The 71,890-nt window shown below is 47.5% G+C and overlaps 1 protein-coding gene across 1 annotated transcript; it reads right to left on the bottom strand.

The window, feature by feature from the left end:
- Window positions 1-25,226: 25,226 nt before the first annotated feature.
- Window positions 25,227-39,853, bottom strand: GPR20 (G protein-coupled receptor 20). Its single transcript, XM_077808824.1, has 2 exons — window positions 39,614-39,853; window positions 25,227-26,324 (listed from the first exon to the last, which is right to left on the bottom strand). Exons 1-2 carry the CDS (start codon window positions 39,851-39,853, stop codon window positions 25,227-25,229), a joined length of 1,338 nt encoding a protein of 445 aa, XP_077664950.1.
- Between the last annotated feature and the right edge of the window lie 32,037 nt (window positions 39,854-71,890).

Genomic DNA, 71,890 nt, shown 5'->3' with positions numbered 1-71,890 from the left:
GAGTGTGTCTGGGACCCCATCAAGGGCCACGGACTCCAGACCCTAGTGCTGCAGTGCCTATAGTGCCTGCTCTTCTTTAGGTCTGGGAAACGTACTCAGCGTGGCACAGCTAAATGGGAGGTGGAACAGATCATTTAGCACAAGCAGGTTTCAGAGTAACAGCCGTGTTAGTCTGTATTCGCAAAAAGAAAAGGAGGACTTGTGGCACCTTAGAGACTAACAAATTTATCTGAGCATAAGCTTAAGTACTCCTGTTCTTTTTGTGGATACGGACTAACACGGCTGCTACTCTGAAAACTGCATACAAAGATATCCAATCGTTTAAAGACTTCAAGTGATGGAGAATCCACTGCTGCCTAGGAAGTTATTCCAATGGTTAATTCCCTTCATTGTTGAATATATGTCCCTTGGTCCAGTCTCCATCTCCTCTTCTGCTGGAATGTAGTAACAGGGGCATGTTTATTTGAATGCCATCTAAGGGTAGTTCGGATTATACTTTGTACAGGAAATTACCTTTTGTAGTATGGTAGCCAGAACCCCTAACAGAGATCGATGTGCAAGTGAATATAAAGCCTGGTTGGTTGTTAGCAGCAAGCCTCAAAGGCTGTCTCTCTCTTTGTTAAAAAATCCCTCTGACCTATAATATAGTATAACATCCATCCCTCAGCAGGGCTAGAACTCAGAAACTCTTGCTCCAGGAACACAGGACACTAACACTTACACTGAAGGGGAGAATTATCAGTGATATCACTCCACCTACTCAGAAATAACAAGTCTGAAAGTCTGGGGATGTTCTCCCCGACCCTGCAAGCACAGCTTAGTGTTCGCTGAAATTTTCTGACCGGCTTGTCTGGTGACACAAAGTTGGGCACTACTGATTCTAATTCTGTCCAGCAGAGGGAGATGGGAGATCAATATGCCTGACTCGAACCTACTGCACCTCCATTTTCTCCAAGCCAGTGAGCTATTTCCTTTCTCATAAAAATTTTGCCTTAAAGCTTTCTATTTATTTTTAGCATAGTCTGAAATCTCTACAGTGTGTTATGCTTTTGGGTGTTAGGAGGAGACAACACAAATCTCAATTATATTCTCATTCTCTGCAGTGGTTCAACACACTTGCTATGCTGGGGCAGCAAAGCCTCTAAAAAAATCCAACAAATGTTTCCCTAATGACTTCTTAAATAAAAATTGCAAACATCTGGAACAAATTACGATTGGCTGATATGGTGTAAAATGGGTGATTTACTGCTGGATTTTAATACTCCGGGTGTTTAGTTAACTGCAAGTGTTTAAATGAAGAGAAATTGAGAAACGTTAGCCATGTTTATAAAACTGCACCAAACAATATATTTAACAAACTCTGCCCGTGTGTGTAAGCAATACTGAAGGGCATTCCATCTTCTGGGCATCCCATTACCCGGGGAAGGGAAAAGATGCTGGAAAAAAGAACCTCTAAAGGGATACTGGCTAGTCATGTTCTCCCTGGCCTTGCATCCTGGCTGCTTTGCGCCATTCCATAAAGGTAGCATCATCAACCATACGAGGAGCACCCCAGAGTAAGGGGAGTTTGAGTTGGCAGAGAGCTGTCATGGCGGCTTCTCTGGCAATCTCCCCTCTGGCTACTGGAATTGGGAGTGTAGCTGTGAGAAGCAGGGCACGGCGGGGTCTTGCCTATGTCGAACCAGACCCTGGCTGCCATATTGGCCTCTTGGGCTGATGGCACTTGGCATAACTTCTAATTGCTTTAAGTACAGCTAAGGCGTGGGGCCACCCAGAGCAGTCTGAGGACTTTGAGGGGAGCCAAAGTCTTTTGCAGAGGCCAAGTCTGCAGCCTCCCTCCTGAGCTGTGCTCTCCCCCAGCCCGATACTCATCTTGGGGGACACCAAGAGAACTCCGCTGACTTGAGTGGAGGCCTGTGTAAAATCAGGAAGCGAGGAGACGCTAGCCCTCCGAGGATCTGGGCCAGGGACTGCAAAACGGAGGAGCGGGGGAGAAGGCTGCTATTCAGATGTGGTTGCCACTTACACTTAGTTTTCACCCATTTGACCCATGTTTTAGGGCTGGATTAATATGCCCTTATTCAGCTCGCCAAGTAACCTCTCTGAAGTCAGTAGGGCTACTCCTGAAGTAAGGCTCAACTCAGCATGAGTAACTTGACCTAAATGAGTACCTAGGGTGCAAGACAGTGGAGAATCAGGCCCTTCTACCTCTGAAATAGGACTGGTAATGGGAGCAAAAAAGCAGGGAAACACAGGAGCACAGTATAGGGGCCACGTGGAAGCAGAGGAGCTCCATCGTGCTGCATGGCAGCTCTGCGCTGGGGAGCAGAGCACAGTGGGAGATGGGACAGGAGAAGTCAGAGCAGCTCCTTAAATGTACCCTCGGCTCTCCTTTTCCTTAAACTTGCTAATTCATTCTCCCAAGCTTTGTATAACATCCCCCAGTGCAAGCGAAAGAGCTTGGCTGTTTTTTGTTTCAGGGTTAACATGGCTTCCTCTGACCATGGCTTGAAAAGTTATCGGCAGCTCCAGCTGCAACTTGTGAATCTGCAGTCACAGAAATCACCCCTTGTTGCCGAGTTGTTCAGCGGATCCTGAGCATTAGAGACATGGTTTCCAGCTACCATGGTTATGAAGAACACCTTCAAATGTCACTGACACTGTCATCATGGCTGCCAGAGGCTGCAGAAGGTCTGAAGCAATAGTGTTGAGAGAAAACACTTCAAGGGGAGGCCTCTCAGAAGCCCAACGGTGAATATTTAAAAGTCAGTGTTGTTAGCTATTGAAATGACTATCATTTTAGCAGAAACACGCAGCTAACGGCCTCAGGCGGTGATCAGAACTGCAGTAAATGGTGCTGGGAAAAGGGAAGGGTGGGTTGGCGGGTTGCTAGGATGTTCAAGCCCACCCCAAAGGTTTCTGAGTAAGAAATTCCCTCTTAGAAATGTGAAGAGAAGCTCAGTGTTTCTCAGACTGGGGGGTCCTGACCCAGAAGGGGGTCACAAGACTATTGTAGGAGGCTTTTGAGAGCAGTCTCTGCTGGCAAGATGCCCAGCTCTGAAGGCAGTGTCAGCACCCGCAGCAGTCCAGAAGTACGGGTGGCCTGGTATGGGAGAGGGTGAGTCATCACAGCTTGAAATATTTTCAAAGGGGGTCCCAGCAGAAAAAGTTTGGCCAGGGGGCTCCATACACTGCCTCTGCCCCAAGTGCTGCCCCGCAGCTCCCATTGGCCGGAAACAGCTGTCAATGGGAGCAGCAGGGGCAGCGTCTGTGAACAGGGCAGCGTGCAGAGCAGCCTGGCTATGCCTCCGTACAGGAGCCGGAGGGGGGACACGCCACTGCTTCCGGGAGCTGCTTGAGGTAAGTGCTGCCCAGAGCCTGCACCCCTGACCCCCTCCTGGGCCTCAACCCCCTGCCCCAGCCCTGATCCCCCTTCCACCCTCCAAAGCCCTCAGTCCCAGCCCGGAGCCCCCTCCTGCACCCCAAGCCTCTTAGCCCCACTCCAGAGTCCACCCCCCGCAGCCGGAGCCCTCACCCCCTCTTGAATCCCAACCCACTGCCTCAGCCTAGAGTCCCCTCCTGCACTCTGAACTCATTTCTGGCCCCACCCCAGAGCCTGCACCCCAACCCTCTGAGCCAGCTCGGTGAAAATGAGCGAGGGTGGGGAGAGTGAGCAACAGAGGGAAGGGGATGGAGTGAGTGGGAGGCGGGGCCTCAAGAAGGGGTGGGGCAGGGGATGGGGCAAGGGGGCGGTTTTGTGTGAGTAGAAAGATGGCAACCCTACTAAACTGTGGGGAGTCTGGGGCCCTACAGGGGCATGCACTTTTTCGGCCTGTGACCCAAGGCATGATTTTACACTTGGGTCCAAATCCAGACCTGGTGCAAGCTGAGTGCCACTGTACTCTTTGGAACTGGACCCATTCCTGGCCTGGAGAAGTCAGCCCTAGAGCTGACAGGTTGATGCACTAAAATCACAGATAGCTCAGCTTAGTTTGGACTGACTGTGAGAGCCGAGCCATAAAACGACAATTGTTTGAGCTATTTCTGACTCACACAGTCCTGCCACTTGCACCGACGTCGGGGGAACAAATGTGTCGGCTCTGACAAGCTGTGTAGACAACGCTTCACTCGGGTTCAGTGTGAACCAGTGCTAGTGCTCTGCACACCGAGCCCGCTAGCCCACGGAAAGTGCCTGCCGGGGTGGGACACCATAAACCGGCAAGGGCTTGATTCCCTAAGGTGCTGAGCCTTCTCGGCTCCCACTGCACTCAACGGGTGCTCAGCACTCTGCAGGATTGGGCCCTCTGTCTAAAAATAGCTGATAGGAGTACTTATGCTTTCTTTATACAAGCTTCATCTTCTCCATTTGCTCTTAGGCAGACAGTTTTCTGTGAGTGTATGCTGTAGTGGCTGGGTGGAGAGGGTTCCCGGGAGGGCCATTAAAAACAGATTTCAGCCTTTCACTTGTTCATGGAAGACAAATTGTGCCTTGCGATGGAGGCGAGGGAAATCGCCCTGCTGAGGGTGCTTGCTAGAATGGGATGATTGTTTTCTTTTAAAGGCAGCACACACTTGTGCCTTGCTTCTGATCAGCTTTGTAAATACTCTTTGCACCCAGCTGGCTTAAGCCTGTAACCACCAGCTGCCTCCTGAAGAAAGCAGACACCCTGTGGGACGCTTTGGGACAGAACCTAAATAGAGGCGTGGCATTTCTGTGCTCCTTCCCATAGGGAACAAGGGGCCAGATTCTGACCTATAGCTAGAGAGGGTGTCAGCTCCTGCCTTCAGTTACATCCTGTAGCCACCTGCCATTGGGAATCACGTGTTGGCCTCCCATTACCATGATATCTCAGCACCCTACATGCCTCAGTGGATTTATCCTCTCCACCCCCTTGTGAGTACTATTATCCCCATTTTGCAGCTGGGGAAACTGAGGCACAGAGTGGCTAAGCGATTTAGCCATGGCCACACCAGAAGTCTGTGGCGGAGAGGACCCTGGATCTCCTGGTCCCATGTGAGTGCCCAAGCCCTGGGCCAGCCTTTTCCCAATTGCCATCCACACCCATGTAGAGTGAGTGCAAAGTGCACGTAAAGCAGAGAGTTCTGGGTTTGCTATGCAATGTGCACAGGTGTTAAATGGTCACCCACAATGCAAGGGAGTAGAGACTCAACCCATGTGGTCTCAGTTACACCATGATAAATCCAGGGGAGGGGCCATATTCTGATCTCAGTTATAGCTGGGTAAATCTAGAGCAGCCCCATTGCCATCAGTTCTCCATGGCATATGATCTTGGTTCCCGAGCGACAGCAAGCGCAAAGCTACCAGTGCGCCAGGAGTTTGCGACTGATGCACCAGTATGACCAAGCTGTGCTGGGCCCAGGCAAAACTCCACATCCATTCAGAGATACCCATTGTAAGCCGCGCAGAACAACTTGCAACCAGTTTGGCCCTTGGGAAATGGAGGTTCACAATAGTTCAAGATAGAGGGCAGCGTAGAATGCTCACAGGTGCGTGGGTAAAGCTGAGGCCTGTGATAGTGTAGGGGGCAGAGATCAATTTGTACAGCTTTGTTCTTCCCTTCCCCTAAACTGTTTAAATGATTTTAACACTGTTTAGATTTGTGTTACTGCTCCCGGCTAATTTTTAAGCCCAGCTTGTTTTGCGGGGATGGTAGCAGAGGAATGCCAGTTCAGAAACTGTGAATAGCATTACTTCAGGAGTCACTGGGGGACTTTTAAAAGAATGAGTTGGAGAGGACCATGCTTGGGAATGATCCTGGCTACCCTTGGGCAACACCAAGAGGCAGCACCACCTATGGGAAATTGTGTCACCCAGCCTGGCACTGGTGACCCACAAGTAAAGAATGAGAGGTCGACACAGGCAGCCCTGGAGCTGTGCGTAGGGTGCTGAAAATAATATCCGTTATGTGGTGCAAAACGTATCGGGTGCTGCCTCACGGGCCTGGTACTTCAGGCTGAAACGCTAGGGAAGTGTGGCCTGGTGCTTGGCACTCCAGCTGGGGAGTCAGGAAACCTGGGTTCTATGCCTGGCTCTGCTGCTGGATAACCTTGGGCAAGTCACTTCACCTCTCTGCACCTCAGTTTCCTCCTCTCTAGGAAAATGCTTTGAGATCTACCAGTGAAAAGTGTTGCAGAAGAGCTAGGTATTCTTCTTCTTCAATTTCCATAGAGAAACTCACAAGTAGCCCTCTTCCCTGGGCACACTGATGTATCAATTTTCTTCATGCAGACAGAGAAACTGAACTGACTCATCCTGGCCCCCCTCTGGAACCCAAGGATCAGCCTCTGAAGTTCTCCAGTGGTTTCTTCATCCTAGATATTAAAGGTTTCCAGTAAGGGAGACTATCCCCCAGAGTAGAGGATCCCATTGCTAGAAACTTCCTCCTGATACCCAGCATGTGATGGGGTGCCCTCACCTCTCATGAGTACCTCGTGTCAGCTGGGTGCGAACCTGCACTCTCTCTGCTCATGGTGCCTCCCGACGGCTATTGCCCTCATCAGGCAGGTCTTCAGGGGCTCAGCCCTCTGGCTGAGTTACACACACTATCTAAACACGTGAAAGAACCACTTCTGGGGTAAAAAGGTCCAACAAGGCCTGTCCCTGTGCCCTTGTTACTATCTATAGCCTTGTCTCTTGGCTCAGTCCTGAGCCTCTTCTGGGCTAGTATTAAGTCTGTGTATGCCTTGGTATAGCACAGTACCCCCAAGGGCTTTCTCCCTGGAGACTCTTTACATTCTGCCTGTCACTTGGGCCTCTAAATAAGACATATCCTCTTCTCGGAGCTTTGACCACACTGCCAATGGTAGGGCCAAGCCCACCCACTACTGCGGGTCCCAACTTAGGTACCCTACAAATAGCAGCCATGTGGTGCTTCCTGAAATTGCTGCTCCGGCTGATCCCTGGGCCACTTCCCATGTAGCCCCTTGCACTTCACCCTTCCCTCGGGGCAGAAGATCTCAACTTTCCTCCCGTCTCACCCTTCTGGTCCCAGCCAGCAACTGACCTGCTCAGGCCCTGCAGCTCCTTTTAACTAGCCCTGTTGCACTCTGATTGGCTGCTTCCTTTCAGCCCTTCTAGGCAGGCCGGGAAGACCCACCTTTGCTGCTCCTTTTCTGTGGCGGGGTGTGGTAGGACTGCGAGGCCTCCAGCAGGGGGCCTCAAAGGGCCTGGTACACCTCATCACACAGCTCAAATTTGCCTGTACACTTACTTTCATCCTATGTCTCCTAGTAACAAGAGTCACTCTAAGGGTACGTCTACACAGCAGCTGGGATATGGGATTCCCAGCTTGGATAGATGTACACATGCTAGTTCTGATTGAGCTAGCATGCTCGAAATGTAGCGCAGGCTGGCTCAGTCCTAGAGCCTTGGATGGGTTTGTACTCAGGTAGCTAGCCTGAGCCACCGTCCGTGCTGCTGCAGCCACATGGCTAATTTTAGCATGCTAGCTCAATCAGGTGTAGCGTGTGTATGTCTGTTCAAGCTGGGAATCACACCTCCCCTCCCTCTTTGGTGTTTGTACCCCTAAGATAGTTGTGTGGGGTTGTCAGATCCCCCTCTCTGGCCATTGCTAAATCATGAATAAGGCACCCACCCAGTTGTCTCTTTGGATTCTGATTACAATTTATCCCGGTGATTATACAAATGTTTCACTTCCTTGTTCTAAGTACGGCCATTTACGTCTTCATTGCTCTACAGGACGTAGCGGTGGCTTCCCTTTGAAGGGCTGATGTTCACACAACACTGGAATTTCTGAGGGACATACAGTATCCAGCATGGGCCTGATGCCAAGCCCTCAGTGGAAAGACTCCAATTCACTTAATGCCTTAGATGCAAGCGCACCCGATCTGCAATTTTCTCCATGTAGCAGGAAGTTCAACAACCCACACTCAGAGCAGGGCTTCCCAATGGTGATTTGATTTGTTCCCTGCTTGTGGCTACCGTTGCCAAGCTGGCTTACTTGATTTCCCATTACACTTTAGTGGCACCAAAGCATGCCCAGGAGGTAGGGACAGTTCCCATCCCTGCCCATCTCCAGTTTAGCCTTTGATATGTCCTTGTGTATCTCCTGCATGCCTGCGGTTTACAGAGTCACAGCATAGTTCTCAGATTTCTGTCACAAAGCCTCCTCCACCAGGTGCCAGAACTGATCCCATTGATTTTTCACTGTCCTGTGCCTGAGGGAAGAGCAGCCCCCTGACTATTGATGCTAAACACAGACTTGCACTTGGCAGGTCTCCACTCCCTGCCCCGCAGCTGCTGCTGATCAGTTTTGCTCTGGTGACTGGATGGGCAGCTCTCTCACAAATCACCCCCCTCTCACCTTTGCAGAGCTAGAGGAGTGTGCTGGTGGTGTCCAATCTCCATGCAATGTGTGGACTATATGCCAAGCTGTGCAGCAGTTTTCTGCCATCGCAAAGCAAAGCTGACCTGGGAGGACAGCATGACAAAGACCTCCAGTGAGGTCTGAAGGGAATCAGAAGACTCCTGTGTTGCCCATCAACCGTGGTAGTTGAGTGCCTAATAACTAGAGACAGTCTTTGAGATACATTGACTAAAGGGTCTATGCAGAGACACCAGACTCTCCTTCACTCAATCTGCAGATGTTCCCTACCTCTAATGTATTACAGGCCCAGATTGTTTTTGGCCTATGTAATATTGATCTACAGGACAGTTATACTACTGGTCACTTTAAAGAATGAAAGAAGTCAGAGTCAGAAAAAATAATTCTCTGCTCCCCCTGTGTCATACATTGTTTAAAGGGGGAATAGAGGGTCTTAGCTCCAGGACTTTGACTGATGTTAACAGGAATAGCTGGGAAGAACTTTATTATAAAAAAAAAGTAAAAGAAGCATCTCTGTAAAATCAGGATGGAAGGTAATTTTACAGGGTAATAAAAAGATTTAAAATTCAGAGGATTCCCCTCTAGGCTCAACTTTAAAGTTACAAAAACAGAAAAAATGCCTCCCTTTTGGCATAGGAAAAATTCACAAGCGAAAACAAAAGATAACCTAATGCATTTCCTTGCTATTACTTACAGTTCCTGTAATTTTAGATGCATCATTTCAGTAGGAGCTGAATTACCTGCTTGGTCTCTCTCTTTGTCTCAAGAAAGAACACAAAAAGAGCACAAACAAAACCTCCTTCCCCTTCTCCCCCCCGATTTGAAAGTATTTTCTTTCCCCATAGGTCCTTCTGATCAGGTGCCAACTAGGTTAATGGAACTGATTAACCCCTTGCAGGTAAGTGATTCTGTACCTCTGACCAGGAGGGATTTAATGTTACTGCATACATAAAGGTTGTTACCCTTCCCTTTATATTTATAACCATGGGCCTTAGCTCCAGGACTTTGACTGACGTTAACAGGAAGAGCTGGGCACAAACAAGTAACAAGCTTTCTAATAAAGCCAAGTGCAAGGTCAGATATCTAGGAACAAAGAGCTTCAGTCATGCTGACAGGATGGGGACTGGATCCTGGAAAGCAGTGACTGCAAAGGACTTTAAGAGGTCATGGAACATAAACAGCCTGAACATGAGCTCTCAGCCCAGTGCTCTGGCTATAAGAGCCAATGCAACTCTTGGCCCTATAAACGGAGGCATAGCAAGCAGGAGCAGGGAGCTGGGATTACCTCTCTGTACTGCACTGGTGAGCCCATCTCGGGAATGCTGGTCCGGTTCTAGTGTCTACACTTCAAAAGGGGACATTGAAAAATTGAGGAGGGGTCAGAAAAAGAGCCACAAGAATGATTTCAGGTCTGGAAAACCCGCCTTAAAGTGAAAGACTCAAATTCAATGTGTTTAGCTTATCCACGGGAAGGCTAAGGTTATGGTTTACAAGTACTCACACAGGGAGAAAATATCTGATGCCAGGTTTTTTTAAAATCTAGCAGACAAAGGCACACAATCCAATGGCTAGAGTTTGAAACTAGACAAATTCAAACTGGAAATAAGGTGCAATTCTTTTGAGCAGTGAGGTTAGTTAACCATTGCAACCACTTATCAAGGGATACAGCAAACTCTCCAGCCACTTCATGTCTTTGACTGGCTGTCTTCCTCTGGACATGCTGTCGCTCAACCAGGAGTTACAGGCTTGATGCAGGAATCACTGGGTGAGGTTCTACGGCCTGGGTTATGCAGGAGATCAGACTAGATTACTATAATGGGTTTAAGGTTTCCCCTTAAAATCTATGGGGAAAAATATCCAGCAAGTTACAGGGGCTACAAAAGCTGCATGCCTTGGTTTTAAAGCTGTAGGGGTTAATATACACTAGGGTGGCTTGCAGAAGGCTTCTCGGCTACATGAGCTTTGTATGGCTAAGCTGATGATTCCCAGATATAGCAGTAGAATCAGTGCAGATGTTTAGATTGCATAGATATGTACCATCTTCAACCTCCAATAGTTTGCTTTAATGATGACATCATGGATTTGTTTGCTTTACTCAGTGTTTGTCATAGGATGAAACATGATTACCAAATTTATACCATAGGCTCCTCTGTATATAACGGCAGGCCAAGAGGTTAGAAGAGCAAAGACTTCCTGGTTGTGTAGTAGGGATAAAGGAAAGTTGCCAGATAAACAGGACATAATTTCTGTCAAGACCCTATCAACAGATTCCCACTACACATGTGACCGGGCAGCTCCAGTGAGAAATTCATCTGAGTTGGCATGCTGGGTGCACTGTGGTATTTTCAGAGCAATGCTGGCAGGATGGCATTTCAGATTCTAAATAATTTCAATCAGAGAAGGGCCTGACCCAGAAAGTTTGGAATCTGGTCTACTTCTGAGCTATCCCAAAGTTCAGGGGTTTTGGTTTAGACTCATCTTTGAAGCACTGTACAGAATGTATGCACAGGGATCATTTACTCACCAGGGAAATGCAGCTACCTCTGGGATCAAAGATAAGATGGTCCAGTGCTTGTGGGTTATTAGGTTGCGACTTGGAAACTCAGTGTAACTCCTTGCTCTGCTACAGGCTTCTTGCATGACCTTGGGCAAGTCACTTTATTATTTGTATTATCATAGCATCTGGGAGCCCCAGTGATGGGCCAGGACCCCATTGTGCTAGGTGCTGCACAGCCACAGAACAAATACAGTCCCTGCCCCAAAGAACTTTCAATTTAAGTATAAAACAAGAGACAACAGATAGGAGAGTCCAAGGAAACAATGAGGCAATAAGATACTTAGTCTTTCTGCCTCTCAGTTGCCTATAATAGCACTTCCTTACCTCATGGGGTGGTGGTAAAGACTGTAAGTATCTAAGAGAGCCAGCAATATTACACAGTAGTAAAGAAGAGACAGAGGAGAAATCTTATGCCCTGAGATCTTTTAATAACCTTAAGAGGTCAAGGATTTGTTTAAAATACTGATCCAAAAATACCACCTCTCCAGGACTGAAGCCAGTATCTTCTGTTGAGTCATTCTGATGTCAAAAGAAAAGGAGTACTTGAGGCACCTTAGAGACTAACAAATTTATTTGAGCATAAGCTTTCGTGAGCTACAGCTCACTTCATCGGATGCATTCAGTGGAAAATACAGTGGGGAGATTTATATACACAGAGAACATAAAACAACGGGTGTTACCATACACACTGTAATGACAGTGATCAGGTAAGGTGAGCTATTACCAGCAGGAGAGTGGGGGCGGGGAGGAAACTTTTGTAGTGATAATCAAGGTGGGCCATTTCCAGCAGTTGACAAGAACGTCTGAGGAACAGTGGGGGGCAGGGGGAGGGAGAGGGAAATAAACATGGGGAAATAGTTTTACTTTGTGTAATGACCCATCCACTCCCAGTCTTTATTCAAGCCTAAGTTAATTGTATCCAGTTTGCAAATTAATTCCAATTCAGCAGTCTCTTGTTGGAGTCTGTTTTTGAAGTTTTTTTGTTGAAGAATTGCCACTTTTAGATCTGTAATCGAGTGACCAAAGAGATTGAAGTGTTCTCCGGCTGGTTTTTGAATGTCCCCTGAATAGATATGTGGACACAGTTGGCAACGGGCTTTGTTGCAAGGATAGGTTCCTGGGTTAGTGGTTCTGTTGTGTGGTGTGTGGTTGCTGGTGAGTGTTTGCTTCAGGTTGGGGGGCTGTCTGTAGGCAAGGACTGGCCTGTCTCCCAAGATTTGTGAGAGGGATGGGTCATCCTTCAGGATAGGTTGTAGATCCTTGATGATGCATTGGAGAGGTTTTAGTTGGGGGCTGAAGGTGATGGCTAGTGGCGTTCTGTTATTTTCTTTGTTGGGCCTGTCCTGTAGTAGGTAACTTCTGGGTACTCTTCTGGCTCTGTCAATCTGTTTCTTCACTTCAGCAGGTGGGTATTATAGTTGTAAGAATGCTTGATAGAGATCTTGTAGGTGTTTGTCTCTGTCTGAGGGGTTGGAGCAAATGCGGTTGTATCGTAGAGCTTGACTGTAGACAGTGGATCGTGTGGTGTGGTCTGGATGAAAGCTGGAGGCATGTAGGTAGGCATAGCGGTCAGCAGGTTTCCGGTATAGGGTGGTGTTTATGTGACCATCGCTTATTAGCACCGAAGTGTCCAGGAAGTGGATGTCTTGTGTGGACTGGTCCAGGCTGAGGTTGATGGTGGGATGGAAATTGTTGAAATCATGGTGGAATTCCTCAAGGGCTTCTTTTCCATGGGTCCAGATAATGAAGATGTCATCAATGTAACACAAGTAGAGTAGGGGCATTAGGGGACGAGAGCTGAGGAAGCGTTGTTCTAAGTCAGCCATGTGGGTACCCATAACAGTGCCGCTGATTTGAAGGTATACATTGTCCCCAGATGTGAAATAGAAAAGGAGTACTTGTGGCACCTTAGAGACTAACCAATTTATTTGAGCATGAGCTTTCGTGAGCTACAGCTCACTTCATCGGATGCATACCGTGGAAACTGCAGCAGACTTTATATATACACAGAGAATATGAAACAATACCTCCTCCCACCCCACTGTCCTGCTGGTAATAGCTTATCTAAAGTGATCATCAGGTTAGACCATTTCCAGCACAAATCCAGGTTTTCTCACCCTCCACCCCCCCACACAAATTCACTCTCCTGCTGGCGATAGCCCATCCAAAGTGACAACTCTTTACACAATGTGCATGATAATCAAGCTCACGAAAGCTCATGCTCAAATAAATTGGTTAGTCTCTAAGGTGCCACAAGTACTCCTTTTCTTTTTGCGAATACAGACTAACACGGCTGTTACTCTGAAACCTGTCAAATGTGAAATAGTTATGGGTGAGGACAAAGTCACAAAGTTCAGCCACCAGGTTTGCCGTGACATTATCGGGGATACTGTTCTGATAGCTTATAGTCCATCTTTGTGTGGAATGTTGGTGTAGAGGGCTTCTACATCCATAGTGGCCAGGATGGTGTTATCAGGAAGATCACAGATGGATTGTAGTTTCCTCAGGAAGTCAGTGGTGTCCAAAGATAGCTGGGAGTGCTGGTAGCGTAGGGCCTGAGGAGGGAGTTTAAATAGCCAGACAATCCTGCTGTCAGGGTGCCAATGCCTGAGATGATGGGGCATCCAGGATTTCCAGGTTTATGGATCTTCGGTGGCAGATAGAATACCCCTGGTTGGGGTTCTGGGGGTGTGTCTGTGCGGATTTGTTCTTGTGCTTTTTCAGGGAGTTTCTTGAGCAAATGCTGTAGTTTCTTTTGGTATATAAATCTCCCCACTGTATTTTCCACTGAATGCATCGGATGAAGTGAGCTGTAGCTCACGAAAGCTTATGCTCAAATAAATTTGTTAGTCTCTAAGGTGCCACAAGTCCTCCTTTTCTTTTTGCGGATACAGACTAACACGGCCGCTACTCTGAAACCTGTCATTTTGATGACAGGCACTTGAACCTTGCAGATGTATTTTTGCTGATGTGTCTGATTAATTTCAATCTAGGAGTGCAAGAGAGGGAGTGTCTGTGAGAGAGGGAATGAGGGGCAGAGATGGAGAGGTCTTCCCAGGAATACCCCAGACAAGCTTGGGGTGAAAGCTCAGGCTGATTAATTTAAATAGTAACAACAAAACTATATCAACAACAAAGACAAAATCCAAGATGGAGATAAGTTTGGATCATATCCAGTGTGAATATCCTTTCAGCTGAGCAGGGTGGAAATGTCATCTGCTTACAGATTTGTGTAGCATTATATATTTTGAAGGGCTGTCAAGCGATTAAAAAATTAATCACGATTAACTGCATGATTAAAAAAAAATCGTGATGAATTGCACTGTTAAACAATAATATAATACTATTTATTTAAATATTTTGGATGTTTTCTACATTCTCAAATATATTGATTTCAACTACAACACAGAATACAAAGTCTACAGTGCTCACTTTATATTTATTTTTGATTACAAATATTTGCACTGTAAAAAACAAAAGAAATAGTATTTTTCAAGTACTGTTGTGCAATCTCTTTATCATGAAAGTTGAACTTACAAATGTAGAATTATGTACAAAAAATAACTGCATTCAAAAATAAAACAATGTAAAAACTTTAGAGCCTACATGTCCACTCAGTCCTACTTCTTGTTCAGCCAATTGCTCAGATAAACAAGTTTGGTTACATTTGCAGAATATAATGCGTCCTTTTCTTGTTTACAGTGTCACCTGAAAGTGAGAATAGGTATTTGCATGGCAGTGTTGTAGCCAGCATCGCAAGATATGCCAGGTGCACTAAAGATTCATATGTCCCTTCATGCTTCAACCATCATTCCAGAGGACATGCTTCCATGCTGATGATGGGTTCTGCTCAATAACCATTCAAAGCAGTGCGGACCAATGCATGTTCACTTTCATCATCTGCGTCAGACGCCACCAGAAGAAGGTTGATTTTCCTTTTTGGTGGTTCGGATTCTGTAGTTTCTGCATTGGAGTGTTGCTCTCTTAAAACTTCTGAAAGCATGCTCCACACCTCATCCCGCTCAGATTTTGGAAGGCACTTCAGATTCTTAAAGCTTGGGTTGAGCTTGGGTGCTGTAGCTATTTTTAAAAATCTCACATTGGTATCTTCTTTGCATTTTGTCAAATCTGCTGTGAAAGTGTTCTTAAAATGAACACGTGCTGGATCATCATCCGAGACTGCTATAACATGAAATACATGGCAGAATGCGGGGAAAACAGAACAGGAGCCATACAATTCTCCCTGGAGGAGTTCAGTCACAAATTTAATTAACACATTATTTTTTTAAGGAGTATCATCAGCATGGAAGCATGTCCTCTGGAATGGCGGTTGAAGCATGAAGAGGCACATGAATGTTCAGCATATCTGGCACGTAAATACCTTGCAATGCCAGCTACAAAAGTGCCATGCGAACACCTGTTCTCACTTTCAGGTGACATTGTAAATAAGCAGGCAGCAGTATCTCCCGTAAATGTAAACAAGCTTGTTTTTCTTAGCGATTGGCTGAACAAGAAGTAGGACTGAGTGGACTTGTAGGCTCTAAAGCCGTGGTTCTCAAACTGTGAGTCCGGACTCCAAAGTGGGTTCCAACGCCATTTTAATGGGATTGCCAGGGCCGGCATTAGACTTGTTGGGACCTGGGGCTTTGGCTTTGGGCCCCCCTGCGTGGGGTGGCAGGACTCAGGCAGGTTCAAGCTTTGGTCCCCCCTCCTGGGGTCATGTAATAATTTTTGTTTTCAGAAGGGGGTCACGGTGCAACAAAGTTTGAGAACTGCTGCTGTAAAGTTTTACATTGTTTTGTTTTTGAGTGCAGTTATGTAACAAAAAATCTACCTTTGTAAGTTACACTTTCATGCTAAAGAGATTTCACTACAGTACTTGTATGAGGTGAATTGAAAAAATACTATTTCTTTTGTTTATCATTTTTACTGTGCAAATATTTGTAATAAAAATAATAATATAAATGGAGCACTGTACACTTTGTATTCTATGTTATAGAAATCAATATATTTGAAAATGTAGAAAAACATCCAAAATATTTAATAAATTTCATTTGGTATTCTATTGTTTAACAATGTGGAGAATTGTGAATAATTTTTTTGAGTTAATCATGTGAGTTAACTGCGATTAATCACCAGCCGTAATATTTCTATAGTGCTGTATAAATCTCAGTTGTTACTATACACATTCCCACCCAGGATCCATAGGAGGACCTAACTCTTCTTTATCATGTCCCCCTCCCCTCCAACACACAGAGACAGATACGTTCAGTTCTTGGTTATAGTCACTATTGTCTTTCAAGGATCAGCTTTAAGCCGGATCCCCACAAACCTCTATTGAAACAACTCAACCTTTGTATCTTTTTTTTTTTTTGGTTTTCATCAAAGGTTCTTAAAAGATGATTGAAATCCACCCCACCCACAAACTGCTCTGGGGTGACACGATCCAAGGCAACAGGTTAATAGTCTTTTGGGGCCAGAATGCACCAAGCTAAGGAAAAGCTAGAGGCTGTAGCAGGCACACTGAGATCTCTTATGGCAACTCCAAGTCAGACGTGTGTTAGCCTTGGTGGGTGCTGCTTTTGGGGGCAGCAGGTAGAGACGGTGGGTTCTTCATTCAATTTGGATTGAAACAGAAGAATATAATGAAGAGTCTGATGTGGAAAATGTTTCCCTCACTTGGTCCCTTTGTTTCATCTCTCCTTGATGTTTTAAATGGGTTACATTTTCTGCTGGGCTGTCGCCAAGCTGGTCTTAGATTGTCAAGACAATGAAGAAAGCAGGAGATCAGAACAGGCTGCCAGTTGTTTAATTTCCTGCTATTAATGGAGCATAATCTAAACAGCAATGGCAAATATTTACCTTCACATTCCTCTGGTTCAGTGTCTTGATGGGTGATAGACAGCATTCTGCCCTTCTCATTTTTGATGCTTATTAAGGTAAATCCAAAAGGAGCAATGGAGACCGAAAGAAGGATGCTTATCTTTTGATAGATACAGACTCAGGCTGTTGCAATCAGTCGAAGTCATTGTTAGATTAACCCTGGATTTCTCTTGGGCATGCTCTGAGCCTGATTTCATCTGGGTGCTTTGCTTCTTGCAGAGGGTGGCTCTCAGATCTGTGTTGAGCGGCACATTCCCTCCGTGGCCATGGTAAGTGAGAATGAGGACTGTGCCAGAAAGAAAAGGCTAAGGGAGAGGAAGACACTCGGGCCCTGCTTCAGGGCAGCACTTAAACACATGCTTAAAGTTAAGTAAAACCCCATGGGACTTAAGTTAAGCACATGTTTAAGTGCTGTCTTGAAGAGGGCTGTTTTCCTAAATCAGAACCTAGATCAGTGGTGGGCAACCCGCATGGCGCATGCAGCCCAGCAGGGTAATCTGATTGTGGTCCGCAAAGCATTTTGCTGCAGGTACAGCCCCCCGTAGCTCCCAGTGGCCACGGTTCACTGTTCCCAGAAAATGGGAGCTGTGGTCACTGGAGGAAATTAATAAACAGCAGGTTTAAAGCAAACAAACATAAGAAAGCATAAGAAAGTACAATGCACAGTCAACCTGTGGAACTCATTGTCAGGGGTTGTTGTGAAGGCCAAAAATATAAAATGGTTCAAAAAAGAATTAGGTGAGTTCATGGAGGATAGGTCCATCAATGGCCATTAGCCAAGATGGTCAGGGACACAACCCCATGCTGTGGGTGTCCCTAAATTTCTGATTGCTAGAAGATCGGACTGGACAGTAGGGGAAGATCACTCAACAACGTGGCCTGTTCTGTTCACTCCCTCTGAAGCATCTGGTACCAGCAGTGCCAGAAGGCAGGATACTGGGCTAAATGGACCATTGCTCTGACCCTGTATGGCTGTTCTTATGATCTATTACTACTAAGCAGCTATGGGAGCTCTCCTTTGGTTCTCGTGGTAAAGATCTGCAGCATTACCAACCCCAAACTTTGAAAAATCATAAATCAGGCCTCGCAAAATCCTGGGATTAAAAAAAACAAAATACTTTGTGGATGCTTTTTATTCATCTTCTGGTTTCTGAGGCCAGGTCTACACTAAAAAATTAGGTCGACCCTGCTACATTCCTCAGGGATTTTTCATACACCCGAGCAACGTAGTTAAGACAGCCTAGCCCTGGTGTTGATGGAAGAATTCTTACGTCAACCTAGCTACCACCTGGTGGGGAGGTACTTAATTACAGCAATGGGAGAGCCTCTCCCATCCCACCCTGCCTGCCCTGCCGGCACATTTGGCCCCTGTCCCTGGCAGCTGGGCCCAGGCAGGGAGCCGAAGGAGCATGACCAGCCACTTCTCACGCCAGCCGCTCTGGCTGCCTGTGAGAGCCTGGCTAGGGAAGTGGCAGCGGCTGGGTTCTCTCTTAGGCAGCTGCTGAGCAGCCACCGTCAGCTAGTGTGAGAAATGGTTCTGCCACCTCCACTCCCCACCTGGGCCCGGCTGCCAGAGAGAGTGGCAGAACATGCCAGTGTGGGAGACACAGTGGGAGAAGGACAGAGCCCTCCCTGCAGAAAACTCTGGTGGGGTGGGGAGAGCTCAGCAGCCTCGGGCTGGGCGCATGGCCAGGGGTGTGTGTGTGTGTCACTGGGCAGAGGAGACACGTGGGGCAGTCATTTGTCCTCCCCTGTAGATTGTGCTCCCCAGTATTAGGAGGCACGAGTCATCTATGGATCTGGAGGTCTGTGATGCAGTGGGGGGACCCCATACAATGTGGGGTGAGCTTACCCCATCCTTCAAGCCACCCCATCTCCAGGCAGTGAGGCCTAAAGGGCTCAAGTCTGCAGAGTGACCCTTTTCCTCAGGGCTGTAAGGCTTAGAGGCCATAGTAAATAGAGATATCCTGATTCACACAGCAGTGAGGCTTAGTGGCCAGAGTCAATAAGGCTCCCCTGATTCACCAGGCAGCAAGGCTTAGTGGCCAGAGTCAATAGAGTTGCCCTGCTGGATGGGGCTGGATGGCCGGTGGGTGGTGGCCTGGGTAGGGGGAATTTGGGCCCTCCCTACTCCACCGGGGCCCTGTCAGTGGCAAGTAAATCCACCACTGAGTCAACAGGGGTCCATCCACAACACGCTGACTACTGTCAGGACAGCAGCTAGTCCCCCCACAGGCCATGGATATCCTACCGTGATATCCATGGCAGCGATCTGTGAGTCTTCTGGATTCCTTGGCGGGCACAGCTCATGGTTGCTCAGACCTCTCTGGGACGTCTGCAAGTAGCTGGGCATCTGCCTGGGTCTCAGACCCTCTGGCTTCCATGGTCTGGGGCTTTGGCTGTTCCCGGGCTGGCACCGGCAAAATGCAGCCTTCCTCGCTGGTAGTCCACCAGCGGGGCTGCTCCCTTTTATACAAGTACTGCGTTTGGTGCATGCCCGGTAGGACAAGGGGGCATGGCTTCCTCAGCCCACAATGAAGAGTTAACCCTTTCCCTTCCGGTGCGGGGTGAGTGCGCCCCGTCACAGGATCATAGCGGGTCACAAGCTAAATATGAATCAACAGTAGCCAAAAAAAAAAAAAGGCTGCAAACATTTTGGGACGAATTAGCAGGAATGTTGTAAGCAAGACATAAGACGTAATTCTTCCGCTGCACTCCGCACTGATTAGGCCTCAGCTGGAGTATTGTGTCCAGTTATGGGTGCCACATTTCAGGAAAGATGTGGACAAATTGGAGAAAGTCCAGAGGAGAGCAACAGTAAAGGTGAAAGTTTGAGAAAACATGTCCTATGAGGGAAGATTGAAAAAAATTGTTTGTTTAGTCTGGAGAAGAGAAGACTGAGGGGGACATGATAACAGTTTTCAAGTATATAAAAGTTGTTAAACGGAGGAGGGAGAAAAATTGTTCTCCTTAACCTCTGAGGATAGGACAAGAAGCAATGGGCTTAAATTGCAGCAAGGGAGACTTAGGTTGGACATTAGGAAAAACTTCCTAGCACTGGAATAAATTGCCTAGGCATGTTGTGGAACCTCCGTCATTGGGGATTTTTCAGAGCAGGTTCAAAAACACCTGTCGGGGTGGTCTAGATAGAACTTAGTCCTGTCACGAGTGCAGGGGATTGGACTAGATAAGTGGTTTTCAAACTTTTTTCTGGGGACCCAGTTGAAGAAAATTGCTGATGCTCATGACCCAACGGAGCTAGGGATGAGGGGTTTGGGGTGTGGGAGGGGCTCAGGGGCTCAAATGTCATGCCTCAAGTGGGGCAGAGGGTTGGGGTGCAGGAGTGAGGGCTGCAGAGTGGGGCTGGGAATGAGGGGTTCAGGGTATGGGGAGGGGGCTCTGGGCTGGGGCAGGAGATTGGGGTGCAGGAGAGGGTCAGGGCTCTGGGCTGGGGGTGCAGGCTCTGGGGTGGGGCTGGGGATGAAGGCTTTGGGGTGCAAGAAGGTGTTCCAGGTTTGGGAGGGCTCAGGGCTGGGGCAGGGGATTGGGGCATGGGGTTGGGGCGTGGACTTACCTCCAGTGGCTCCCAGTCAGTTGTGCAGCCGGGGGGCAGAGGCAGGCTTCCCGTATGTCCTGGCATGGCGGACCACGCTGCACATGAAGTGGCTGGTAGCAGGTCCGGCTCCTAGGCAGAGGTACGCAAGCGACTCTGCGCGGCTCTGCACGGCTCTCACCTGCAGGCTCTGTCCCCCCCCTCCCCGCTCCCATTGGCCGGAGCTGGTGCTTGGGGGAGGGGCTGTGTGCAGAGCCCTGTGGGCCGCCGTGCCTAGAAGCCGGACCTGCTGCTGGCCACTTCCAGGGCACAGCGCGGTGTCGAACAGCTAGGCACTTGCCTGCCTTAGCTGAGCAGTATCGCTGACGGGACTTTTAATGTCCCGGTCGATGGTGCTGACTAGAGCGACCCAGTGCCTGAAATGCCATGACCCAATACTGGGTTGCGACCCGAACTTTGAAAAACACTGGACTAGATGACCTTTCGAGGTCCCTTCCAGTCCGACAGTTCTATCACTCTATGATTCTATAATAATCAAATGATGTTACTAATAATATATTCTTGCATGCTCCAATATAGAGGGTATGTGTGAAGATCTTCAAATCCCATCAAAGTCCATCACCTCTAAAAATCAGGCTCAGATCTGCCTTTATGTGCTAATGGGACTTCTGTGCATAAACTCTCCACATCCGAGGGGTGGCAGAGGCCAAAGAATTAAACAGCACGGACGAAATATCCGTTGACTATGTGGAATGGATCGTTGTTCCATTTCCTTTTTGAATGAACAGGATTTAAATGCACACATGGAGGGGGGAGTAGAGCTCATTAACTGTCCAAACGGAAGTTGGTAAGTTGGGGGACCAGATGTTTGGAGTCAAGTCTTCTCATGCTGGACGTACATCTGGCATTCGACGGAAGCATTTTAACCCTGTCAGTTGGAGTGTGTTTGCAAGCAAGTTAAATGCTGGTCATTGCTACACGCTGTCGCTCCGTCGTGCCCCAAACTGAAATATGTCTCTGTAAAGAAACATGTGGAGCCCTGGTCCATGACGAATGCCCCCAAACACGACAGCAATGCCCCTTTGAACTAGTGAACATCCTTCATGAAATCAAGGTGGCCCACACAGGCATGGTAGTAAAAGACAGCTTTATTTCCTGGCCTGCATCACCTGACATATGTCAAGGTTACAGAAGGTTATACACCTCTGCCACATGACAGAAGTCAGCACCCACTGACTCCCGCGGCTACTATTACACTGAATACAGAGCTTCTTGCAATACAAATTGTTTACATCAGATATAAATACACATGACATTTTGCAGATATTCTCTTTGTTAGCCATCGACAACCAGTGAAGGAGGAGATTTCACCAACAGTACTTGTCTTTCAGAGATTCTGGATACAGTCAAAGAAACCCCAGGAACCAAAGGAAAATGGACACCATGGCGACACTGAAATATATAGCCTTTTCACAAAGCTCTTTCTATTGAGCTTTTAATGACCTTTAGAGAATGTCTTCTGCTTTAAATTCCAGGCTTGATTATGTGGAATTTCCAGCCATCCCTATTATTATTATTTGTACTTTGGGGCTGAGATCCTGACCCTGCAAGCTGTCCATGTGCATAGCTTCCATTGACTTCACCAGAAGAATTACGTGCAGAAGGCTTTAAGGAGCCAGCCCTACATTTTCAAACCTAGATGTCTGCAAAATATGTGCACTGTGAGGAATGCTGGAAGAGACCAATTCATGATGAAGGAAATAAAGTCCAGGCCAGCCTGACAGAAGAAATACACACATACTGCGTCTACAAAAGAGGTGTTTAACCTCAGGCCAGGCCAGTGCATGCATGGGTACTGGTTTGTGTGTGAAATCTGAATGTGCACAATTACCCACTTTTCACTTTTCACGTGCATGCTTTCCTTAGGCACAATTCTCTGTGTTGTGCAGGTGCATTGTGGGAAGGGAATTGGTGTAGGCAGCCATTCATCCCTGGTGCAGCAGTGTAACAGCTGGGGAGGAGACCCACCTAATGCTCAAGAGACTTTTACGAGCGTGGCCTGGCTGGTGGTTCTCCACTATCCAATGGGGTGGGATCTGCTAGTTTGGGGGTTTGGTTAGGTGGTTAGGGGGTGTGGTTAGGTGCAGTCTGTACTTTGCAGTGTGTGTTAGCAAGGGGTGCTGCTCTGCTCCTTTTCACAGACGTGGCAGCGTGCCCAGCACCGCGCCCACCCTGCCCTGCGCCAGCAGGAGTCCTCCGGGACCAGTTGCATCCTGGACAGCACCCAGGACGGCCAAATGTCATGCCTCGAGTGGGGCATGCACGCATCTGGCAGACGGCGCACACCTTCATGCATCCGGCATTCATTCCCCTGGCAGTAAGTTGCAATTCCTGTTGGCAGCTACAGGGGTTGCTGTGGTGCAGGTTTCTTGCAGCGAGGCGGGTCTCTGCCATGACCTGCTGGCGGCAGACCCATACCCAGCCCCCCAGGAGGAAGTGGTGGTGGCAGCTGGGCGAGGGGAGGAGTGTGTATGCCTGTGTGTGTGTGTTTGAGCGCACAATGAAGGACGGGGCTGGAGAGGGCAGAATGGGGGGATGCTAATGGAGTGCCACAGGTTCCCCCCAACAGTCTCCCCAGGCTCCAAACCCCTAGTGCCCCGTCCCCCTTATTCCCCAACAGCCCCAATGATAGACTGCCACAGGCCCTCCCCCACCCCCTGCCAGACCCTCATTGTCCCCCAATAGCCCCAACCCCAGGTTGCCACAGGCAACCTGTTCCCACCCCTCGATGCTCCATCGCCTGTTGCTTAACAATCCCTCTTCCAGACTCTTCCCCACTGCAGCCCCCTGACCCCCTTTAGCCCCCGAGGCCCCTGACTCCTTCCCGGACCTTGGCCTTCACTAAATCCCGTCAACCCCCCCTTGCTCCTGGGGCTTGCCAAGAATAGGCGCCTACCTCCCCCAGACCTACCGCCACTTGACTGAGGTGGGGGAGCACCTTGAGGGGGAAATCCCTGACTTCTCCCCACAAGCAAGAAATGGGACACATAAAGCTGCACAAACTCCACTGCCCCATTCCTTCGCTTGGCTCCCTGTAGCAAGAGCAGGTTTTGACCCTAATTTGTAAATTTTGGCGTGCAGATCTCCTTTGCTGGCTCCTGTGCAGAGTTTGCTAGTGGAAATTCCAGTGGGTTCCATTAGAATCCTTTAACTAGTCTCAATTGGTTTCTACTGGTTTAAATTGGAGGACCAGTAGTCCCAGTAACCAACAGACCAATAGATCCATTGCTCTGTTCCTCAAACCTAGTTAGCCAGGTGGAACCCGTTGAAAATATTTCAAGTGACATTTCCACTAGGAGAATAATCACAGCAATGATCATTTTCATTCATGCTCTGGGTCTTGCTGTTTCTCTGGGATGCTTTTTCATGCTTATGCTTTTTAAATGGTGCAATATAGAATGCAAACGATACAGCCACTAGCCAGCACTGTAATATTGAAACAGGGACTCTCATTTGCGCCGATGTTGTGAGTCAAACATTGCGATGGGATTTTTACAAAGGGTTGGCTCATTTTATGACACTGCACGATGAAAAAGATAATTCATGCTCCAAGAAGGGTGTAAACCTACCCGCCTGCTTTGGGGTGTAAACTGATTGCTGCAGGGGATCAGGAGTGAATTCATCCCTTCCCAGGAACAGCATGACGGAATTTGAAAGAGGTGAAGTTCTTCCCTGGGAAAAGGCCCTCAACATAATTTAAATCCTAAACATAGGTCTTTAAATTATGCCTAGGGTTCTGCCCTGGGATGGATTTCAACCTAGATATTTTATGGGGTTGTGGAGTTAGTTGTGGGATTTGTTGTTGTTGTTGTTGCTTTCCCCTGAAGCCTTAAAGGAAAGGTAGATACAGATTAGTTGGACCAATGGTAGGATCTGCTATAGCAAACCCTAATTTAATGCTGCATCACAAAATAAACTTAAACAAGGCTGACACATCTTCGTATTTCAGTTCTGCTTTTCATCACCACCGATTTGCTAGAAGAGGGAGCAAATGTGGGAAACAGAGTTTCCAAGAAATCACATATGCTTGGACAGCTTCTTTCCATGCCTCTCTGAAACAAAAGGAAACTGGTGATCCAACTGAATAATCTGAACCAAGCAATACAAATCCAGGCATGTTTATATATTATATAAAGTCATACAAATCCTCTCCTTATAGCTGATATATTAAGGGTGTGTGTGTTGGGGGTGGGGTGGGGGGGGATATTGTTTTGCTTTAGAGTGCCTTCCCTGAGGAAGTTCAGATGTGTTTCAGAAACAACTGAATAGCTGCTAGTGACAAGTGGGTTAGATTTATTTTGTCCCGCTTCAGTTCAGTCACCTCAAACTGACAACTCTGCTTGGTGTCTTAAATCTTTGCTGTCTCTAGTAGCTTGGAAAGGTCAGCAGAATCCGCGTTACTCAACAACAATATTCCTTCCCGAGGCTGGGAGGCTTTCACCGACAAGAAGAGTGTTTATGGCCTTCTAAGTCCTCCTGCAGTTTGGTATCTTACTGTCACACTGCCGTGTGAAACAGTGAAAGAAAGACCACAACAGTAAGGGATTTGCTGCTAGTAAAACATCTATATTAAAATGCAAACAGAGCATTCCTGTTGTGAACTGTAATTAATGGACTTTCTTTTGTATTGGTACTAATGGCACTGAGAGTTCCTCTTTCCAAAAAGAGCATAATGTTCTCGTGGAATAAATTCTAACACAGTCGCTCCAAAGCTCGTATTTGAAAACAAGAGGCCAAGGGCAATAGTACCAGACAGCCCAGCAATATTCCACACTGGCTTACTGTAGCATGTCCCTCTAGGAGCTGATTATATCTGTGTACTGTTTGTTGAAGGTAAGCTCAAAGGGCTCCCTATTGTGTTTGAGAAGGCAATGATCGCATTTGTACCTGAGCCCTTGGAGCTCTTGTTCATAGTGATAATGTCCCCACTTATCTGCTCAGGCTCTGACTTCCTGAAGATATTTTTCATGGTCAACTGGAAGTTGTTGGTGACAAAGCAGTAGACGATGGGGTCCATGCAGCTGTTGAGGCTACTCAGAGTCATGGTCACATGGTATACAATTAAGCTGATGTCACGGGGCATGTCTGGGTTGATGGAAATGGCCACCTGGCGCACATGGAAAGGTGTAAAGCAGATCATGAAGATGATGAGAACGGTGGTGAGGAGCTGAACGGCCCTCATTCTCCTCTCACGGCTCTGGTGCATGAGGCTGGGCTTGGACAGCGCACACATTATCCTGGTGGTGAAGAAGGTGATGATGATGAGTGGGAAGAAATACTCGCAGACCATCACGGCAAAGATCTTGGCGAGGCAGCAGGGTGCGAAGGTTATCGCCATGGTCAGGATGGAGAAAGTGACCACAGTTGCAAAGACCCAGATGAAGACACAGATCCCCTTGGCACAGCTGGGGTTCCTCCACTTACGTGAGGCTTCTACCTGCACGATGGCCAGGTACCGGTCGATGCAGATGCACGTCAAGAAGAGAATGCTGCAGTACATGTTGACGAAGTAGCTGAAGATGTGAACAAAGGAACATTTCAGGCAATCCCCTGCAGTGTAGTACATGATGATTCGGGTGGGCAAGGAGAAGCCCACCAGTAGATCAGTAACAATCAGGTTGATGGTGTAGATGACAGAGGTGGTTTTCGTCTTGGTGCGGAAGCAGAACACGTAGAGAGCTAAGCTGTTCAGCACAACTCCCACCAGGAAAATGATGGCATTTACCACCATCAGGGCTATCCACAGGCTGTAGAAGTCTTGGTAAAGTTCTTGGTCCAGATGGATGAACTTGTTGAACAAGTTGTCCTCATCTGAGATGCTAGAGTTGGGCGCCCTCGTGGAGTTGAGAAGGTTAAGGGCTGGTACTCGGGTGGAGGAGGCGTGCATACTCAGTGCTCTGGGGACCTGGAAGAAGGAAGCAACAGCAAAGAGACATTTACAGGCATGTGCAGGGGTTCACAGGATAGAACACTTGCAGCCACATTACGAGGCATTTTGAAGGCATTTACCAAGGGTTGTGGTGGATTCTCTATTAATCGCAATTTTGAAATCGAGATTGGGTGTGTTGCTAAAAGATCTGCGCTGGGAATTATCTGGGGGAAGTTCCATGGCCTGTGTTACACAGGAGGTCAGACTAGATGATCACAATGGTCCCTTCTGGCTTGGGAATCTATGGATAATTATATCTCCCCAGGGGCCTGCAGCCAGACCATACCTCAGTCTGCGATCACATCACATCTCACAAGCTAAGCAGAGTCATGCTACTGCTCTGAACAGCTTACACTCCATATTATAGATACGGCCCAACATGATGGGATAACAAACCACAAGGAGGGAAAGATCTGTGGATGGACAAGAGGTACAGCAATAGGCAAAGTGAATGTAGGGTATGTCTACATTTGGAGCTGGGGGGAGTGGTGAATTCCAGCTTGAGGAGACATACCCGGACTAGCTGTCCTTGAGCTAGCAGACCGAAATACATGCCCATCAGAGACCCTAGGCATGTACTCAGGGCAACTAGCCCCTCCTGCTGGTTGCACTGCTGGGGCTATGCTCTATTTTTAGCACACTGGTAGGATGAGAGCTAGCGCAGGTATGTCTCCTGGAGCTGGGAATCGTATCCCCAGCGCCAAGTTCAGATGTACCTTTAGGCATGCACACATCTGTTCAGTTTTTAAAGTAAAGAAGACACAGATCTGTTGACTCACTTATTGCTGGGAGTCAATGAGAGGCACTACCTTTCAGCAGAGTTTCACAGGAATCGTGAGTAAGGACTGGGCAGACCAGAGCAGGGTGACTTTGTTCCTTGCATACAGGTGGTATGATTGATGCCACTGGGCACAGAGGTGAGACAACCATGGTGGAAAAATGGTCTCCAAATTCTTCATTCTCATTTAAAAATCTTCACTTAGCGGGCTGGGGAAAATCCTATTGCTCAGAAGCTTGGGACATGTAGAAATGCTATCTAGGCAAGAATTAGGCAGCTGGTGTGCTGACATCACAGCCTGTCATGCTGAGCAGTAGTGTCTGATTGTTTCCTTGTGCTTCCACTATTCGTCTGTCTGTATCCACCTTGTGTCTCTTGTCTCATACTTAGATTGCATAAGCTTTTTGGAGCAGGGACTCTTTGTTTGTTCTGTTTCAGAGTAGCAGTCCTGTTAGTCTGTATCCACAAAAAGAAAAGGAGGACTTTTGCATCCGATGCATCCGATGAAGTGAGCTATCTCACGAAAGCTTATGCTCAAATAAATTTGTTAGTCTCTAAGGTGCCACAAGTCCTCCTTTTCTTTTTGTTTGTTCGGTGTTTGTCCAGTGCCTAGAGCAACGGGGTCAATGACAGGGGCACCCAGCACTATTCTCATACAAATCCATAAGTAAATAATAATTATAATTAAAGTGCCAGACAAGCACAGCAGGTGGGCCTTGGGGCAGTGTGGGAACACTGGGCACATCAGCAGTGGTCTGGGGTAAGCTTCTAGCCCTCAAGCTTGAGAAGAAAAGATTGAAAATATGAAGTGGGCATAACCAAGACAGCAACATCTGCCTGAGTGTGCAAAGAGTCTGAAACACTTGCTCTGAGAGGTGTGAACTGTCCTATGAATTTCAATAGGGTGTTAACTACACCTGGAAGTGACAGCAACATCTGCCAGAGCGTACAAAGACAGCAACATCTCCCTGAGCATACAAAGAGCCTACAATGGTTGCTCGGAGAGGTATGAACTGTCCCATGGATATCAATGACCCGTTAACGACACCTGGAAGTAGCAGGGGCCCTGCCAATACTCCCCCAAGGGAGGATTGTGTGTGGCAGAAGGAGAAGGTGCAGCATGCCCAGCTCATCCAGCCAGGCAGAGACAGCTCAGAGGCCAGCATGTAAATACTGGGACCCTCCCCACTGCCTGGTGCAGTCTGAATGTAAGAAAGGGCCCCAGATCACTACCCCTGTCCCTGCCTCTATTCCTTCTTTTGCCACTCCAGATGGAGGGGTGAGGCCATGGAGAAGTAATGGTGTCACAGCCTGGGACTGAACCACAGGGGTACTCTCTCTGCCTAGAGCTCTGTGTTGTCTTGGGGGTGGGTCGTCTAGGGGTTAAGTGGTAGCAGAGAAGTGAGCTTTGGCAGTGATGCTGTAGGGTTGAACTATGACCAACCTTGATTGCCCATTAAGAACAGTTCCCTCTCACAACGGGCCATAGGAGAAACTCATTCCACTTGGATAAGTCTTTCTGTGAACACCTTAGGACGGATATGGCCAATGGCTGCCCCTGTGAGTCAGCAAGACATGTAAGGGCATGTGACATGCTCCTGAGGCCCTGGACTCCATCTTGTGCCAGTAATTTCCCGCAAACTGTGCTGTGAGCTTTGTTTGGGACTGTACATTTCCAGGCACATGACAAAGGGTATCACAGACCCCTGAAATGACTCCATTTTTCCTTCTCTGATTCTCTGGACTGTGAATTTACAACAAAAAGGAGCATATTGGACTATGGACTGAGGAACTTCCAATCTTTTGGAAGTTACCAGAGACTTTACAAGCCAGCCGTCTGTAACATCACTGCTAAAAACCTGCTATAAGAACATTGCCATTATTGTAGGTATATGATTCTATTAACCATTTTAACTCTCTTCTTCTTTTCTTTATTAATAAACAACTAGACTTTAGTGACTAAAGGATTGGCAGCAGTGTGGTTCTTGTATATTGACCTGGCTGTGTGGTCTGATCTCTTTGTCTGATGAAACTGGATTTCAGGAACCACTCATCACAAAGTCCAGTGGTGCAATAAGGGCTGGAATGCCAAAGGAGCCTGCATATTTTGCTTCTTGTTAACCAGTGTGGTGAGACCGAAGTTTACTTTTATTACTGGCTTTGTACAATCTAATGATTATTTAATCTGCAGAAGAGAAGAATGAGGGGGGATTTGATAGCTGCTTTCAACTACCTGAAAGTGGGTTACAAAGAGGATGGATCTAGACTGTTCTCAGTGGTAGCAGATGACAGAACAAGGAGTAATGATCTCAAGTTGCAGTGGGGGAGGTTTAGGTTGGATATTAGGAAAAACTTTTTCACTAGGAGCGTGGTGAAGCACTGGAATGGGTTATCTAGGGAGGTGGTGGAATCTTCTTCCTTAGAGGTTTTTAAGGTCAGGCTTCACAAAGCCCTGGCTGGGATGATTTAGTTGGGAACCAGTCCTGCTTTGAGCAGGGGGTTGGACTAGATGACCTCCTGAGGTCCCTTTCAACCCGGATATTCTATGATTTTATGATAGAATAACCACCAGTTTGAGGTGAGCCTGCCCTATTTCTCAGCAGTTTGTCCTGAATCTGGTATTCTCAGCTGCGACTCACTGAGGCACGGGGACAGGTGGGAACAGGGAGAAGTGCCCTGTTGAGTGTACCAGAGGCTGAGCCTTGCTTTGAGTGTCTGCTGGTGCTCTGACCTGTGATTGGGGTGGGCAGATAGAGGGTCTGAGTTCTTCAGATAGTCAGAGAGTTTCCAGGCAGTTACCTTCGCCATAAAAGTAAGGAACAGCTTCATTTTACACCCAAGACTCAGTCAGCTGTGTAGCAGCTTCTAGAGCTTTGTAGACATAGCAACATTAGCCTTGAGATTCCAAACCAAGCTGCTACTGCCAGGGTCCAACAGTTTAATTTTCAAATCATTCCCGGCTTACCCACTATTTTAAATATATTGGTATAAAAACTATATATATGGAAACTTGGCTGATTGAAATAAGTGGTTTGAAAAACATCTGGAATACCTCAGATCAGCCTCTTGGGACCTGGGGGTTAACCCCCCCCCCCCCGAGAGCATCAGCCGAGGATAATACTGAAAGCCCTGGGCCAAACGAACTTAAAGCACATGAGATCAATGAATAAACTTAGTAATATGAGAAACTTAGATGTAAACAGAATTAACAGAACTTGAAATATCCTTGGAGTTCCCATCAGAGAAGGTGAAATGTCCTGTGCAATCTGCAGAAAGCCTGGGAAGGTTTCTAGAAAGCCCAGTGCTCTTCTAAGTGAGCGTTGGAGCATTTGAAGAGATTCTCTACATGTGCTCAACCACTCTGCTGCTCATGAGAAATTCTTGGAAACAGAACGAGCGTTGCTTTGCCTGCAAGAAGCTCCTATTAATAGTTACCCCTGTAAAATGCAACCTAATGAGCAGAGTGGGTTGGAAATTCGCCAGGGGAACGGGTTTCCATCCGGGAATGCCAATTAGATGCAATGCTTTGCTTCAATTTCAGCGAAGTGGCGGGGTGCTGGGGATCCCAGACTTCTAGGTTCCCAGCTCTTTGGCAGCCTATCTGGTGGTCTGATGGGAAGCTGGGAACCTGGAAGTCCTGGGAGCACTGGCTCCCAAGCTCCCTGGATTGTGGTTCTGGGGCAGCATGGAATTTCTGGGCTTCTAGGGTCAGCCCATGAGGCGGAAGGCCCTTCAACTGGAGATCTCAGGGTCCGTGGCTCTGGGGTAGCCCATGAAGGGCATGGCCCTGGAGCTGGGGATTCCAGGGGTCTCAAGGTTCGCAGCTCTGGGGAAGTCATGGAGAATTTCAAAATGGTTGGGTTTTGTTCCAAATCGCGGCAAAACCAAATCTGAAATATCAAAATGCTCCATGAAACAGAATCCCCTTTCTCTGGCCTGCCCTGATGAGGAGAGCCACAAGTTTGCTGCTTTGTCTGACTCTCCCCCTGATAATTTCCTGCCACTGTGAAAATTTAAATAATTAAAAAGCTAAAAAAAATGCTTTAAAATGAACATTGATATTATCTGTTGAAATGATAAAAAAATAGAAATCCAATTCTGCTCCGGCTCGATCTGAGAGTTTCTACCTGAGTCTGAAATACAGAATGACACAGTCTCTATTCCGCCTCTCAAGCTGGAACTGAGGGTGGCAATAGCATTTTAATTTATATTAAAGTAAGGACAGAATTAAACATATGAGACCAAAGGCCTAATCTCCCATGAAAGTCAAAGAAACACGCCCGCTGGTGTTGGATCAGCCCCCAAGTAAGAGTCAGATACAATGCAAACAAGAGAATAAAAATGAAAAACACACCGACACAGTGATCCAAATCAGAGAAAGCAGAACACTGGAGATAGATGCCTTCAGACAATTACGGCACCAAAAATATTTCATTGTAATTTACATCAGGCAGTGAGAACAAAGCCTGGGAACTGAGACAGCCAAATTTGAATTGTTAGCTGCCCTTGGTCATGTGATCCGGTTTGCTCTTTGTCTATCATCGTTTCTACGCATCCAGTCTAGTTTTAAATGTCCCAAGTTATGAGCTTCCACTACTTCTCCTGTGCGATTTTTCTTCCTCTGGCATAGGAATTTCCAATATTCACCCTACATTTTCCTTTGCTCCAGTTCAGTTCAAGTTAGCCACTTGAGCAAAATATGCTGTAAACATGCCTCATTATCACTATAATTGGGAGTGTCATAGGTATGCATGGTGCTTTACAGGCAAATAAAATGGACATGCCCCGGCCTCGAGGAATATTGTTCATATACTGTAGATACTTGAGGCAAATCATATGGCTTGTTCACCTAGCCCCAGTTTAAAGTGAAGCAAGCTCTTGGCCTTTGCAGACCTAGTATCCAAAAGGTGGTAGGTAACCCTTTGTCTGCCAAACTGAATTTACAGTGTTGGATTTTTGTAAGGGAGAGGCCAACGTGGTTGGTTTAGATCTGTTCACCCTGCCTCTGCTTGTCTCCATGGAAAAGGGAAGGATCTGTGTCGGAGAAAATTAGATACAGGATGGCGTGGAGATGGCTTCTATTTGGCGTCCCTTGTGCCTGCCTTGGTACCAATGTCTCAGTAACAAAGCCCAAAAGGTTATGCTAAAGCAGGGGTGGCCCACCTGGGGCTCCGGAGCCACCTGGGGCTCTTCAGAGGTTAATATGCGGCTCCTTGTCTAGGCACCGACTCCAGGGCTGGAGCTACAGGTACCAACTTTCCAACGTGCTGGGGGGCGCTCACTGCTCAACCCCTGGCTCTGCAAAAGGCCCTGCCCCCACTCCACCCCTTCCCACCCCCCTCCCCTGAGCCTGCCATACCCTCGCTCCTCTCCCCCACCCCCAGAGCCTCTTGCACGCCACAAAACAGCTGATCAGGGGATGCAGGGAGGCGCTGATCGGTGGGGCTGCTGGTGGGCAGGAGGCACTGGGAGCGGGGACGGGGAGGAGCTGATGGGGGGCTGCTGTCGTATTACTGTAGCTCTTTGGCAGTGTACTTTGGTATATTCTGGCTCCTTCTCCTGCTCAGGTTGGCCACCCCTACGCTAAAGGTTTCCTCACTAGCGGGCAATGCAAAAGCCGCAAGTTGGGCCCCATGCAAAAGAGAGCTTGCACCTTCTCCAGATCAGAATTGAAATCGTTACAGGAGAGTTGTAATATAAGGTGAGTGGACTTTTATTGTTGGGTCACATTCTATTATTTTTCTACCCCCATCGCTTGGTAATATGCATTAGGGACTGGGGAGCTGGTAAGGCAAAAACTAAAAAGCCTCCACCCATATTTTAAAAATGAGATGGCTCTGGATCAAAATCCCAGTTAATATTACTTAGTACTTTTCAGCTGTAGAGCTCCGAGGGCTTGACAAAAGGTATATTGTCCTCTTCTGTAAAATGGGGATATAGAGGCACAGAGGGGCAAAGGCCCAGATTTCTGTAGGGGTTTAAGCATTGCTGCACTCAACTTTGTAATGCCTACCTGATTTAGGAGCCTAAGTCTCATTTTTAGATTTAGGCACAGAGGAGTGATTTAGGCACAGAGGAGCCTAAGTCCCATTGGCTGCCAATGGGATTTTGGCTCCTAAGTGCCTATATCCCTTTTGAAAATGAGACTTAAGCACCTAACTCTGTTGGGCATGGCAATGCTGAGTGCAGCAATCTCTAAACACCTTTAGCAATCTTGTCCAAAGTGACTTGCTGAAGGGCAAAGAGAAAGTCAGCGGCAGAGTCAAGACTCTCCAGAGGTCTCCCAGGTCTCCTTATTCCAAACCGGGTGCACTGCTCACAGGACCATGTTACCCCTCTGGCTCAAGCACCCCTGACATGCTGGGACAGTTTGGAACTGGACTGCGTCAGATCTTCGCTGCTCAGATCTATTTCTCTTTTTATCCAATTATTTTCATTTGCGTGTCGCGGTGACAGCAGAGTGGAAGCATCATAATATCATGAAAAAGCTTCTTCTCCCCCCAAATTCCTACCCATTTCTGCAGACCTAATCATCGTCTAAGTATCTGGCGCCAGCCTAACCGTTCAGTTATCGACACCACTGTCAGATACCTTATTATCAAAGGCCAGATTCAGCACCTGAGGTTGTGAGGATCTGTATGCTGTTTCTTTCTGGGGCCGGGGTGGGGAGAGCGAGCTCCCCCGGCCCCAGGGCTGCAGCAAGGGCACAGAACCTGCCCCTCCAAAAACAGTGACATTTAAATGCCTGCACATGCCCCTGGTTTCTTTAAATCTGTAGCAGGCAGCTAGGCGGGATGGGGGTTGGGAAAGGGAGAAAACAAAGGCTTAGGGTTGCTATTGTTTTCCTTATTCTGATCAAGCTCCTTGTTCAGTGTTAGAAGAGCAACTCTCTTTGCGAGTCTTTATCCCTGACCCATGCCACGGGCTGATTCCATCCAGGGCCAGCTCTAGGCACCAGCAAAGCGAGCACGTGCTCGGGACGGCACATTTCCAGGGGCGGCGCTCCGGCCAGTCTTTCTTTTCGGGGCAGTTGCGCTCTCGGAGCTGCGCCACTTAGACGGGGCAAGGGCGCCGTGCCCCCGGCCGCAGCGGGAAGGGGAACCCCAGCCCCGGGATGCTGAGCTGCCAGGGCCCAGCCGCTAACTGGGGAGGAGAGGGCGAGTCTGGCCGGGGAGCCGGGGCTGCGCTGCCTTGTGCCACCCCTTATCTCGGGGCTTCTTTGCGCGGCCAGGCCGGGAGAGGGGGGAGGTGGGGGGGGGGGGAAGCCCCCGCAGGCACTGTGAGAAGGTGACATCGCTCCCTCCACTTCCAGCGCCGCCTGCGAGCCCCGGCCCCACCTCAGCTTGGGACAGCAAAAAACCTAGAGCCGGCCCTGATTCCATTCCATTTCCAGATAGGAAACGGACGGCTGCTTTGCTGGACCAGACCCTAAAGTCTCTTTCCCTGTTGTCAGCTTATTTCTCATAGGTAGCTCAGCCCTGGGACTGTTGGGCCGCTCCCAGCAGGGCAGAGCTGACCACCAGGTTTTCATTCACTGCATTTTTAGTTTTGCTTCTGCAGCAAACACCGACGTCAGCCTCGGCTTTAGGGGCCTGGTCCAATGCTTAGCAAAGACCAGGGAAGTCTTTTCACTTGGCCTTTGGCTCAGGCCCTCTGATGCAAAGTGGGATGCAGAAGACAGGCAGCCAGGGGGAATTAACCAAGCTCTGTTGCAGCAGCATCTGCAACGTTAAAGGGTTATTTAGCGGCATAAGCAGACAGGATCTCGGCACGGGGGCACAGAGTGAGGGAACGAGAGAGCCACATGGTGCGACAGCCAAGACTGAAAAGAACATTCACAAACAAGCCAGAGTGTAATTCAAATAAACAGTCAAAGTTAATGCTTTGGCTTTTCCCCGTCTCACAGCCCTGAATCTGAACAGCTGGGCTAATTCCTACCCACCTCCTGCCTTCGAACGTTACCAAGCTCTCTGGGAACGGCTTCGGCGTGTGTTTAGCTTTGCAGCCACTCTGTGTTTAAATTTCCTCCAGTGATTTATCATCTTATTTATAAACGAAGGGTTAAACCCTCTCTCTTTCAATTTAAAATGGTCAGATCCGCGTGCTGGCAAGTTCCTGCTCAACTATGGCTCAAACTGGCCAAATATGGTATTTTTTGTAGACAGAGCACAGCTTTTATGCCATGTGTATCTCAGTGAGCTTGGAAAGGATGGCTATGCTGCATACTGCCAGCAGAATACCCTGAGTTCAGAACTGTTCAGAAGAAAGGAAACTAGCTAAACAAATCCAGGGGGAAGCTCACAGGCTTTGTGGAATGTGCTGGTTTTTCTAGGGGACAGTTGACTCCATCACTAAAAGACCCATCACTAAGTGGCACCCTCATTGGCCTTCTCAGCAGAAGCTAAGGTCTGAAGGCACCAGAGCTGCTGAAGGGATTTAGGCCCCTAAAGATGCAGATGAACACAGTGAGATTTTTAAAAAGTGCTTAACTCCTATTGAAACCAGTGGGAGTTAGGCACCAAGATGCTTTTGAAAATCTTGCCAGGTACCTAGCTGCATCTTTTGGTGGCTAGAATCTCTTTAAAAATCTGTCCCTGACTGATCACAATCACCCCTAGTCTGGCCCCCATCATATCACAGTTGAGACAGGTAGGCTGGGGTTGAATGGGGGAAAGTTGCCTTTACCAAGCTCAGTGTCCACTCTGTGGCTGGAGAATTTCAGTACTCAGGAACATCAGTTCAGCACTTTTCACATTTGTTCACATTTATTACCCTCTCTCATAGAAAACACTGTTACGCCAGCATCTGGCTTGCAGAATGAAACCCTGCAAATCGAGGATGCTGCAGTTAAGGTTACGCACACCACACTAACTCTAGTCAGGTGTGTTCTTTCACCCAGAACGCTGGTTAGGAAAAAAAAACCCTGTTTCAAGTCTTTTTTAAAAATTAAACCCTGTCTACTATGTCTGCAGAGAGGACAATTTTCAAGCCCTCATAATTTAGTCAAATCAAACCCCCGCCCCGGCTTTTTTTTTTTTTTTTTAACCAGACCTCTCCAATGAATTTCTTTTCTGTTAGGGCTATTTCCATGCCAAATGCAACTTTCCCCAGTTGCCAAGCTTCCTCGGTACGTTGGCATTTAGAGCTCTTCAAAAAAGTCACCAGGGTTTTATAAATGGGGAAGTATTTTGCTCAAACTTAAGGAAAAAGCAAGGCCCTGAAAGTTTTGTTCTGACGGGCGAAAAGTTTGGAAGTTGGAAAGTAACTGAAAAGGGGGTTAGAAAGGAAGTACTCATGGACCTTGAATTATTATCCACGCTCTCTGCTGGCACACTGGGGTTTGAACTGCAGCCTGCCAGAGCTAAAAGCATGACCTGCTACAACTTGAGCTAAAGAACCAAACTTCTGTAGCTTGTGGCTTTAACAGCTCACTGGCTCTGCGGATCAGCACCAACACACACTGAGCGGTGGGTTACACATGCATACAGGTGTATACGGTCCCTGCTCCTCAGAGCTTGCAGTCTAGGGCTAGGATCCTGTCAACTGACCCACAAGGATGCAGGATCCTTCATGGATCACATTGCGGGAGCGTCCCCTCAGAAAACTATACTTATGTTCCAGCAATTATATATTCTAACGTCCCATCAGTGTCATGCCAAAGACGTAAAGGGATTTTTGTCAATTACAGAAGGCAAATTCAATTTTTCAGAATTATTTTTTTAAAGTGTAATTGGGCCATTCAGTTGGGCACAGATGCATTCTTTCTGAAAGCAGGCTAGAAGCTGATGCTCTGGCGAAATATCAGCAATGCTAGACACTCTGGAGACTCTATTTAAAACCCGGAAAGAGCTGCACTCCTTCAGCCCTGTCATTGCTCAAGCATGGAAAATATGGACTGAAGCTTGTGAAAATACAAATCTGCATACTAGGAAATATTCAAGGGCTTGTCTATTACTATGTTTATTTTGCAGTGGTGTAACTCCACGGACTTCAACAGTTACTCCTGATTTACACCAGTAGACGTGAGGGAAGAAGAAGACCTATATATATATAGAAATATGTCACTTGCCTGTCACTAAATATACACACCCAATGGTCAGTGCTGTTATGAGTTTATTCTTATCACGAATCAGAAATGGTTACATTACCCTGGTCGCCTGTCTCAGTGCCAATAAAGCCTTCAAGCCACCACAGACTTGTTCATGCCATGTTTTAGAGAAGAGTTACTCCTGAAATGTTTAGACTTTTCAAACATCTTATTGGTGACATAGTATTTTGTATGTCCCTCTTCCTGTAAAGCCTTAGGTTGAGCGGTACATTTTCATATCCGTACAAATGATCTATTAAGCTCTCCCATTGTGATTTGGAAGGTTCAATATCTCACAATCTGCCAGAGCTAGAAACAAACACCATCTATCGCTGAGACGCATTGGAATGACACATCTCCAGTGGACACCATGTTCGTCTCTAGACCGGAGATTGTGTGGGAATACAGACCTCATTGATCCAGGACTGAGATCTGTCAGTCCCGGTCGAGGGATCAGTATAACCGGGGGAAAGTCCATGTCTGTGAGGAAGACAGGCCTTTTTGTAACAGGATCTTTATTATTTTAAAAAAGGGGCCGCTTTCAGAAAGAAGCTCAGAGATTTTGAATGCTAATAGTACACCTGGGTGAGATGGATTAGTGAGCAGAGGCGAGAAATACATCTTACATCATGCTGTCCATCATCTCTGTATCTCTATTACGTAGTAACTCCCTACAAGAGGCAAAAGACATCTGTGCAGTACCTTTTTGAAAGGGAAGGTTCTTTTATTTGAAAGACTTCTGAGCCATGAGCCATTTGTGTATTAAGGTGAAGTTCTGCTCTTTATTTTTCCTCCATCCGCCTGGCTGCTCTTAGATTTGACAACAGGCCTGAGCAGAATTGGCTGGGGCTATGAATGGCAGAGCCTTTCAACAGGGAGTTATGTTTGGTCCCTTAACTTTCTCGCACAGGGTTACGTGCCAAACAAAGGCAGACCTATGAGAATCACTCCATCAGCATGTCATCCAACATATGACTTCCCCACATAGGCTTCCTTTATTTTAGTCATTGCCACTAGAGAGAACACTATTGTCTACTCCAGAATTTGGTTCAAATGCTGAGTGAAAGTGCAGAGGGCAAAGTGTACACTGCTTCTCCTGAATGCTAATCAAAATACTTCAGAATAGCAGTTTCATCCCTTGATCTCCAAGTGTTTTGCGAGTACCCTTATTCTCTGTCTACTGACGGGGAAACCGAGGCACATAGCAGGTTAGTGGCATACATAGAAAGAAACTGCACATTTTATGACTCCCAAACAACTGCCCTTTCCATTGGACTGGACTTTCTTGCTATTTCTCTCTCTGTAGATCGATAATAAAGGTTCCACAGGAAATAAACTTTTGCTTGGTTGAATTCTCAAATGTCTGAGTCTCGACTCTTTTTAGTGAAATTTTCACCTCTTGTTCTGTAGGATTTTAGCACTAGACACGTGCCAGGCTCACTGCAATTCCGACCAACTGTATGGGCTTTGCAAGTTTAATTTTCCCTGAGGAAAAGGTTTGAAATGAGCAACGGATCGAGTATTTTACCCCAATTTCCCACTAGTAGCAGCCATATCGAAAGGGCATGTCATGTGACCATGCTAAAGTGTTTCTTCTAATAGTGACCTAGGCACTTTATTAAAAGAAGGAAAGCTGCATTGTTCTGAAAGATTCTCTCACTTTCTGCTGCGCCGTCAAGCTTAGACCTGCACCATTCTCCAGCCCTCAGCAAGCCTAGCTTTCTGTGCCATGTGTGAAGAGCCAATGCACAGAGCAGCATGGCCTTCCTACTTTTTAATCTGTATGAGCCAACTTTAACAAGAATTCAAGTTTAACAACCAAATACAGACCCAAAGTAGTGACAGATGTTAATGGCGATGTGATGCCTTTCACACGAGCAATGCAAAACACTTTGTAAACCTTAAATAATTCTCACTGTGAATTAGGTAAATTCCCTGTGAAGTAGATAAATATGGTGATACCATTTTACAAACTCAGCTGCAGAGAAGTTCAGGGGATGTGCACAAGGCCACACAGAACAGTCAGGAACAGAGTCCGGCCAGGACTCCTTCCCCCTTCACGGGCAATGAGTGACTCAACCAAAACCAGAGAGTTACTGCAATGGGAAAATCAAGACCAGGAGAGCTTATATACCCCACTGTTTAGAGTGCACTACATCTGCACCTCTCCTCCCAATCCATGGACGATCTGAGTCGGCTACAGCTGCCTGCTATGGGACTCTCAAACTCATAGCACTGGATTGCTGAGTTCAGTCCCCCGGAATGACCAAGCAGAATTGATTCACTTACTTCAAACCTTTTCTGAAACGACTTCAGTCATTCTCCCTGGCTAATAACTGATCATTGTTCATCAGAGCAATAATTATTATGTGCTGCCTCAGAAGTGACAGGCTGACTTACCTCTGATCTGCTTTCCTCTTTTGCCCTTACAGAAGCCCTGGTTAAGAAAATTCCCTGGTGGAGCTGAACAATATCCCAAAAGGAGACATCGGTTATGAGGAGCAGAGCAACTGGAGTGACTACAGAAGATGAAGAAATGCCTAATCTCTCTCTCCCCTCCCCCCACCTCCCTAAATATAGCATTGAAACCAAGAGGAAAAAATATACTAACAAAAAAATTCCACTTCTTGCCTTCAGCATTCAGAATTTCTTCGCAAGCATCTGGCTTCTCGCCCAAGTCTGTCTGAAGTTTATGAAGTGTTAGAAATGTTGGAGAGGACTTAAGACCTTCCCAATGATACTAATGCCTAAGCATCTCTACTCAATAAATCTCAGTGTCCATTGCCATGGGGTAGCTTTCCTATCTCCATAGGGGAGATGAGCTTCCCCGCCTTGGTACAAATCAGGAGACATATTTTTTGCTTCAGGGTGTAAGTAAAGTTTTAAATTGCCTTTGTCTAGTCTCATTGCTCTTATCAAGATCTCCAAGAGCTTCCTCCTCCGCTGGTGAATTCAGGGGACAGGCGAGCGGTCCTGCAGACCATCTTTTGCACTTTCATTAATATAGATACCATCTGACATACTGCTTTGTTCCTGCCAAGCTCTCATACAGAGCCTGAATCTCTACCAGGGGCTGGGCATGGTACAAGGAGGACACATTGGGGGAGCAAAAAGGGAGGAAGTTGCCTAGACAGGGACTACTGTGTCTTACAGATTTTGGGTGCTACCACATTGCAAACGATAAATAATTTTTGATCTAATCTGTGGAATCTGCTGGCATTTTGAAGTGCCAGACGACTTGCTTGCCATGGTTTGGGAAGAAGAAACATCAATAAATGCCTTCCCTTTTCAAAATCCTACTCATTGGAACAATGGTGTTGATCGAAGTTTAGACAGCTATCTGCCTAGTGGCAAGTAGCTCATAAGTTAGACCAGTAGAGAGTCAGGACCCCTGGGTTTTGTTCCCATATGTATGAATTTAGACAAGCTACTTAACATCTCGGCACATCAGTTTACGCTTCTGAATGATGAGTTTAATTACTGTTCATAAAGGGAGTTGAGATATTCGAAAGAGAGGCACTATATCAAATACTATGATTAGCATGATTGCAGAGTCTTAGCTAACCAGCTGCAAGCTTTTCAGACACTGAAAGGAGTGAGCAGATTGGCATCAGTTGAAGACAGGCCAAAAAGTGGTTAGAAGTTTCACCACAGAATCAGTCTCAGTAGCAGTGGTTTGATAGCTGGATTATTATGATCTGTTCTGAGTTTTGGTCAGACCTGCCTAAATAAAGAAACCCAGTTCTCATTACATGCGCATGTATTGTGAATGTCCAACTCCTCTTTGACACTGAATGCAGCAAATGAGAGGGTGTCGTTTCCACAGGGAGTTCACCAAACAAACCATCCAACCCATTTTATTGATAATAGTAACGAAGAGCTTCTTCCTGAAACAGGGCCAACGCAAGACAAGCCTCCCAAGGCAATGGTCGCAGAGCGTGTCTGGAGTCGCTTCACGGACACTACCCCAGTAGCCCCTTTGACTGTAATACAGCCTCTGGGCAGGGCTAGGGAATGTTGATAAAGGCAGGAGCATCTACATAGCCTTGCCCCCTTGTCCCATTCCCACCCATCCCTTGTGCACGTTGCTGTGGGGGCACTAATCAGAGGAGCATGGAATGTGTATGGCACCCCGCAGACCCCCCTGCTACGGAACAGAATTTCACCCGCCATTGGGGATTTCATCCACAGCTGCAGAGACAGGAATCACCTCAGTCATGAAAATTAACTCTAACGGTAAATGTAGTGTCAAATATGATTAATTACGAAGCCGTTTTCTTCAGTGGCTGCCGAATTTCGATATAAATAGCTTAATGCAATATTTGAACACCGTGTGTAGATGCACAATAGAACAAACTGGGGAAGGCTGGGACACAGCCAATCAGCATGTCACAGGTTCATTCAAGGGAGATTGAACTTTGGGTCCATAGGCCAGGCCCATAAATAGACCAATGGTAAACTCAGCCCACCAGTGTCTCACTGGAGCAGTGGTTATTAGAGAAGGTTGGTTGACCACACTTTCTGGAATGTTGTCATCCTTGGATCTTTCCCAGGGAGCCTCAGGCTGAACTTTGTGTGGTTCTGTGTTATTCTTTAATTGTCTATTTTTGGTTTTCCCCATAATCAGGAACAGGTTCTCTGTCCCTATTTCTGGAACATCCTCCCTGACCTCGGGAGCTTTCCAGTTCAGTTAACCTTCCCATCCTGAGCTCCAACACAGCTTTCCTTCTGGACACCCACGTCACTTGCGTGCGGCGAAATCCCAGGGACTTTAAAAGCAAGCAGCCTGGCAAGGGCTGCATGAATCATCTCTTCCCAGCTAATCATTGGACTGATGCAGGAGCTCGCATCACACTCTCCCACCATCTTCTCCACCAAGGCTCCAGCTTCCATGCTGGCATGCAATGGAATGAAGAGTACAACAGAGAAGGGGTGAACCCATGGAAACAAAGCAAATACTTCATTCTCCTCTATACAGGCTGTGATGGGAACGTAACGGAGACCTTCCAGACATGCTCTTGCCCTAGAGAGTAAATCTCAAGTTAAATGTGCTGGGAGGGCTTCTTTCCAAAGTCCTGGTCAGGGAGAAGGAGGGGATTTTTCTCCCAGGGTGTTCTCTTGATATTGGTGTTCTGTTCACCTGCTCATTGACTGGGTGGCTCCCTGCTTTGTCCCCCCTGCTGACTTTGCATGCCACACAGCCGCTGTACTCCGATCCCTAGCACATGGGTCAAAGAGAGCTTTCCCTGCTGTCACATACTCTCCCTCATTGCTGAATTTAGAGTTGTAATCACAGTGGCAACAGCTGGAACATTTCAAGTGGCCTGTGAGACTGTGCCGAGCATGATGTGTCGAGAGGCAGGTTTCCCATGGCTGCCTGTAGGCCTAGCCAGATGCTGCAGTTAAGGTGGAGACGGCCTAGCGGGTCTATGAGCCAAATGCTGGTGCAGGCACAGCTTTCACTGACTACAAGGAGGCATGGGCACAACTCAAGGGCAGCATCAGGGCCACTGTGTCCCTATTTTCAGTCATTTATAATTGTCTCAAAAAAACAAAAACAAATAAAAAAAATGCCAAGCTTGTGGGCTGGAATTTCTCACGCTTGCTCAGATGAATATGCAGTGATGTAAAGTACTGTATAATGTGTTCAAATGTTTTAGGTGGGAAAAGGTAGTAGTTAAACCTAAAACAACATATTGGAGACAGTGGGGTATTCAGGGTAGGGCACAAGACTGAGAGGCAGGGGACCTGGAGTCTATAGTCACTTATCTGCTTTGTGCCTCAGTTTATCCTTCTGTAAAATAGGGACAATGCTGCTTATCCAAGTGCTATGAGACATCAGATGAGAAGTGTCATTATCTTAATTACACACGCTCACTGGAGAAGCAGTATAAAATGAATGAACTTCTTTAACATTATAATTCTATTAGCAGCATAGAATGTACCAGTGCCCAGAACTGCGTGGTCACATAATGAAAGATTGTATTGTAGTTAGTGATGGCCCCTGACCAAATCCCCAGATCAAATCCCCATGAACTTTGCAGGAGCCTGGATCTGGATCGCAGGTTTGTGGCGCTCTCTTCTCTGTAATAAGCCAAACCAAAATCCTGAATCTGACCCTTTCCTGGACTTTTGACACAGTTAGATCTGGATTTCATGGGGTTTTTAGGGTTCAAGAAGGTGTTCCTCTTGCTGTCGGGCAGGGGAAGGAGTCCATATCCAGAGGACCCTTGGCTCCGGTAAAGGGCTCTCAGGCAGTAGTAGAATCAGTCTTGTGGTTTAAACTGAAATGATCAGTGGGGTTTTCTGTGGAAGAATAATTGATTGAAATCAAACAGTGGGAACGATACTGGTGTGTCTAGTAGCAACTTCTCTATTAGTTATGTGCAAACTGGTTCAGGAAAAAATGAGCCCCTCCCTCTCCAATACGTAGCAGTTCCTCAATCACCGATCCTGATAGACCAGGCCCTTCATTTTCTTGGTCAGCCAGGGTGGTAGTACCATGCAGTGAATTTGGCACAGGACTGAGAATCTGGAGGACTGGTGTTAGTTACGGTTGTGAATCCTGACACTGATTTGCTGGAAGACTGTGGACAAGTCACCGTAATGCTGCTCCACCCTGACCATCCCCGTCTGTAACATGGGGATAATGCTATTTTTATCTGCAGATCTCAAAGCACTTTGCAAAGGGAGGCAAACTGCAAAGTATTATTCTTTGTTCAACTTCATCAAACAATAGAGGGGGAAAAATAGGGTCATTTTCTTCCATTGCCCACAACTTACAAGAACTTCCTTCCTTGTGAAACATGAAGGAGGAACCTGCAGCGATAATGGAAATGTTTTCTCAAGTGTTTTGGTCCCATCATGTTTACATCAGCGTTGACGAGGGAAACGTATTTATTTCCCCACACTCCAGCAGCAGCAGCGGAGAAGGGCTCTGTGATTGGAGAGCAATCCTTGGACAGGAGTGTGGGAACATTTTCAAAAGGGCACTGAACAAACCGTTGGCTTCAGTTCTAATCCGAGGGACGGAGTGTAGTGGAGAAGGGGCGAGATTCCACCAGGTGACAGCCTGATTTCCTAGAGAGTGTACCCTCTGCTCACAACCCCCCCGGCCTAACTCGTTTACCTGCAGCAAAGAGAGGGGGATGCGAGTCAACCTGATCATGGAGCGCAGGATGCCCAGCTCCGAGAGAGCTGCTGGCTGTTCTTTTGCTGTAATGGTTATTGGAGGGGACTGGGAGTCAGCAATCCTGGCTCCTCCTCCCAACTCTGACACGGGCCGTGTTCACGTTCTGGGAGAGGATTCTGAAGGGTTCTCATTTTATTCAGGCTGGTTCTCCCCCCGCCCCCTTCATTTGGAGGCTCATGCTTCTTTGGAACTGTGCCCAGTTGTCTGAGGGGGAGCAAGATGCAAGAGTGGAGAAGGGCCAGATTTATCCCTCCTGTCCCTGGCTGGCTCTGGGGGAGTTACGGCAGGGAGGACGTTAGCTCACAGTGATCGCAGCTGAGGGAAAGGGCTAAAATTCATTGCTCAGGCAGACAGCTCTTGAATGCCACGGGGTTTTGATGGCCAGTAGAGTCCCTGCAGGGGCAAATCGAGATTTACAGGATCAGGGAAGCTGGAAGGAAGCGTCTGCATGGGGGCCTGACGTTTTGGGTCCCCTGAAGTATTGTTGAGCCCAACTTACTTTCAATCCACCGCTGCCACTGCGTGATCGGAAACCAAGCTCTGCTTCCCAGCCTCCCGCGCTCGATTTTGAACGACAGCCCTAAACCTAACATGCCACAGGACGTACAATGACTTGTACTGCAGCTGGTAGCCGGCTGTCAGATCAGACATAACCCGACAGGGCTGGTGGCTCAGACAGGGCCAAGACTTGCTCAATCAAACTCTACCCTGGGTTACACCTCCGCCTCCTGCCTCCCCTGCATGCTGTTCTACAAGGGGACCTGTGACGGTGTGCCCTGCCACACCCCAGGTTGCGGTGCTGAGGTGGCTGCCACTGGGAGAGCAGCTCCTTGGCTACATCACGCACCCCTTGTGCCAGGCTAGTGCTCACCCCTGCTTGGAGGTGGCTCAGAACTAAACCCTGGAGCCAGCCCCACAAGCTCTTGGGGTCGGGAGAGATTCCGATTCTAAAACGAGATGCAGATTTTACATTGGTCCCCTAGCTATATCATGGGCTGAACCAACATGTTAGAGGGGGTTCAGATTCCGGATCCAGGTCTTAAATATTTGCTTCAGGCTCATTGCCAGCTATGGCGTTTGCCTCTTTGGGTTGGCCGTCCCAGATCGGACCAGTGAGCATCTTGCCTCCAGAAGGTGCCTGATACCTGGGAATTCAGAAGGACGAAACACCCTCTTCCTCCTCCTATACAGTAACCCAGCAGGCCAACTGTGCCAGGCCATGCTGCACACTGCGGAAATATTCCTTCCTGACTCCTGCTCTGAAGCATTATCATCATCGACCATTGTTATTTGTATTGTAGTGGTGACTAACGGCCTCCTATCAAAGATCACAGTTCCATTGTGCTAGGTGCTCTACAAAAATACAGGGAAACGGCAGACCCTGTCCCAGCGAGCTTACCACCTGTGTTTATAATTATACAGAGCAGGTGGGTGGAACAGACAAACGGGTTGTGGGGGAGATGGGGGATGAGGTAACAGTAAAATGAGCTTGTTTTACCCAAGAAGCAGGACTCAGCTCACCACCAGCCTAGCTGTTTTAAGCAGCACAAGATTCTAGCTGTGGATGAGTCGGGCTCTAGTATTTCCTCATGTTCTAAGAGCTCCGGTTCCCAAGGGTTTGAATGGACCAGAAGGGGACAATTGCTTTTTACCCCCATAGAACGAAAGGTGGCTTTTTGTTGAAGTCACCTTCCTGATCTTAATTCCCTCCCAAGGACAACCCACCCTTCTGGCTGAAGCGTCATGGAAGCTGAAAATGGAACAGAGCTAAAAGCCCTTTTAATCCATATGTAGGGGGTCAGTTCAGGGTTCTTCCCTACAGTACAGTATGTCCATGCCAACTTTAAGTGATGCGGACAATCAGGATACTACTCCTAAGGAGACTGTCCTTTAGTCTAATACGTTCCCGATTGACCTCTCTTTGTGAGCTCCAAAGGGAGCTGTGCTCAACACATCTCAGTGAGAGCGTCTCTCCTGCTCTGAAGGGACCACATTGCCTTTGAACTGCCCTGATGGTCCAGGTCTGAACTCAGGTCCCTCCTCTGGCACCGCTCCATGTGATATCACTGCGCCATTGCTCTCACTAGAAGCTGTTTCTTTTTTTAAGCTTAAGAAGCTTTCTGCCAAGAATGCTACATCCAGTTTTGCAGTGTCACGTGGATCTTTCTTTAGTTCCCAGCAAAGGATTTCCTGCTGGGCTTGTTTGTCAGGGAGATGCAGAGGGACATTTGCATTTTGAGCAGGAGGATGTGTGTGTGTGTGGGGGGAAGGCGATCACTCTTGCGTAACAGATGCACTTGTGAATTCAGCACAGGCCCCCCTTATAAACTGCTCCTGCCCAGGTCCCAGCTCGTTGGCAGGTCAGCGCCCGGTGGGGTAATTCGCTCAGCTGGAGTCAGTGGGAAGGTGCAGTGGCTGGAGCTGGGCGTGCCCAGCGTCTGTCAGAAGAGTGGAGGGCGGCTTTATGGTGAGAGTGGGGAAACCTGGCGAATTGTGGGTTCGGCAGATGAGTTGAAGACACTGGGGGCTGCTGAAATGACTCTGCAGGGAAACACAGTCTCAGTCGGCAAGGCCCTTCCCTCCAGCAAACAGCAAGAAAATTACGTTAACGTAACCACCTGGGTTTCAGCTGAGTCCTGTGATGGGAAGCCCAGCCTTCCTATACCCATTTGCTCCTTACACCTTCCACGCATCCCCTGGGCACCCGCAGGAGAGAAGGGTGCAACTGAGCTGAAGTGACCTCCTTTGTCACTGGGGACCTCTACCAGTCACAGAGGGGCCAGCCCTGAATTCCTGCCCTTGCTCCAGGGACAAATGTCCTGCCTGACTCAAAGATGTTCACAGGATGGGGCTGTGGGGCAAATGCACGGATGGGCTTGAACTACAGAATTCGGTCAGGATCAGGGTTTGGATTTCAGACACCCCACCCATAAGACCAGGGTTGTTTGGATCCAGAGCTTTGGATTGAGCCCATCTGTGTTTACACATGGTAGGCAGCGTTAAACTAGCGGTGCTGAGCTGGCTCAGATTTCAGCAGGATGCAGTCGCCGATCTCTGTGTTTTGACGGACAGAAAGAAAAACGAGAAAAAAAGAGCTACGGCACTTGCAGATTACCAGTGCAGAATTTGATTGCCCCTGCCCTAGAAGGGGGTCACGCGGTGGACATGCCCTGTCTCGAAGGGGTGTTGTCAATATAACTTCACCAGTACCGGGGAGGTAATCAGACACACACCTAGGCCCCGATCGTGCAACTTGTGTGTGTGACTGTGCAGTCGGATACAGGACAACCGCCTTAGGGCCTGAGTCAGCAAAGCACGTAGGAAGGTGAGTAGCCCCAGGGATGTCAGGGCCTTAGGGTTAAAGCACTGACTTAACATTCAGAAGAGGGGGCTTCAGTTGCTGGCTCTACCCCAAAATGCCTTTGGGGCCTTGTGTCATTCAGACAGTGCCTCATCTGTACAACAGGGATGCTTCCTTTTCCAGCAAACCCTTTGTCTTGTCAATTTAGACAGTCAGATCTCCAGGGCAGGGATTGTCCCTCCTGGGGGGTGGGTACAGGACAATGGGTTCCGATCTCAGTTGGAGCCGTTAGGCATGATTGGAATGGATAATAATAAATACCATGTTGAAAGCCTGCAACCAAGTACATAAAATACAGGGCCCCTGTCATCTTCAAAAATCACGCTTCTCCCTGCAAATTCTGTGGCTGCTATCTCCACAAGGGGTGTGTAAAATCGCAGTATGTGAAAGAACCTGGTAAAAGAACTGATTTTTTTCTCTCTATTAATTGCCAAGTTTGTTTCCTTTGCACTGGCAGTTCCCCAGGATAGTTTTACTTTATAGTAATTTGGTTCTTCAGTCAGCCAGGCACCGATCTGACAGTGAGCTCTGGGTGAGTGGACCTCTGCTCCTGGCTCATTGTAGGGCTGGTGTCTCAGTTTCCCCCAGCTGAAAAAACCCTTATAAATACCAGAGGTACAGAAACACTGATATTTAAAAGGGATTTTTTTGGGGGAGAGAATTAGGAGATCTTATTTAAGGGGGTTTTATCAGAAATTGGAATAAAAAAACTGTTAAAAATTCAAAATATACAGTTTCTCTTAAATTCTAAAAACAGTGCAGCAGAATTCTACAGGCCCTGATAATCAGATTGGAGGGTTTTGTTTGTAAGATGACAGTACCTTCAATTGTTACTTCTTCAGAAAGATTTCTCTCTAGAATAACACATTATGAATTATTCCAGTTTTGTCTTTCCTGTTTCCTAGGGACTGGCTGAATGAAGTGACCCTGCTGCATTCTGCTATCTCAGAGGTAGCTCTGGTTAACCAAAAGTCCAAGAGAATTTTTCCCCCCTCGGGGATGTAGCAGCAGAGAGGAACTCCTGACAGCAGATTACCAAGGAAGCCTTGAACTTGCTGCAGAGCAGGCAACTAAAGGCAATATTTGGGGAGGGCCAGAACTAAATCATAAGGTCATCCATAATTCATCTTCTTGGAAGACTCAGGCCCCTCAATCAACCCTCATTTTTTATAGACACGCGACGAGTTCCTTGGCAGGGACTTAAGTACAAACTGCCTGTGTTGTAAAATCTTGATTCACTTCTGCAGCTTTCTCTCATTATTTTGTTACATTATGTTTCATTATTTTGTCTCGGGCTGTGCCCTGTATCAACCCAAACCAGATCCTGTTTCTTGCCCTCCTAAGGCTCGAACACTATCATCTTGGAGCTCCCTAATGGAAATGATAGTCCACTTCATTCAAACAAAATCACCTGGCCTCCCTCTGTTGGGTTCCATTGGTGGCTGTTGGCTTTAACTGGAGGTCGAGTGGTCCCAAGAACCAGTAGACCCACAAATCTGTTACAAAACCTAGTTAGCTAAATGGACACAATAGAGTCCAGTTTACAATTTGCACTTGGTTTGCATATACAGCAGTTTTAACATACCTATTTTCTGTCTGTACACACCCACGCATATCCATCATACACATAGACACACATATATTTGAGGCGTCCAAACTCGATATGACTTAATCATGAATTGGGTTTACATTTCTGTCTGAAACTGAAAGGACGTAGCACCGAATTAGCCCTTGGCATGGCTTCTGCTGTTGGGGCACGTTCTCTTTATGGTGATGTGTTGGCTTCGGCAGCAGTAAAATTTGAGACATCATCAGCAGGAAAGAGAAGGAAATCAATCTTTTCAGTTTATCAAGTCGAGTCTGGCGTGGGGCCCAAATATTTTGTGCCTTCAAAGTGGAGTGTGTCCACCTTAATCTGTATGACAGGTACAGCCTGCAGAAACTACAGGTCCCAGCATGCATTGCTCCACTTTTACCTAAGCAGTTTTGCAGCTGCAATTCACTCCTTTTACTATAATGCAACTTAGGTGATGCCCTCAGGTTGACAATTTTCTCATTTGGACAAATTTGGTTCCTCCTTTGCAAAAATCTTTCGGATCACACAAGGATTCTTAAAATAGATTGTGCTTCCTCTTGTCTCCTTTCCTTTTCCAGGACAAATAAACTACACATTTTTTATTTTAAAATTTTGCCATCTCATTGTAGCCAAGTATAGATCAGTCCCAATATTGTAAATCATCATCTACTGTTAACCTCTCTTGGGCAAGGATCAGTGACTAAACCGCCTCAAGTGCATTTAATAAATCAATGCTTTTAAAATGATCATGCATATTCTTAGGTGTGTAATCATACCAAAGGGATTTATCATGGCTGGGGCATTAGTAGCTGGCTTTTTCTCAGTACATCTAATACTCATGAAAGTGAGGGACTCATAGCAGCAGTATGAACCAGACCAGACACAGACAAGGATTGTGCAAGCTTCCTCTTACACCCGTGCTAGTGAATCTTTGTTCTGACCTCCAGTAACAACTAGTATTTCCATCCTGAGTCCCTTCTGAGAAGAGGCTGCCAATTGGGTTGGACTGAGGGGCGATTTAAGTATTAATGGAGAATAGGACGGGACAATCAACCTCTCATGTGCCTGTGACCTAAGCCAGCATTTGAACTCAAATATTCCAAAATTGAAAGCTGGTCCATTAACTCACTGATATCACTTAATTTCTCTTCCCCTCCCACCCACCGCTCTACCCCAGCTATGTGTCAAGGTAGTAAGTGATTGATAGGGAAGGTAGTGGGCTTGGTGGCTCAGGGACAGGAGCAGAGGAGTCAGTTGGAATGGGTTCTAGTTTTCAGCTCTACCATTGACTCACTGTGTGACCTTGGGCCAGTCATTTTGCCTCTCTGAGTCTCAGTTTCCCCATCTGTAAAATGCAGATAATACCACGTTTCATCTGTGTGTGGAAACTGCTGGCAGATGCCAAGCAGTGCTGTATGATAAACCAAAACAGTGACACCTTCCTCTGCAGCTAACACACTTTCTACAGCCAGCACGAACCCCTGTGTTGTGTCTGTCACACGTCTGCAGCCACGAGACCTTTGTCTTTATATTTGGTAAAAGGAGCCCAGATCCTTAAGTCTGACACCTGCAAAACAGGGTGTTTCATTTTTCAAAGCACATTTGCTGAGCTACCGTGTCCTTCTCACTACAGCTGATTTACAGGCATGATTGAGCACTGGAGCCTGTGTAATACCGCTCAGCAGCCTGGAGTGATCTCAGATACTCATTCCGTGGCAGGCTCATGCAATATGAATGACCAGGGAAAGTGCCAGACTGAAGCCTCTGGGAGACTGAAGTTCTCTCTGTATCAACAGAACAGGTACAGCCCTGGGTAGCGATAGCAGCAGCTCCCCCCACCCCAGCAGTCTGCTTCTAGCCAGACCCCTTAGCTGGATTCAAATAGGTGATCTAGAGGCAAAGGAGTCTCTTAATCCGGATGTAGGGGATGGCACAGCCATAGCGCTCAGAGCAGCAGGGCTGGGGTTTGTAGGTTTCCTAGAGCTGCAGGACTGAATCCCAGAAAGATGAAAGTCCAAACTGAGCTCTCTCTGTGTGTGTCTGGGGGGTCGGGTCTTTTACAGAATATTTTAAATACCAAGATCCTGTCTTCTGTGCATGGCCATTAGAGAGCTGCCATACTTTTCATATGAGAAGCTGTTTGCCCTAGTGTCTTTGGTCACAATTTTCCTCCTGCTGCATGCAGATAACCTGCTTTAGTACATCACTGTTGCGCCTTGAGTGTAGTTTTGGGATGACCTTTGAGATCTTTCTGGATGAAAGGTGAATGAATAAATGCCCTCTTACCCCATGAACAGCTCCCCGAGCCACACCAATACCCACTCGGCTGCTCCATGCTTGGGCTAGGGAATCTCACAGTGAGCAGGGGTGCAGAGCTCCACTCACACAGAGTTCATGGTGAGCTTAGGGCCTGGATGACTAATGACGACACAGGAGAAACACAGCCTCGTACTTTAAGACCAGTTTGGTTCCACTGCCATTTTGCTGCTGGATAAAATGGAGATTTTCAGCAAACATCCCACACGGTTCTTAGAATGATTCATTGACACTTAAGATCGGTGCCCATCAATGTTAGCTGGCAGATCAAAGCTTAATTCCCTCATGATGACTTAGATCTGGAACCATGCACCAAACAAAACCATTTGTTGATCATTCACTCAGTGTATCACTTAAACTCCCTTTCTCTGTCCCTCGCAGAACATCCATTGCAGAGGCTAGCAACATCAGTGTGCAAATGGCTGGGGAGCTCCCTGTCGGGCATGCTCTATGCGTGGGATTTGGCTTTGGGCACACTGCCAGAGCCCAGATCTTTTAACCTTGGGGACATGCTGCCAAGCCCACCTTGTCACCAGTCTTTATGGACAAGGCGGGCTGAGGTTTATCCTCAGGCTTTATTTTATTGCCCCCATCATGTTGGCTGGTAAATAGATATCTGTCAACGTGCGAGGAGCAGCCCTTTGGGTCGCGTATTTCTAACTGATGGAATGGGCACGTAGCGAGGCTTTTATAGATCTAAATAAACAAGCAGTGAATAAAAAAGAATGGATCTTGGCAGCATTCGTATACCACAGTAAACGTCTCCTTGGGATTGATGCACAGATAGGAGATGGAACAGATATCATGTAGCTAAGGGGCACCACCTCATCTGGTGACATCACACCCATTGATGTCAGTGCCTAGCTAAACCTAGCCCCTTCTGGCCTATGATTCCTTGTCTTCTGGCTCCTCCCCTTCTGGCCTCACCTCTCCCACTTCTGTCTTTGGCCCCTGACCTCAACCCAGTCTCTTCCATTTCTGGACCTTGCCAGATCCCATCCAGCTTCTGCCTCCATTCTCTATGGCCAGCTGGATCAGAAGTCCCTCCCCTACCTACAAGGAGAATCAATAGGATTTGCTGTGTGGCCTGGAGTCCCTAACCCACTGGCCGATTCATTGTGGCCCTGCTAGAAGTGATAAAGAGCTGCCGCTAAAACTCACAGGGAAAACTAAAGTATATGGAGGGAGAAGGGGGGGGGGGCAGGTCCTTAAAATATTTGCAAAGGGGCCTTTGGAGGAGGACATTTGTAAGAAACGTCTGTAGAAATGTCACAGGATGTTCATCCACATGGAGAATTGCATAGTAAACTGGTAAACACCTCGGCATTTACAACAACACCTTATAATACTCCATGGAGCAAACAATGTATAAACAACGTGTCCTTTCGAGTTTTGTAAGTGAGCTAAAACAATGCAGAATCACTGGCCTAAATTTTCAAAAGTGCTCAGAGATTTTGGGTGCACTACATGAGTCACCTCGGATTTTCAGCAAGCGCTGAGCATCCACCATCTAAAAACCAGGCCCCTTCCAGCTGGGCACCTAAACACTGAGACGCTCAGAATCACTATTCATTTCTGCAAACTCGGGCCATGATATTTGTTCCTCCTTCTGGACAGGGGATACGGCTGCTGACTGTTAGATGGAGCTGCAGGTAGAATGCAGCTGCCGTGCTGATCAGCGTACCAGACCTCTCCCCACACCCGCCATTGACTGCAATGGGATTTTAGAGAACAGCGGTGCTGAAGTGCATGGTGCGGGGAGCGGCGTTGTCGTCCTGTCCCTTGTTTACGTGTATGTGGTGTTGCAATCACATCGGGGGTGTTATTGCTGGTCTGACCCACTGCAACTCCCAGGTGGAGTTTTGCGTGGAACTCAGCCTTGACACAAGGCGAGCGTGCTGCAGAGGGCAGCGGTGAGAGGTCTCATCCCTCTGCCTCCTCCTGCCCCCCTCAGTGACTGAAGGCTTTCTGGGGGCTTTTGGTTCCATTACACTCTGCAGAGTGGAAGGTAGACTGTGGCTCAGTATGTGTCTGAAGAGCTTACGGACGGGTTATTTTATACAAAGCAACTGCCTGCGTAACCCACACCCCGCCTCGGTGTGGTGCTCTGTCCCATCTAGTGGCACCGAGACCACCCAGAGAGAGAGACTGAGTCTGCTCTACAGCCTTAGCTAACAACCATATCGCTTTTAGCTCATGCACACTAAGCTCCAGAGGTCCCAGGTTCGATCTCCCTCCTGCCAACAACTGGGGTCTGTCAGTGTTACACCTGGCTTTCCAGCTGAGATGGAGGCAGTCAAGTGGCAGAAATGGACCAAAGCAAAAGTTGGGGGAGTCAGTGGGATCTTAGACATAGGTGAGAGGTTTATCGCAGGAGTGGGTGGGTGAGATTCCATAGCCTGCATTGTGCAGGAGGTCAGACTAGACGATCATAATGGTCCCTTCGGACCTTCATATCAATGAGTCCCTGAGACTCACTTGAGGGATTAGGTGTTAACATTGTGCTGGGGCTTGGGGGCAATTTGTCTCTCTGGTTTTTCTCCTGGATTGGCTGAGGGGTTTATTTTCTGGCAGAAGAAGTTTAAAACATTCTCATTTTAAAAGTTGACCAGACTACGGCCAGCGCTTTTCCCCTCACTTATTCCCGGTGTGATCCCCTTATGTCAGTACCGTTGCACAGAGGGTAGTGTTGGAGGGGACAGATTTTTCATGTGACCGGTTGCAAACATGATTGGCGCATGGCTGCCGTCTCGTCCTGCACAGCTATGTGTTTATTAGCGATGAGCCCAAGGCACAAAGTTTAGATCTAAACCCAGAAACCAGGGTGTTTGCACCTGGGTTTTCATCAGGGACTCTGCCTTTAGTATATAAGTAGGGATGCCACATTTCATATACACATTGCCATCCTGTCTTCGCTTTCTGATACAGCAGGTTTTGTTGCTTTAAGAATGCAGCTATAGCTCCAGGAAGATACCAGATTTTAGCTAAGGAAAGAAATGGGAGTCTGCCTTTAAGAAATGTTTAAAGAAAAGGTGCCTTGCATTGCTAACACCATTGTGTGAAGTGAGCCAAAAGATAACTGAGTTTTCAATTAAACACACCCACCCACTAACTATGCTGTGAGCACACTGGGTGCGTACCGATACAGAAAAGCCAAATCATAGACATTGCAGAGACCTACGAGGCCATTCAACCCATCCCACAACTAGACCAGGATTGGTCCCGATAGTACATTTCCCAGTGCTTTCACCAGTCCGCTTCTGAATGTCTCAGGTGATGGGGCTTCTACCCTGGGGAGACTTTCCCACACCCCAACTGCTTCCATCATTAGGAAGTTCATTCATCCTGACAGATTTCAGACTCAGTTTTCATTATCTTAATTTAAACTCATTACTCCTAGTACTGGATTTATATATACACACATGTACAATCTACGGGTATCTTCTATCAAGTAAAGCTATATATATTATACCAAATGCTAACAGACATTTATCCACAGGATGTTTGTATATACACCTGTGCTTGTGCGTGTGTGTAAGTATTGACACACACGCACATATAGCAGACAGATATCAATAACGTGTTTATTTCTATATACAGATCAGTTCTGATATAATTGAACAACATGGAAAACACTGGATTTTTCCCTTGCTAACTGAAGAATGATATTGACATTTTTGAACCAGATACTTGACTGTTAAACTCCAGAATGACCCTGCTGTCTAGAAAGCCATCAATGACTGAGACTTTCTGTAATTTAAGGACCATTGCTACTTGTATTCTGCTGCCTCTCCCGTACATTTAACAAATGCCCTCCAACACGTGTATAAACCAACCGCCAGGACCGAACATGCTTCATTTCTAAACTGCAATTGCTAAAACTCCCTGAGGGAACATCAGACCGACTGTCTGCTCAGGGAGGTCAGTGCAGAGGAGTGCACAGTACTTACACAGTTTGACTGAGAAAGATCAGCTGCGGGTCTTGACGGCTGCTCCCAGATCCTCGAATCGAATGACAGTGCAGTTACTCCCCAGCACGGAGCCCTGCAGAGTAATACAGGAACCAGACCTCTTTGGTTTACTTTTACATTGACGTCAGTGCCTTTTTCTAGCATCCCCGGCTCATTTTGGTAACAGGCCATTTTAGGCGGGGTGGGGGGGGAGAGAAAGAGGAGTAAGTGGGCTAGTTTTATAACTGTCTTTAGGAGGGAACCAGGCAGCTGTGGGATGGTGTGTGGGCAAGTGTAATATCCAAGAGTGTGTGTATTGAACATAGATGAACACCGCATATAGAGCGGTGCAGACTTTTATGGATGGTCATTCAAAGCTGGATTCTACTCTCACCCCAGTTCTACACTGGTGTTCCACCACCCAGAGGAGTTGCTCCTTATCGACACCACTACGCGTGTAAAATGCTCCCATTCCGATCTGGTTGTGTTTTACCCCCACTGCTGTAAGTGCCTATGCCTGGCAGTAGAAAAATCAGGTCTGGTGCATGTGCAGGATATGTGGGCCTGCACGGGCAGGCCAATTTTTAAAAAACATGTGCCTACAGTTAGGACCCTAAGTCTATATTTAAGGACCCAAATACGTGGCCGGACTTTCAAAAGGGTTCAGCACTCAGCCAATCTTTTTAAAGTCAGTGGGAGCAGCAGACACTACCCCAGAATATCTGCCCATGTCGTGTACATGTTTGTGCAGTGTTACTGTGCGTGTGTGTGTATTTTGCAATATGGTATGCACATACACTGTGTGTACAGGATGTGTATGTATGCACAAGATAGCTGTGTATACAATGTGCATACACGCGGTATAATGGATTAACATTTGTGGAGAGCTTTGAGATCTACATGCGGAAGCTGGGAGCACCGGGCGAGTGCTAAGAATTATGATTAAAGCTGGTTGAATTGTTCAGTGTGGCGAATTTAGCACTTCTTTCTGCTTGTGAATAGATCCAGGTTGTTCTGCTTGGACATTAATTTTCAGGGACTCAAGTATATGTTATGACATTATGCCCCAAAACAATGTTAGATTTCTTTTCAGGCATGATCCTGCAAACACTGAGTCTGGCTACACTGCACACTAAGCCCTGGTCTGTGGCCTCCAAGCTTGTGGACTCGGTATTTCCAAACCTGTGCTTAGCAACCACACTGCATTGTGAACCTGGGTTTACAATTGCTGGACCCAGGTCTCACAACTGTGCTACCATGCCCATATTGCCCTATGCAGACCTTCTGACTTGGGTCTGTGGCTTGACCAGTGTCCATGATGGGGCTTGGACCGGAGTCATATCGGAACTTGAACACTGACCCTACGCCCTGGCAGGGTCCTAGGATCTGGGTCCTGAGTGCTTGCTGACCCAAGTCAGACTGCTTTGTGTGTGGATGGAAAGGGGGCTTGGGCTCAAACCTGAGTCAGAGCCTGGGCTTAGTATGCAGTGTAGACATACCCTTACAGACTCTGGTACGAAAAGCTCCCGTGATGAAGCTGGAATGGAACCTACAACATAACGGTAAAGTTACGAAGACTGCAAGCTCTTTGGGGCATGGGCTGTCTTTTTGTTGCGTGACTGGAGCCCTTGGGCACTACCATAGTACAAATAATATGTGAAATTATCACCAGCAGCTGTGTTTGTATCCCACCTGCAGTGACCCCTGGAGCAGGAGTTACAGCAATTACACTGAGTGGAGAGTCTTCGCCAAGACATATGTGATGAATATGACACATTACACACCACATTGCGGTGTGTTATTTTAGATCAGATGTCAATGCTGTGTAGTTATGCTACGTTCTATAACTATGAATTGTGTTATGCTTTTCCCAGCATGCTGTTCACTCATGCCATCCCGTAACACTTTGCAACAGGTAAACCTGGCTCCTGGCACAGGCAATTACAAAATTCTGTCAGGAACAAGATGGATGAATGGTTGGCCTAGAGCAGTTAGGGGTGCTTTCATGGCCCACTGGCACCTGGAATGTGATGTCCAAAGCAAAGATAAGGAAGGCACAGGACAGGAAACAAGAAGAGAAACTGGTACATAGTGGAGGGGTTGAATCTTGCGTGACATATAGACTCCTCGTGGTCAGTGACCGGTCATGCCTAGTGGTCAGAGCAGGCATCAGTGGCCAGGAGTCAAAGCCCAGGGCCAGAAGCAGAGGCCAGATGCCAGAACCAAGGGTCAGAGCTGGAGTCAGGAATCAGAGCTGAGGCTCAGAACTGGGTTATCTGGAAGGAGGCAAGGTAGGAGTTAAGCTGCAGCAAGCAGGCACAGACATGATCACAGCCACAGGCAAACACTCGGAGCAACCACTGATCTGTAGCTGCTGCTGGGCTTAAGAACTGGTGTGCTCACTCTTCCAATCAAGCCGGCGGTGTAGCCAATTAGGCAGCCTACTACAGGCCAGCTGTGCTCGTTAGGGTGCCTGAAGCCTGGCTTTGCTGAACACCCTGCTGCCTGACACTCTCTACCTTGTAAACAACTGGGCTAGAAATGCAAGTAGTCTTAGACGCATATTTTCAAAGCAGACCTACTGTGTAAGGTGAAGGCAGTTAGATGGCTCCCCAAAAGGGTGGCACATATGTCTCCTTTCGTCCACTGCTTTGTCCTTGCCTCATAAACTGACTCAGCTTGGCTGTTTGATCTCCTGAATACTTTTAATATCAAAGCAAGAGTGTAGTCAAGCAATTGGTTACCCTTAATTAACCAGGGCTTACTACTGGTTGTATCCCCACTGAAAACCCTAGTAAGAGGTAAGCTCGATAGTGTGGGATCATGGAAGTAGAAGACCCTTTTATTGTATTGTATCTGGAGCAGGCACCTAATTTAGTCTATATCTGTCAAGGGCCTAGCCGCTCCAGCCACTGTATGACTCCATGAAGTCCACTGTGGACTTTGCTATGCTAATATAATTAGCCTGAAAGGCACTCCTGCGTCATGGTGATGGGCACTAGCCCAAAGCTAGGTACGGCTTATTGTAAGTATTACAGAGCTACTGAGAGGTCTCAAAAGAGATCAGGGCCCCACTCGAGAGAGATCAGGTGCTGTGCAAATGTATAGTGAGAAACAGTTTCTGCCCCAGAGAATTTACCATCTGAACAAAGATGATGCAGAGATGTGAAACCCTAAGGTCACCTGGCAGGTGAATGGCACAGCCAGGACTTGAACCCAAATCTGTCGAGTCCCACTCCAGCATCCGAGCAAGCCAGACTTCCATCTCCGCTCGCACTCATTATTAATTATAATAAAGCTTCTAAAATGCCTGGTGTCGTTGCTCTAACCAGTGATTTCTCACCGTTCCGGGAAGGCAGGGGCTCACAGAAATGCAGACCCCGGAAAGGTCTATATTTATTTTTAGAAATGCTGTTCTACCATTGCAGGCTCCATTTCAGGAGCTTTGAATACTGGCGCATGTAAAGGGAAAGGATCTATTTTTTTTCCCCAACTCTAAAAACTCATCCAAAGGTCACTCTGAAACAGGAATAAAACTGTCTTTGAAATCTAAAGCTGCTGTAACAGCATTTTTGGCAGTGAATAAGAAACTTGAATATTTGAGGTTTATGCCACGAAACACAAAGGGATGGAATGCATCAAGGAAAGGATGAAGTTCGGCATATTTTCTATACAAGGAATGGCCCTGCAGCTGCCCTGCTCGGTGACCGACAGCAACATTTAGAGGATTCTAATGGTAGTGGGCGAAAGCCTGAGCTCAGAGGACGGAGTTAAGGCTCTAAAGTCAGACCAGCAACATCAGAAAAAACATCTCAGCAACGTTATAGCCGTAGGATGTTTGGTAACCCACCCCTCCCCAGCCGGAGTGATGGTGCTCTGGGTAGGAGTCCCAGACACAGCGTTGACGCTCCATTTCCCCAGCAGGAGTCCTTGCCATCCCCAAGGGCCTTTCACAGCTTTGCAGAGAGCTCACAGGGTTGTCCTGGGAGAACTCACAATTGGAGGGTATCAAAGTGCCCAGACCCTGAGATGCATCTGAGCTGTGCTTGGCTGCAGTGTCTGGGGCTTTTTTCTGTCTCTCTTTGAAGCTGAATGCTAACTTTGTAGACCCCAGATTCTAGGGTATTCTGGGGACTAGTTGGGTCCCTGCCTTCGGGCTTCTTTGACTTATGTCCCATGGCCTAAAGGGACAATTCTGGCAGCTGCGAATAGCCGAAATGCAGTGGCTGTCTGACTAGGCCCTTTTTGCTCCAAGCATGCCCCATGGTCTGGAAGCTGAGGGGATGTCATGCGGCTACACTGGCTTTATGCTACCGGGGGATCTTCTTGTGAAAGAGGAATTGGTAGGTAGCCGGTTAAGCTGAATTTCCAGCTGCCTTGCACTGCAGAGTGGCACAAAGCAGAGGGAGTCAGGGATCACACATCTCCCAAGATCCCCATGAAGAAAGGAGTCTCATCTCTGTTATGATCTCCGTAGACAAGCTGCAAAATGCGGCACTTTCACTCCACCAGTCTGACTTTAGATTAAAGAAACAAGAGTGAAGAGTGAGAGCAGAGCAGAGCATGTCCCTCTAAGAGCCTCAGTCCATCTTCACCTCAGATCCCCTCACAGCCAGGCAAGAAAACTTCAATGTCAGCGAACGGAGCCATTTATCACCTGAGGGTGGTGAAATCAGACAAAAACACTGAGTCTCCTAGGAGGTCTGCACTTACACTGGGTGAAGGCACCTCTAAGGAAGGGCACTGGGATGTGATCTTCCACTGATTCTTCCTGAGCACCCAAGGTGGCATCCTCTGCAGTAGAATTTTCATTTACATCATCTTCCTTTCCAGGAGTTACGCGGATATTGTCATCAGGCACTAAGGTACCACGGTGGTGGATGAACCTAGGCAGAGATAGAAAGAGACAGTTTAGATCTATCTAGATTGTTAACATACTCCTAAGGCCCCTGTAGCAGGGTGGTCACCCGCTCCGGCCTTAAAGGGCTTAAAACAGCCCAGGAGAGGGCTGTGGCTGGGGGCAGGAAGCTGCCAGGCTGGTTGCGGAAGCAGACTCAGCTGTGGCCACACCCCAGTCAGGGCTCAGCTGGCCCTTATAAGAGGGCAGTGGGCCAGGAGCAGACAGAGTCTCCTCTAGCTGTAGAGGGAGATGGGCCTGGCTGCTGGGGAGCACACCTGGGTACCTAAGGTGAAGCAGGCTGGGGAAGGCCAGAGGAGCTGGGAGGCTCCAGACTGGACAAGCCCCAGGCTGCAGGCCTGGCAGACGGCCTAAGATAGGTACTGAGGTTGCAGGGGGCAGCCCATGGGTAGGCGGAGGCAGCAGGTCCAAACCCCCCTTGCCTATGATGAGTGGTACTTACGCTGCAATCGGCCCCAGGGAATGGGTGGTGACTGGCAGTGGCCATAGACCGAGGCGAGGTGGAGGTAGAAGGTTGGGGGTTCCCCAGGGAGGGGAGACCCAGATCTGTGTGGGGTACTGCAGGTGGCAGCACCCCAGTGTGAAAGGGGGCACCGGGGTCCAGGAGGGACTTGGGCCCAGTGACAAGCGGGACACTGGTCTGCAGAGGGCGCTCTGGAGGCTGGAATGCTAATTCCCTGGACGACCAGCATGAGGCGCTGCAGGGGTGAGTCCCGCACCTCTACAGCCTCCTATTATCTGAGTACTATCTATCTAGATTATTCTGAGTATCTATCTAGCTTACTAACATACTATTAAGGCCCCCTGAAATATCTGAGCACCTCAAAATCTTTAATGTATTTGTTCTCACAACACCCCTGTGAGGTAGGGAAGTGCTATTTTCCCCATCTTACAGATGGGTAATGAAGGCACTCAGCGATTTGCCCAAGGCACATAGGAAATTGAACCCAGGTCGCCCAACGCAGTGCCCTAGCCATTAGACCATCTTTCTTCTCTGATGGGAGATCAGCTCCTATTTCACGCCTTTAACCTTGTTAAAAATTTGAAAAGCAGCTTGTTTGTGTCACAGATGCTACAAGAGAGAAGGAGAGTTTGAGTACCTGGTGGTTACTGTGGTTCTTTAGCTACGGGGACCCCAAGATTCTCAGTGAGAAAGAACGAAACACTTACAAGTGTGGAGGAATCCAACTGTGAGGCAATCTGCTTGTGAAGACATTTTGACACTATCCACCCAGCTGTACTAGGTGAAGAGCAGACGGACTCCCTGAACATACTCATGGTGTAATTACTACACATCCCTTTATTTCTTTGTTGTTTAATGTGTTTTTTCCCTTTACTTTTTAAAAGTAGTTTGTTAAATTAAGGACATATCAGATATTAAACTGATAAGAACAGATATAACTTAGAATGTTTGTACTTCATGGTCCAAGAGATACAGACAAGGTTTTCATTTTGGGGCCAAAAGACCAAAAACATCAAGACACTTGATCACATCCTTTGCTAGGCTGAGAGATTACTTACACTTGATCTTAGATCTCAGAGCCTGGACCTATCAGTAAGGTAAGCAGTCGATTGTAGATCTCATAATGGATGGAAATTATGTGTAATGCTGTTTTGGCCCCGATGAGTTGTTCTGGGATTATCCTTGCTTCCAGTTTATATGAACTTGAAACTAATGTTATGTTTTGAGCATTTGTGTGGCTTTCCCTAGGTGGCCACATCTACCTTATGGATTTGATTCTCTGATGCTTTGTCCCTAATGGAACCAATCCTGTGCAAAGGCAGTGAGGGGTAGGCGTAAAAGGCTACCGAGTCAGATATCGGCACTTAGGTACATCGACAGTAACACTGTGCACCCATTTTCCATAGGTATAACTTGTGACAGACTGACAATATCCTGGACAAACCTTATGGAGTTAAAATAAATGTAAACCTTATTGAATGAGGTTGAATACCTTTTGGGTCCATTGTTTTTAAAATGCAATTGGGTAGGTGTCGCTATGCAATTGTATGTAAATCTTCTGTGAGGAGGGGGATGCTTCCTCCATTATCAGCCTTTTGAGACCACACCCCTGGAGAGGTTCGCATATACTAGTTCAAGCTGCATTTTCCGGGGACCAACAGGCAAAGACAAGAGTTTTGGATAAATAGACTGGACCTACTGAGGCCCCACAAGACTGTGTACTTATTCTGAGCTGAAGCTGTGAGGCCCTTGAAACCACAAGGAAACCCTTGGCTGGGGTGTTGAAGGACTGTTCCTGCCAGAGCCCAAGGCAGGGTTGGGGTGATCTCAGGGATGCTTAGTAGCATGCGTGTAGGTTCTTGGGGTGGTTTTGATAGGTTTTCTCTGTGGTGCTTTCACCTTCCGAATAAAATGGGCTTGAGTCAAGAGAGCCGCGTGGTAACTCTGTAACTGCTGGCAGTCACGTTGTTAACCGACTCTCACGAGAAAGCAAGCAGGCCGGTTGCGCAGCCTGTCTGGACTGGGAATAACACAGTGAAAGCAGGGAATGGTGGAGCCTGGAAATACCCCGGTCAGAAGTAGGGTGACCAGGCAGCAAATGTGAAAAATCAGGACAGCAGGTGGAGGATAATAGGAGCCTATACAAGAAAAATACCCAAAAATCGGGACATCTGGTCACCCTAGTCAGAATGAGGCAGATGCAGGGCTCCACCCAAGAAAGGCAATGGCCAAGGGAGATGAAAATCTGAGAGTGAGTGGCCCTTGCTGGACCACTGAGGGGGAAATATTGGTGCAATTCCCTGAACTGTGACTTATTTTCAGAGGTGTAAGTGATAACACAAGGTGCAGGGCAGTGGAGAATTGAGCCCTAACAGTCTGCCTACAAAATTAAGGGAAGTCAGCAGCCATCTTTAATTTCTTTACTGTGAATAAGCAACAGCCCTCTCTTGTCCAAACTTGGCAACTAATTCAAGACCAGATCCAAAGACCACTGAGCCTGTTTTAAGCCAGGCTTTTTATCCAGTGGGAGTCAATTATAGTCTATAAGTACCTACCTGGGGAACAAATATATGATAAATGGCTCTTCAGTCAAGCAGAGAAAAGTATAACATGGTCTAATGGCTGGAAGTCAAAGCTAGACAAATTCAGATTGTAAATAAGGCATACATTTTTAACAGTGAGGGTAATTAACCACTGGAAGAACTCATTGTGGATTCTCCAACACTGGCAATTTTAAAATCAAGATTGGATGTTTTTCTAAAGGATCTGCCATGGGAATTGTTTTGGGGAAGTTCTACGGCCTCTGTAGTACAGGAGGTCAGACTAGATCATCCCATTGGTCCCTTCTGGCCTTGGAAATATGACTGGCCTTTAGACCTATGCACCTTTAGTCATAGGTATGTAAGGTCAAGCAGTGACAGTACACTTCATGGATTGCTGGGCCAGGTCTGATCAAGCATCATGCATCTCTCCATATTTCCATCTCTAGTTCTCTCACACTTTCTCTTCTTTGCTTGTCTTGGCAAACAGAGCCCTGCGACATCACCTTAATTACACCAATAAAGCACTTTTTTTTTTTAAAGGATCCCATTTTGGAGCTATTTCTGGGAGCTCTATGCTATAAAACCTCAGGCCCATTTCCAGTATTACTGCTATATTTCCCCATCCCTTCCCCTCTTTCATGCCAGCTACAATTTTAAAAAAATTCCCCCACGTTTGTACTGCACCAAAGCCAAGCAGTTTTAAGGGCTCTCCATTAGTCCATGGGCCAGCTCACATGGGCCCCAGTTCAACAAGGCACTTAAGCTCATGCTTAATTTAGATATGTGAATAGCCCCTTCAAAGTCAATGGGATTTAATTACTTTGCTCAAGCTGGGGCTGTAGACAAGGACTGTTCAGATGAGTAAGGGCTGGAGAAGCGCAAGCCTAAGGTTCACACTAGTGCTGTGTGTAAACATGAGCTTGTCTCTACTTTACTTCCATGACTTTTCTGCTCAGAGCTTCTTTGCCTTTTCTACCTTCTCCTCCTTTTCTCAACCCAAGGTGGGAATTCACAGTACTCTCAACCTGGTACAGCAGAAAACAAGTTCCCAGATGTTTCCATTAACTCAGGCCCAAGGCCTCTCCAATGTTATACTCATAAAAAGGTATCTTGCTGTCACTCACCTAACTAGGTAGCTTGCAGGGTGACCTGAACGCCGATGCTCTGCAGCTGGAAGGAGATGCATTGTTTGAAAAGAAAAGAGCATGTTTGTTTCATGTGAAGTGATGGAGTCCTCAGAGGAGTAGGTGGGGCTTTATTCAGGCAAACCGAGTGAGGTAAGGGTCCACTGCTTTGTGGCAGAGCGTGGCCAGTATAAATCTCACCTTGCTGAGGAGCAGAAATGTAAACACTGTCAATGTGAATGATGTAACTGGAGAAGTAAATTTTTCAGGCCTAATCCTGCGCTCATTGATGTTGGTGGTAGTTTTGCCATTGACTTCCATGGCTGTTAGACAGGGGCTTTAATGACACGAATAGAAGGCATAGAGACCTGGTTATGGGAGCCATCATGAGACTTTCCGTGGGTTTGCATAAGAGGGAATGGGTTTTCCTTGGCTAGCACAGTACAGCCTATTTGGGTAAAATACAGCCTATAAAGCACCTTGTGTTATCAGACCTAAAAACCAGAATCAAAACTATTTCCATCACTCTTGTCTTCCAGTAGATCTCCATGAACTGTGAATTCACGCCCACCACACCTCCTCAGACTGCTTTTTTCTGACTCAGCCTGAGGTTGTCAAGGGAAAACTAGTAATTACAAGGAAGCACGGACCATCTCCGACTAAACCAGACAGTCTCAATGAGAAAGACCAGCTCCATCACAGCAAGAATTATCGTCTTCAGCACCTGAGCAGATATGAGGGTGTATAAGAGGCTACATCATATAGGTCCCCTGAGTGATCAAAGTGGGGAAGAGGAGCAAATTCTGTAGCTCGCCATAGAACCAAAATAACGTGTGTAATTCTGACCTTTAAGGGTGCGCCCACACTTGGGGAATGAGATGGTGTCCCTCCTGGCCATCCCACAACTAGGGTGGAAATGGTTTAGCATCTAGCATAGATAGACCCAAAGTGTTTTTGACACCTGTTACAGAAAGCGTAATATACATCTTGAGTCAAAGCCACCACTGGGGCCTGATTCCACTGCCATTCCATTCCTCTAAGTCCACTTTTCACTGCTCCGGGACCTCAAGGGAGGTGCAAATGTAATTTGTGTTCACCCTAAGGCCTCACAGTATGAAGTGGCCTGAGTGTAACTGGGAATTAGTGTTACTCCACTAAAGGTCAGTGCCCAATAAAAAAGTTACCCCTCCCTCTCCCCCTATATAGGGTTCTGGCCAATATGCTCTGGAAGACCATTCCTTTATGACTCCAGATCTGTCGACTACCTTAACCCTACCCAATGAGCAACGCCAACACCTAAAACAGCTAGTCAGAGTAAAAGAGCTGCCGCATGCACTGGATAGGGAAAGCCAAAGAGCAGGAGAGGGAGTTCAAATCATTCCACCAGCCTTGTTTAATCAGTAAAGGGGCAGGCCATCAATGGGACATGCTTTGCCAGTCTGTACCAAAGCCCTTGTAATTCCAGCAGCAGGGAAGAAGCCCTTTGAAAGGAAGATGCTGAGAATGCCTCATTGTACATCAATGATTCCCAGCATCTATCTTCACCCCCAGCCTATAAAGCAGATCTATGAACTCATAGGGAGGCAGTAAATCACCTACAAAATAGCCGCTTTGTTGATATATTTTATAGCTTGTAAATTTACACTCTATAAGGCTTTTCTCTGTGCTTCAACCGCTTGGCCAGCACGTTCTCCAGGAGTTTACTAGAAACGGACACATATCATTCCAGGAAGAGACTACAGATCTGCTGTTGGCTTGTTCCTATTGATCACTGGGAGAACTGTTTTGTAAATTACATTGGACGCAAAAAAACAACCACCAAACCCGCGGCACTTTGTTGCTTTGCTCCCACGTACACTGATATCTACACAAGCTGCTGCCTAACTGGAGCGTGATGTTGTAATTAATTATCTTCGGCTGGCAGCATCTCTCTAAGGCAAAGGCATATCGAGCCGTGATGGGCAAACGTCCAACCATTTGGTGGTTCGCTGCAGTGCTGATAAGGCTTATTCAAGGTCATTCTCAATCTCTTTGGTCTGGAAAAATATATAAGCATGGACCAGCTTCTCTCCTCTACTTCCTAGTTCAGACAAGGTTTTTCCCACTGTAAGAATAGCCTGATTGCATCCCATGTAGATTAATTTCCCCTGTGCTCATTTTTATGTCTCCCACAATCCAGTCAGTCAGTTGTATCTTATAGCTAGAGTGGCTCAGAACAGTGTTACCTTCCCCACCACCATGAGGTTAGTAGAGCAAGGAGGACCATTATTTGCAAGCGAAATTCAGCCCCGTATCATTCTTTGATGCAGACTTTAACTTCAAATTCCAAATGCAAGTGCTTCCAACTCCTAAATTGGCATCCAGCGTGTTCCAGGTCTGAAAGGTGCAGTTGCAGGTTCTTAACGTTACAGAAGCCATACACAATCCCCACAAAAAAGTAAAGGAGTACTTGTGGCACCTTAGAGACTAACAAATTGATTTGAGCATAAGCTTTCGTGGGTTAAAACCCACTTTGTCGGATGCGTGCAGTGGAAAATACAGTAGGAAGATATACACACACACAGAGAACATGAAACAATGGGTGTTATCATACACACTATAATGAGAGAGATCAGTTAAGGTGAGCTATTACCAGCAGGAGAGAAAAAAAAAACCTTTTGTAGTGATAATCAAGATGGGCCATTTCCAGCAGTTGACAAGAACGTGTGAGGAACAGTGAGGGGGGAAAATAAACAAGGGGAAATAGTTTTACTTTGTGTAATGACACATCCACTCCCAGTCTTTATTCAAGCCTAATTTAATGGTGTCCAGTTTGCAAATTAATTCCAATTCAGCAGTCTCTCGCTGGAGTCTGTGAAACAATCCCCACGGTTGTCTGTCTACAATATCACTAATGCTTCTGTCAGGAAAACTTTCAAGTGCCATTCCCAGTTGGACAGAGTGGTACTTTGGTATGGTCGCTGTGAATGACTGATGTGAAATCAGATCACGTCTCTCTCCTTACCAACCATGCCAGCTTCAGAAACAGGCAGCTGGCCTTTGGGCTCCTAAAAGAAGTTTAGCTTCAGGTCCGGGAGCTGTGTGTGTGTGGAGGGAAAGGGAACAAGGATGCATGAGCCCCTGACAGAGTGAACCACTTCTCAGTGTGCTCTGCAGAGTGACAGCCCTCACTTGAGCTTCCCAAAGGGCAAGGCAGGTTTCCTTCTGGTTACGTCTCTGGCTGGAAAGAAATGCAGATGATGCTAAAATGCACCTGCTCAGCTCTTTGTTGTACATAGAAGCTACAAAGGCTATTTTTAAGTTGATTTTGCAGAAATCAGAGTAGCCTGTTTCCTACATACATGAGAGTGAGGAAGATGGAGAGCAATGATGAGGGAGATGAAGTGAGTCGGGGCAGAGCGTGGGAAGAGAGACACACAGAAAACAAGAGATTGGACTCAGTCAATTACACCCGTGTAAATCCGGAATAACTCCATAGGTTCCAGGAGAGTCATTCCGTACGACTCAGCTGAGCGATGATGGGTCAGTCAGCGGGACGCATGTGATGAATCTGCTTTGGGAGAATCAGCTGCTGACCCTTTCTGTCCAGCTCAGGAGGGATATTGCTCTCCAGGTGGCTGGGGACAGAGGGAGGGTGTCTGGGTTACTGTGGAAGGAGTGTGGTGGTGGTAGGCAGGGAGACTAATTGGGACCTACCAGGTCTAGAGCCCGTGTGGATGAAATGCCTACAGTGCTTGCTTAGGAGTGGTGCCGCTGGTACACTAGTGAGGACTGGTGCAACATGGTGCTCTAGGGCCCTAGATTCAGAGGCTCATAGATCCCAAGGCCAGAAGGGACCATTCATAATCATCTGGCCTTGGAATCTTGGGTTCTGAGCTCTCAAACAATGGGACAGTCATTAAAGATGGACCTAAGCACACTTCATCATCCCATTCAGTACAAAGCCATGTAGATGCAGATGAGATGAATCAGAAAACATTCATCCCCCACAGAGTGGAAATTACCGTTCCCCTCCCCAGTGCTGGTGTGGGCTGGGGAGCTAGCAGAGGGCACCAGGTCTCTCCAAAGGATGCCAAAATGACAGCCCTAAACCCACGAAGAGTGCCAGGTCCTGGTAGCAACAGCAACGGCCTTCCCAGAGCAGCTGGGACAGAACCATGGGGAGCCAGCAACATGGCACAGCACATAGGCTCCCACGCAGGTGACAGAGTGACCAGGATGGAGAAGGGACCACAGATGGGCAGCAAAGCCAACCCAGCCCAGCCTCTTGGAACGTGGATTACAAACGGACGGGTGAAGCACACCCTTTGTGCGGAGAGGGGCTCCAGAGCAGGAAGCTGCATTGCTATGCCATGGCCAGGCCCCGTCAGCTCCTGTGGGCACTGCGCAGCGTACGGAGCTGTACACAGATTTCTGCCTTCAGACTGTGCTGCTGCCATTTTCTGGGATTTCTCTCGGTGCCCCTTCCCAGCCGAGATGTGAAATGAAAACAAGATGATGCTTCTCAGCACTGTAGGCCCCCACAAGCATAATATTTTATAGGGTTCATGTAAATGGTTGGTATACTCTCGCTGATTGGCCCCGGAATACGTTGTCTTGGGGCTGGGCTGGAATGGTAACGACCAAGCACTTGCTGGAGAACTGTTGAGAAAGCTGCTGGAACCATTTCAGAACAGTGGCAGTTGAGAAGCAAGGGAATGATTCAGACTTCTCCGGGCTCCAGGAGCTCAGGCAAGGGCTCAGCTAACAAGGTGAGCCCGATATGGCCAGTTTCCAGGGAGCAGTATCAGTGGAGCCTACAAGTTGCCAATAACCCACCGAGTTGCAACACGGTGGTGTGGGGGAGTGAAGTGGGGGGGGGAGGGGAGGCAGGGAGACAGGTCACATTGGGTCACTGATTGTTGCATCAATGGATTGATTTCTTCCCTTCCTCATTTTAAGCAATCACACTCGGCCCCTACACGTGTGCCAAGAGCTGGCCTGGCCACTGTGTTATTCCAGTTTTATGCCAATGTCCAAATGCCTTCATGTCATAGAATCATAGAAGATGAGGGCTGGAAGAGCTCTCAGGACGTCATCCAGTCCAACCCTCTGCTCAAAGCAGGACCAACCCCAACTAAATCATCCCAGCCAGGGCTTTGTCAAGCCAGGCCTTGAAAACCTCTAAAGATGGAGATTCCACCACCTCCCTAGGTAACCCCTTCCAGTGCTTCACTATCCTCCTAGTGAAATAGTGTTTCCTAATATCCAACCTAGACCTCCCCTAGTGCAACTTGAAACCATTGCTCCTTGTTCTGTCATCTGCCACCACTGACAGCAGCTGAGCTCCATCCTCTTTGGAACCCCCCTTCAGGTAACTGAAGGCTGCTGTCAAATCCCCCCTCACTCTTCTCGTCTGCAGACTAAATAACCCCAGTTCCCTCAACCTCTCCTCTTAAGTCATGTGCTCCAGCCTCCTGATCATTTTTGTTGCCCTCCGCTGGACTCTCTCCAATTTGTCCACATCCCTCCTGTAGTGGGGGGACCAAAACTGGACACAATATTCCAGGTGTGGCCTCACCAGTGCCAAATAGAGGGGAATAATCACTTCCCCCGATCTGCTGGCAATGCTCCTACTAGCATGTTACACTAGCTAAAACTGGAACAATGCACTAGTGGGCAGGGGGCTAGCTTAAGACTCAGGAGAGCCAGGTTGATTCCCCGTTCTGCCACTGACTTTCTGTGTGAGACCTTAGGCGAATCACATAGCCTCACTGGGTATATCTACACAGCAACAAGACACCCTCCCACCCTGCAGGGTCCTAGAGCCCGGGCTGGAGCCTGGAAGTCTATACTACAATGAAACAGCTCCACAGCCAGAGCCCTAGTCAGCTGGCACAAGCCAGCCATGGGTTTTACTTTGTTGTGTAGCCTGTTACAGGGTTACCTGTGACGTGGGGACAATAGCATGTCTCTATCTTACAAGGCTGTTGTGTGTACGTTAAGCCTGGGAGGCAGTTCACGTGCTGTGCTAATGGGAGCTATACCAGCTCTGAAGGTAGTGGTGAATCAGACCATAAGTAATTCATCCGCATGGCAGCCCTGTTCAGCACACGAATCAGCCGTGATCTCCATGTTATCAAAGGGGAAACCAAGGCAGAGGGAGGGGAGTTGACTTGCCCATGGTCACACAGCACATGAGGGGCAGGAACTGGGATTAGAGTGCAGGGATCTGCCATCTCCCATCCTGAGCTCGTTCTCCTAGCCCGGGCTGCTTTTCAGCACTTTGTCATGGCTTTAAAATAGAGGTCGTGGCCTGTGAATTTGTTGTATTTGAAAATACATCTCAGGGCCGGCCCCTCTCCACACCTGCGGCAACAGCTAATAGTGAAGGGATAATTCAGGTGATAGACTCCCAGGGTGGAGCTAGCAAGATCCCAGGGCAGAGCCATTTTCCTGGAGGGCACAATTCACTCCCCATAATATCCACCTGAGCCTGAACCTCACTTAGGTTGGAGGGGATCCCGCAAGGCCCACCTCAGCCAACAGGCTCTGACCTACTGGTATTTGCAGAGCACCCCAGCCATTTCCCCCCTGCTTGGCCACCATCTGGTCCCGTTCCCAGTGGCTCTGGCTGAAGAAAGGGAGAAGTGGGTGTGGCTCTCTGTCTTGGAATTAGACTTATTTCTAATGTCTGGTTAAATGCTGGGTACCCAAGAAGTGTGTGTGAGCTCTCCCTAAGGCACCCAGCTGCCCAAGGCTCTGCTCAAGGCACTGCAGGAAGAGAAGATGGGGATTCAGTCCCTGCCATCTTCCCTCTGAATCACTATTGAGCCAACGTCCCAGCCAGATGGTAGCGGGCAGTATGATGTTGAAGGTACAAGTTTTCAATGAGATGGAAAACTGAGCACTTACCCTGATCATGGACTCCAGGACACCTTTCACTAGAGTAGAAGTGTTAGCCTCAATGCCCCAGACAAATTCTGGGCTGGACAACTGCCTTCCACCTTGCTTAAATTCCCTCTGCAGTTTTAACTCGATGGTATTCTTCAAGTCTTATTGTGTAGTGTTGTGATGCGCTATTAAACAGCTGCCACATTCCACCTCAGAGGTGGCTGCATTTCTGTGTTATTAATTACTTGAATCCATTGTTATTTATACAGTACTGCTCATGTGCAGGATGCTTCATAGACAAGTATGATGACAATGTCTCTGCTGCTCCAAAGAGTTTATAGACTACACAGTAACGATCATT

The sequence above is a fragment of the Eretmochelys imbricata genome, chromosome 2 (genome assembly GCF_965152235.1).
Source record: "Eretmochelys imbricata isolate rEreImb1 chromosome 2, rEreImb1.hap1, whole genome shotgun sequence".
Taxonomy (NCBI): domain Eukaryota; kingdom Metazoa; phylum Chordata; order Testudines; family Cheloniidae; genus Eretmochelys; species Eretmochelys imbricata.
This window is presented reverse-complemented; position numbering and strand designations above follow the sequence as displayed.

Coding starts and splice junctions, on each gene's coding strand:
- GPR20 (XM_077808824.1), bottom strand. CDS start 39,853: ATGCTGAAGGCAAGAAGTGGAATTTTTTTGTTAGTATATTTTTTCCTC. Junction 26,325..39,613: donor AAGAGGAAAGCAGATCAGAG/GTAAGTCAGCCT, acceptor TCCTTCTTCCAG/GTCCCCAGAGCACTGAGTAT.